The sequence below is a fragment of the Neovison vison genome, chromosome 1 (assembly GCF_020171115.1).
Source record: "Neovison vison isolate M4711 chromosome 1, ASM_NN_V1, whole genome shotgun sequence".
In the NCBI taxonomy this organism is placed as follows: Eukaryota; Metazoa; Chordata; class Mammalia; order Carnivora; family Mustelidae; genus Neogale; species Neogale vison.
The window spans coordinates 93,946,867-94,017,611 of NC_058091.1; the positions used below are offsets into that span (position 1 = coordinate 93,946,867).

At 39.4% G+C, this 70,745-nt stretch overlaps 1 protein-coding gene and 1 non-coding gene across 2 annotated transcripts; one reads left to right on the forward strand and one right to left on the reverse strand.

Moving 5' to 3' along the window:
• Positions 1-15,353: 15,353 nt before the first annotated feature.
• Positions 15,354-41,876, forward strand: OPN5 (opsin 5). Its single transcript, XM_044237476.1, has 6 exons — positions 15,354-15,483; positions 19,383-19,502; positions 23,107-23,277; positions 26,825-27,159; positions 38,170-38,411; positions 41,813-41,876. Exons 1-6 carry the CDS (start codon positions 15,354-15,356, stop codon positions 41,874-41,876), a joined length of 1,062 nt encoding a protein of 353 aa, XP_044093411.1.
• Positions 36,945-37,050, reverse strand: LOC122897638. Its single transcript, XR_006382576.1, has one exon. It is a non-coding gene; the product is annotated as a U6 spliceosomal RNA (small nuclear RNA).
• Positions 41,877-70,745: the final 28,869 nt, after the last annotated feature.

Consider the following 70,745-nt stretch of genomic DNA (forward strand, 5'->3'; position numbering starts at 1 on the left):
CTTTTCCTCTTTTACTTTTATGATACCATCTTATTTCTGTTGTTGGTTTATTAGCTACAACTCTTTGTTTTGTTATTTTGGTGGTTGCTTTATGAATTATTATATACATCTTTGATCACACAGTCTCCCTTCTAGTGATAGACGCTCACATAGAGCATAAGAACCATACAGTATTGTAGTTCTGTTTCTTCACTCCTGTTCTTCGTGACATTGTCATTCACTTTACTTTTACATATGGTATACAGCTATACTACATTTTTATTACTTTTGCTTAAACGATGAAATTTCCAAGAGTTTCAACCTATAAAAAAATCTTATATGTATATAATTATATTTATGCACATAGTTGTATTTCTGTTGTTCTTCACTCTTTGTGTAGACACATATTTCCATCTGGCATCATTTTACTTCCACCTTAAAGACTTCTTTGAACACTTCTTGTGTAGTGTGGGTTTGCTGCTGCTGAATTCTTTCAGCTTTTGTGTTTCAAAATGTCTTTATTTGCCTTTGCTTTTGAAATGCATTTTCTCTGGCTATAGAATTCTAGGTAAATCTCTGCCTCTGCCCCATTACCCCTTACTACTTTTAACACTGTTCTACTGTTTTTTTCTTTCAGATTCTTTCTAGTGAGAAAATCTTTGTTCCTCTGTGTGTGATATGCCCTATTTCTCTGGTTGCTTCTAAAATTTTCTTACAATCCCTGGTTTTCAGCAAATCAATTTTGATGTGCCTTGATGTAGTATTTCTTTGTGTGTCTTATACTTGGAGTTTATTGAACTTGGATCTATGGGTTTAGAATTTTACTCAAATTTGGAAAAAAATGCAATTATTTTTTGGAACATTTTTCTGCTAAAGTGACTCCAACTACATATCTATTAGGCCATTTAAGGATGTTCTACAGCTCACTGATTCACTTTTAATTTTTAAATTTTATTTATTTATTTTTAAAGAGTTTATTTATTTATGAGAGAGAGAGAGAGAGAACACAAGGGGTTCTTGGGGAGGGGTAGAAGGAGAGGGAGAAACAGACTCCCTGCTCAGTAGGGAGCCCAACATGTGGCTCCATCCCAGGACTCTAGGATTATGACCTGAGCCGAAGGTAGATGTTAAACTGACTGAGCTCCCCAGGTGCCCTGATTCACTTCTGATTTTATTAAATTTCTGTTTTTTTCAATATGCTTCATTTTGGGTTTCTATTTTTCTTCAAATTCACCAGTCTTTTCTGATCTAGTTTGCTAATGTACTGTCATTCCCATTCAGAATTTTTTTTTAATTATTATTTTTAATCTTGGACATTATAGTTTTCATTTTAGAAGCTTGATTTGGGACATCTTTGTATTTTATATTTTCCATACCTCTAGGTAACTTTCAAATATAAACATGGACTATAGTCATAACAACTGTTTTAATGTCCTACTCTGCTAAATTCTAGTATCTGTCTCGAATCCGAGTCAGTTTTGATTGGTTGATTTACCCACTCATTAGAGATGATACTTTTCTCGTTGGTTGTTTTTTTTTGTTGTTGTTGTTGTTGTTGTTTTGTTTTGTTTTTGTTCTTTTTACCTCCCAACTCCATCTCTTCAACTTGAGAAGTCTGGATTCTTCCTCCTTGGGTCACACCTCGAAACTCTCTCAAGGCAAAAAGTGGTGCCAGGGAAGGACAGAGTGACAAAGGAGTCTCATAGTCTCATAGGAGGTGAGAAGGAAATCCTTGAAGATGTCTGCAGTATGAATCTTCCAGCTGGAGAAAGGGACTAGGCTCTGAGAAGGAAATAAAGAGAACTGAAAAATAGGTAGCTCTCATAAACTTCAATGTACTAATTTATTTATCAAGTCATTTGTTATAGGTCATGGGTAGCTAAAATAATTATTGCATCCAGTGAAATGATTTAGATAAACTCAAGTTGGTTTCCAGCTAAGATGAAAGCAATCCTTCATAACCATGGCCTCAGAAACTGAGTACAGGCTAATGTTCTGAAAATAAAATGTTGTTAGATAAATTATTTGTTGTAGCTCAAGTGACAAGTTGGATTACTTCAGTTTAGTTGATGCATAGTTTTTGCTTTTTTTTTTTCTTTCTCTAGGGAAGGAACATTCACTGAGATGGAGTTTTACAATGATTGCTTTCCTTATCTAAATGGAGGAACAATTCTGTCTCTTTCTTGATGCCCAAGTTTTTATGTTAAATTTCAGGGATGCAGCATTAACTCGAAACCATCTATTTGAGTGTTATTGGTGTATGAAAAACAAAGGAGATTAAGGAAAAATGAGCAAACAAGAAAATCTTCCTTTATCAAAATCTGGAGCCTGAGGCTTAGTAAAAAGCTTATAAGTAAAAAGCTGTATTGAAGGATCAGAAAAACTAGTACCATGGCTAGTCATCTGAAGAATTTAGATGCAAGAGAGAAGAGATAAAAGTCAACTCAGACTCCTACATGCATTCTCTTTTTTCACAAGGGGATGAGTCAACACTATCAAGACTTACTGTATAGGATCTCTAAACAACATCCTGGTTCCTTGCCTCTTGTTCTGCTTCTTACCGGGAACTCTTTTCCTTCCTCTTTTTCACTGATTGACTCATTCAACAAATATTTACTGAGTGCCTACTGAGTCTGTTTCTGATATTGTGCTTGGCCCTGAGAACACTGTCAGTGACCAAGAGACACAGTCTCTGTTCTCATGAATTTTTCTGTCAGGCACAAGAGACACAAGTTGAAAAGGTAGTTGCCAGTTTTACAAAGGACTAGTTCAAGATTATTTGGGACTATGTAGCAGGGGATCACAATTTAACGGACTAGATGCTGGAAAATCTTATCCTGGTGGTGGCACTGAGATACTTTTGGCTAAGCTCGTGAGGTGTGTGAGATGTGCACTTCACAGTTTCTTGTCTTGGGTGGATACCAAGGGTTCCAACAGTAATTGGGTGCTGGATCTGATAAAGGGGTCTTGTCCTGGGTTTGATGCTTTTATCTACTTCAGTATCCTTATGAAGCATATTCTCTCATTTCCATTGGCGTATTTTTTGTTTCTAAAATAGAGATTTGCTGCCACAAGATTTTGGAGACATTTTAAATTCCCCTTAATTCTTATTGGATAGGTATTTATCCCAATTGTAATTAAAAAATTTTGTGTTGTAGGATACAAAAATACTTATTTGAAGGGATATATGCACCCCAGTGTTATAACATTATCAACAATAACACAATTATGGAAAGGGCCCAAAAGTTCATTGACAGATGAATGGATAATGAAGATGCAATACGTGTGTGTGTGCGTGCGCGTGCATGCGTATAGACACACACACACACACACACACACACACAGAGGAATATTAGTCATCAAAAAGGATGAAAGTTTGCTATTTGCAGTGACATGGATGGAACTAGGGAGTATCATGCTAAGCAAAATAAATCAGTCGGACAAAGACAAATGCCATATGATTTCACTCATTTGTGGAATTTAAGAAACAAAACAGATGAACATGGGGAATGAAAAACAAAGAGACGCAAACCAGGAAACAGACTCTTAACAATGGAGAAAAAAGGTTTACTGTAGGGGAGGTGGGCAGGGAATGGCTTAAATAGGTGGAGATTAAGGAGGGCACTTGTGATAATAAGCACTGGGTGTTGTATATAAGCGATGAATCACTAAATTCTACACTTGAAACTAATATTATGCTGTATGCTAACTAACTGGAATTTAAATAAAAACTTGGAGAAAAAAACCCTTTTGTGTAGTGACCTTGAAACCCCATTAAAATGGAAACTCCATGAAGGCAGGAATGAACTTTGTCTTTTTACTGTTATATCCTTAGCACCTAGTAGATTTCCTAACTTATAGTGAACAAATGGATATTCTTTTCTTTAATATTTATTCATTTATTTATTTTTTAAAAGATTTTATTTATTTGACAGACAGAGATCACAAGTAGGCAGAGAGGCAGGCAGAGACAGAGGGAAGAAGTCTCCCTGCTGAGCAGAGAGCCATATGTGGGGTTTGATGCCAGGATCCTGGGATCACGACCTGAGCCGAAGGCAGAGACTTAACCCACTGAGCCACCTAGGTGCCCCATATTCTTTTCTTTTAAATAGAGAATATTATCCCTTTTGTCATATGAACACAATTATATCGCATCTTCCAAACCACTGGTGTCTTCCTTCTTGAAATTCCAATGTTTGGAATTCTCCTTGGACACTTAACTCTTTCTGTAACTGCTAGTTATCTTTTCATATAGACTGTAAGGGTAACTAACCCTAGAACTTTGGTCTGCTGAAGCTGCAGTCAGAGATTTCATCTTGTGACAAGCCTGAATTTATACACAAGGCATAGTTTGACCTTAGTAGAGAATCTGCAGGCAAATCAAGGAACTCAATGTTCTTTGCATTATTCTGTACCTCCCCCCACAACCCATTTAAGCATCTTTTCATTATTCTCATTCCAGCATTATTCTTTGGAGAGACACAAAATAGCTTTTAAGTTAAAATCATATACCTCCAAGAAAGATAAATTTGTCCTCTAAGACCAGGCTTTTAAAAACTAGCTTATCTACAGTGAGTGGGAGATGAATTAAGGCATGACTTATGATGAGAGTATTTTAAAAAATGGAATCACATGGGAGTGCCTGGATGGCTCAGTTGGTTAAGCAACTGCCTTCAGCTCAGGTCATGATCCTGGAATCCTGGGATCGAGTCCCACATTGGGTTCTCTGCTCCGTGGGGAGCCTGCCTCTCCCTCTGACCTCTCCCCTTTCATGTTCTCTCTCTCTCTCTCAAAAAAAAAAAAAAAAAAAAGTAATCATATGGATAGCCAAGATATGGAAGCAACTTAAGAGTCTATCAAGGGATGAATAGATAAAGAAGATGATGTGTGTGTGTGTGTGTGTGTATAATCATATATATATGTAATATATATATGTAATTATATATATATAATACATATATGTATTACATATAATACATATTACATATATAATGTAATATACATATGTAATTATATATATATATAATGGGATATTATGGAATATTCCTGAATGTGGAATATGGAATAATATGGAATATTATTCAGCCATGAGAAAGAAAGAAATCTTTTTGTGACGATGTGGATGGACCTTGAGGGCATTATGCTAAGTGAAATAAGCCAAGCAAAGACAAATACTGATGGTATCACTTAATATGTAGAATCTTGAAAAAGAAAAAAAAATCAAACTCAGAGAAAGAGTAAAAAAGTGATTGCCAGGGCTGAGTGTTGAGAGAACTAGGAAGAGGTTGGCCAAGGGTACAAACTTTCAGCTATAAGATGAATAAGGCCTGAGGACCTAACTTAAAACATGGTGACTAGGGTTGGTAACACTGTACTAGACAATTGAGATTTGCTAAGAGAATAGAACTTCAGTGGTCTCATAAAACAAACAAACAAACAAACAAAATATGTGAGGTAATGGGAGTATTAATGAACTCAGTGGAGGAAAATCTTTTCACTATATATATGAAATCACCATGATGGCCACTTTAAATATCTTGGAATTTCTTATGTCAGCTATATCTCAATAAAACTAAATTTAAAAAAATGAGATCATATAATTGGAAAAGCACAATCACAGTGTTGATAGGATGGGATATTTAAACCAAATTACATTGAAAATCCAGGAAAATTTCTTTTTGGGGCCTGGTCTAAAATCATCTTATCTTTTAGAAGGCTTGCCTAAAATGACTGTGTTTATTGACACGTTATTTACATTTTTTTTCTCTCTAAAATAAATAGGATTTCCCAGTTTCATCCATGAAAACTTATCTGAAGCACTGTTAGGTGTGGGTTAAGGGTTTCACTGACCTTGTCAACCAACGTTTAACAAGATTCTCCCAGGAGCTGAGCAGTGTAAACCTTGCACAGGTGCTGAATTTCTCTGCATCCCAGTATTCCCACTGACAAAAAAGGGGGATAAGAACCAAATCTTCCGGGGCGCCTGGGTGGCTCAGTGGGTTAAGCCGCTGCCTTCGGCTCGGGTCATGATCTCGGAGTCCTGGGATCGAGTCCCGCATCAGGCTCTCTGCTCGGCACGGAGCCTGCTTCCCTCTCTTTCTCTCTGCCTGCCTACTTGTGATTTCTCTCTGTCAAATAAATAAATAAAATCTAAAAAAAAAAAAAAAGAAAGAAAAAGAAAAAAGAACCAAATCTTCCTCACAGCATTGCTGTGGTCTTGCAGGGAACAACGTGTGGGTAAAGCTAAGCACCATCTGAATTACAGGGAGCGAACCCGTTCAGCGCTGGACATTGGATCCTGCGGCTGGTTCATGGCACAGCACAAAGCCTCATTTTCCATGCTGACACACATTTGGGGGCTATAATCCAGGTCAGGACAAAGTGTTAAATTTTAGGATTTTAAAAAATAATGTGTGAGCTTCTCTTTTTCTATTTTAGTGGTCTTTCTTAAGCAATTAGAAGAGGTAATTGAAAAGAGTATGTTTTGATTAAAAAAAAATGGCCTTAAAAGACAAACAATGAATAAAAGCTTTCGGATTTAATTCTTAATTATTGCAAGATTGATCTGAGATGTTTAAAACTGCAGAGAAAAAAAGTGAGGATATGGTGTTTTAAAGCACAGTCAGCAAATGGTGTTATTCTAGTTTCTGATCAATATAGTGGCCAAGTAGCTGCTGGTGGTTTTTTAATCACCAAAAAGTTAAGCTTCCAAAAATTGCATCTCTCCTCATAATTCAATAAGATGAGATTATTTTTTCCAAAGATATGATTGGTCCTTTCAGCAGAGGGGTGGAGAGAGCAGGAAAGTCTAGAAAATGAATACCTTTCACTTGATAATGTTTAAAAGCAGCTCAAGGGTTCGGTGATAGAGGTTGATTTGGGGAAGAACCAGTAAGAAGGCATCGCAGGATCGGAGCAAACCCAGCCTGAGAAGCCCAGGGAGAGAAACTTCTTTCTGGCAGTCCTTTAAATTGGTGAGTTTTAACCAGGGGATGAAATAACTAAGAAACAACAGATTCTAAGATTTCCTGTTTGGAAAATAGGACTTGGCGTGGAAAGGTCAGTCAGAGGGAATTAAGAGGATGGGCTAGGCCTGATTCATGGGGCACACAGACAATGGGGTCCCCTCCCCTCCCCTTTGTCTCTGTGGCCCTGAGAACCAGGAGCAAGTTAGAGTCGTTCCGTCTGCATCTTTAATCTGAATACCACTGTGTACATTGATGAAGTTAATTGGACTTTCTTTTTCCTGTTGAGTTTAGGCCGAAATCTATCAACTAACGCATATCAACTTTATGCTTCGAAGACACCTCAGAAACAGGATTTCAGAGCAGGAATAAAGCAAGGCAGGCACCGAGCAGTAGAACAGTGAGAAACTGTTACACTGCAGTTTCTGATCACCTGAAGTATCTGGGTTTCTTGCCAAACACTGTGTGTCTTCTCGCCTGTTTGTTCCTCCTGGTTTTTTGTTTTGTTTTGTTTTAAACCTTGGGGGGTGTGGTTGATTTCTTTTCAAGAAGGAATGAATAGATTCAATTGCTTAAAATTCTAGAGGTGCTTCCTGTTGGCCATTATAATTACTGAGGGCAACTTCATTACCATCAGTCCCTGCTCATGTGCTCTGTAGAGAGGTATGAGCTTCAGGGCTGGAGTTTTTGAATTTGAGAAGCAAAAAGGGAATTTCTGACCCTTTCTTAAATGTTTGCTTATTTTGTCCAAGTGTCTTTTTACACTAAAATTTGAGGGCTGGAGGGGGAAATAAAATGTCCCCAGGGAGGGTGCAGACAAAAGTGTTCCTAATCCGAGAAGGATGGGCAGGTCTGGTGTTCTGTAACGATGCTGGCAGGAATCCTGAGTTCCATCTCTGGAACTGATAACTTCCCGTAGGCTGGGCGTCAGGTGCCACCTTGATTAACTGCAGACTTTTGGGCTTTTGGATTGCTTCCTTAGGAAGAGCTCTTGTGTGCATTGGGTCCCTGGGGAGAGGAAGAGAAGAATGGGCCCCAGGCCAGAGTCCTGCAATGTTGCCTGGGACTTGAGTTGGAGGGGCCTCTTGTTCTGTGAGTGAAAAGTATTGAGGGCTTGCAGTTCAAATAGTAATTATAAGAAATTTGGGCCTCATTTCCTCATTTCCCTCCACCTGAAGGGAAGTGAGTGGGTTGGAAAGACTGCGGGGGTAATTAATGTAAAACTCATTATTCAGAAATTCAGGAGAGGAGAGATGGTTGAAATAGGAGTTTCATGACCATGGATACATTAAAGAATTAATAGGAACAATATGAGATATTATTAAAGCGGGCTTTCCCATGCATGGTTCACAATTCTCCTATTACCTGAGACTTGTCAATTGGTTTCAAGCTGAACCTGCTTAAGAATAAATTGACCCGGTGGTTATTATTCTGAACAGACAACTCTGCCTGTTTTTACATGACTTAGACGTTATTGAGTTGAATTGATTGCTCTCTTGCTGGCTTGGTTCTCTAGAGAAAAATATTCTTCTTTCCTCCCTTTCTGCCTCCCTCTCTCCCTTCCCATGTTTTCTGCCACATTTCTAGTGAAGTGGGTTGAAAAAAATTTGAACTATTTTATTTTCTTCTCTAGCATCATATTTAACCAAGGCAGAAAGGCCTGAAGACTGTGTGTGTATTTTTGTGTGACGGTCAGCCTCTGTCGATCAAAAGTTTTCTCTGTGGTTGTGAACGGTTCCCTGTAGAGAAGGCAGGGATCTCATTAGCACCAACTAATAGATAAACGTTCCCTCTCTGGCAACCTGGATTGGGGGTTTCTGATTCCCCCACATTATTTATCTTATTTCTTGATTGCTTCTTTGCCTGTTGAACGGCTGCAGCTTTCCTTTTAATATATGAAGAGAAAATTACAGTATCCTTATATATGGCCAAGAATCCAAATCTTTGGGTGATAGGTTTGATCGGAAACCTATTAGTATGGGTATTGTTAGGGCTCGGTGCACAGTGAGCACCTGTAGCTGCTGACACAGAAGGAAGAGATCATTATGAAGAGCACAGCTTGTGCTTATGACTTTACAGAACACTCAGTGAGCAAGAAGAGACACAATTACTGGGGAGAAAATCCCCAGGTTGTCACCCGGGGCTCTGACAGGTGACCAACAGAGGTCTGGATCATGGTCAGGAGCACAGATCTGAGCTGCTGCTGGGGTGTTGGGATTTCAGAGCTCTGAGCAGAGTCTTTGGCAGAAAAATCTTCTAACTCAGCTCCCGCGAGGCGCCTTGTTAACAGCAAAGCCCCAGGACAAGTAACTCGTGGACTCAGTAGGGACCTGCCATGTAATCTGTGGTCGTTATGTATTTATACAAATGAATGCGTGGATGAGTGTAGAATTTTCATTTATGTTATAAATAATCTGAGGCAAGTCCTTTATTAAAAATACAGACAATAAAGATGAAAGGAACAGCAATGTCACATAATTAGAAAATGGATCTATCCATTTCTAGTAAACACTATTCATAAAAAGTAAGCAGTATTTATAATAAAGATTGAATCCCTCTACATATATTTTTCTAAATATTTCTTTCTATACTTTTCTTTCTCTTAAAAAATTTCATAGCTCTTCAGTAATTAGTTTTTTCCCCAGCTATCTTGTGAACATCCTACCATGTTGATAAAATATATCAGATCTATTTTTTTTTTTTTTCAGAGAAGAATTTGACAGGAAAGGAAAGGGGCCATGGCAGGAGACACCTGTGCTCAACTGGGAGGCAGAGTGTGAGGGTGAGGAGGACAGAGCAGAATAAAGAAGCCAAGGAATACTCACTTCCTGGTCTGTAGTAATCTCCTTCCTGCAGCATGATCAACTCATGCTGGCTGGCCACTGGGCTTAAGGAGCAAAGATGTTTGGTTCTGTATTGTTGGTCCCTCACCATAAAACACTAGCCTAATGAGTGACACAAATTTCTGGAGCTGATATCAAAAGGAATTTAACCACAGATCCTCTCTCTTTTGGGGTTATTGTGGGTAATCCTTGAAGACAGCAGTAAAAATGGGCAGACACCCACTTGACAAAGGCCTATAGAAGCCATCCATAGGACTTTATATAATATTTTTTTAAGATTTTATTTATTTATTTGACAGAGATCACAAGTAGGCAGAAAGGCAGGCAGAGAGAGGGGGAAGCAGGCTCCCCACTGAGCAGAGAGCCCGATGTGGGGCTCGATCCCAGGACCCTGAGATCATGACCTGAGCTGAAGGCAGAGGCCTTAACCCACTGAGCCACCCAGGTGCCCCAAGACTATAATTTTTAAAAACCTGTGTTGCCTTGCTTATGTTTTATCAGGCTTAACACTAAGACAATTAACCCCTAAAATTGGAATATTTCAATTCCCATTGTTCATCTTTCTTTGATATCCTTTTCCTAGCTCCTGGTTGCTTCTTTGTTAACTTTCTGGACATTTCACCACACTCATGCTCTTTCAGAGATACCCATGGATTACACCGTTCCCAGCTCCTTCCTCTGTGCCATTATTGATAAAAGCTGAATCACACCTAATTTCAGTTCTGTTGGCTGCTGCTAGGTATCAAGTAATTAATTTCATAAACTCCCTCATGTTAAAGTTTTCATGGGGCATGACAGACTAAAATATTTTATTCTTAGGTAATACATATCTAGCAATATGTCTTGGGGTGTTAATCCCTTAATGCAAAAAATGGCAAAAGTCTCAGAGACCAGAGGAGGCCAAAAGCAGGTGGGAAGGCTCATTTTGGGCAGAACACTCCCAAACATTTTGCATAAGTAGTCCTCCTCAGGCCCAGGCCTTTTGCTAACTCCTGCCTGACACCAGAGGCAACTCAGCAGATCAAAGGGAAAATTGAGTGCCTAACATCTTTTGAAGATAATTCTAAGACTGAACAAAGTGAACAGCATTGTCTTGACCTCCTTAATACTCATTTATTGTGTTTATTTCCTCTTCAGAGGTGCTTCTTTGCCATTCTGTCTCCCATAGCTGCTGAATAGCTGTTTTGTGTGTTCAGTTTAGTCATGAGGATTTGGGTCTGGCTGTGCCTCTAAGTTGCCTTTCAGTTTTTATTGTGGAATCATAAAGGACTTTTTTTTCAGGTGGATTTTAGTAACACAAAATATTTAAAATTTTTATGAGTGATGAGGAGTGGGGATGTTTTCAGATATTTCTGTAATAAGCTATTAGGAGAACAGTCTTAATAGCATAATTCATGGTCAATAGGACCATTAATTAGCAAGCACGAGGGCAGTAGAGTATATTTTATTGCTTAAAGGCTTATGCTGATGTGAATGATATGAATAATCACATATAAATTACTCCAAGAGGTTACTCTATATCTTTGCAGAGAATCATAAATTCAGTGGTGATCTTGAGAGGTCATTTATTTTTTTTTTTTCCTCCACCGTTAGACACGATGCTTCCCTTGCAACTTTCTTGCACCTTCCCTGAAATACTAGAGTCTTAATTTAGTTCTTCCAGTGTTATGCGATATTTCCATAGCATCCCCAAAGCTTCTGTGTATCAACTGAAAGCTGACTTTCTCATATGCCATATACTTTTAGAATCTTCAGTCACAAATATGTTATTTTAATTCTTGATTCTTTAATGCAGCTTACTAACACGCATTTCTCTGGGTAATGTGTCTCTCCGAGCACTAGTCCCATGAGGTACTGTGACAGAAAAGAAAGTTTCCACTTTCTTTTAGAATTCCACAAATTCTACAGAATTTGGTAGGCTCCGAGTAACACTGGACTCTCTTGGAAATGATCTTTCCATAACTATCATAGTCTCTGGAGGTTGTCCTTAGACCACAGTGTTTAAAGAACAGCTAGAACCCAACCAACCTCAAACATACAAAATAAGCAAAAGTATAAAGCGTGCAGATGACTCGGATGTGCAGTTGGCTGAGAACCATTGGTTTTGATCGCAGATGCTCTCCCAGGGACTGGGAGATACGGCAGTGGGGGTTCTGAGCTCGTGGGATGATGGAATGGGAAGCCATGTGGCGTAGGTACTCTTTTCAGCACAGGAGATTAAAACCAGAAAGCATATAGCCAAACAGTCTTACTGTATTTACACAGTGAAGTAACTCACTCAGGCCCACTCAGTACTTAAAAAGGAATTCCCTAAGGCAGATCTCTGGACAAGTAGAATCAGGTCTGTGGGCTGCGCTCATTATTTTAAGCAGTACGGTTAGTGTTGCTCTACAGAAACACTTGTGAACGGTTAGTGTTGTTCTACAGAAACACTTGTGACGGTCCCTTTGCTGCATCCCGCTTTCATCCTACTCCAGAGATGAAACAACACCCCTGCAGGGTAATGAGAATGAACCCATTGCCCGTGATGTTCTGTTTCTATGCACTGGTGCCTCCACCTTTTCCGTTTAGGACTGAAAGTTATTTTACACCCAGGTGGGTAAGCAAGAAGAATTAAGTAATTTAAGCATGATGAAGTACCTCTCAAGGAACTTTAAGGAGTGAAGAGAAGAGAGGCTCTTTCTCAAGCAGGTACTGAAGGAGCCAGATTGACTTTCTGAAGGATGTGGATGGTGGACAGGGACCTGACAGTCAAGTGGAATTTGAATAAGACTAGGAAGACAGGGAGCAGATGCTTCATGTAGGGAAAACCCCATGTGCAAGGTGTAGAGCTGAAAATGAGCTTGCAGTGTATGAGGAACAGTCCCCGAATAACCAGTAGGTTTAGGATTTTCTACTTCCTGCTTTCTAGGACTTTCTACTTTGTCTCATTCTGCCTCACGAACTACCTAAGCTGTACTGTTAAAAAGAATTGGAAACACCTACCTGCAAATGTTTTATTGCCAGACTTGAATACTACAGATTCTGGTCAGTGGATCAAGAAAAGAATAAGCCCACATATGATACATCAAAAGTAGCTTCCCTGCCAAGCATTTTAGACCCCCTAGAGCAAGACCCCATTTCACCAAGCCAAAGTAGATCTCACTTCTCACCGTCATGGGCTCTATTTCAGAGAAGCAGATTGCTTCTGTCCGTTTGCTGTGTTGTGTTCAGTTTTGCCTCCAGATCCTTGCTTATGTCATTCCCCTACTAAAAACATACTCCGCGGTTCTCACTGCCCATTAAAACTCCCCATCTGGTTAATTTCTCAGATCAAATAATTATCTTCTTGCTTTAAAACCAAATATGTCAGCATTCTATTGTTTTATATTCTTGTATTATTATTTTCTGATCATTAATTGCATCTTTTTTTTTCTGTCCAAAATGATAGTTATGCTCATTAAGTCTAGGTAAGTCTATGATACATATCTCTTATTCTACCTTATCATGGGTTAATAGTAGATATTCAATAATTACTTCAGTTGTTACCCAAGCACACATTTATTTGGCATAGGACCCCAGAGGAAATTTGTCGTTCAATAGTTATATACTCATGGATGGGCAAGTTTGGGAAAAGTAGGTGTCCCAGGATGGTACACCCCATTTGCAATGTGTTTCACATCCAATGACATATTATTTCTACAAGAAGCATGAATGGTGGGTAAGAATGATATTGCTCACTTTATAGATGAAATGACTGGTGTCCGGAAAGTTGAAATGATCTGCTCCAGATTAGAGGGTAGGTATTACAGCAAGATTCAAACCCTCATCTTGTGATTTTGAAGCTGAAGTAGAGGACAGGACCGGTCAGGCAGTGGGAATGGGGAATCTGTGGTGGGGAGAGAATTTGCCAGAAGGAGGCACAATCAAAAGTGAATTAGGAGTTCTAAAGATAAATCTGGACTTGGGGCAACACTTGAGATGGCAGGGGGGCGGGTGGAGGAGGGATACTGGCAGCCAGAGCTTTCTCCTTCTGGCAGCTCCACTTCTTATAGCTCCCAGGAAGAAGGATTTTGAACAGACAATAAGCACGTGACTGTCCTCAAACTGTGTGTGGAAGGTGACCATGCCTTAGCCACTAGACAATAGGACTGTCACGGGTGGGTTGAGAAGTCCTGTTTAAGCTGTAAGTTGGAAGTTAGGAATAGGTTAAATCTGTGTCTTTTGGAGAGGCTGAATGGCATCCTTAGACTTCGGCTTATCAGTGGATCACCAACTGTGGGGCATAGGACTTAAGTTCCACCTGAAGGCTGATGGGTTCTGTCCCAAATGGCTTCCTAGAGGGCTGAACAGTGACATCTATTGGTTCAATTTGAAATAACAAGTTCAAAAGTGATCATGATTAGTATTTCTACCCCTTGCAAAGCAAAAAATTAACAATCATTCCAGAGGAAGTTATGACATCAGCAGTATGCTTTATCTTGGGAATAACACACCAATCAACTTTTAGTATTGGGGGTAGGGTGTGAGATATATATATATATATATATATATATATATATATATATATATAGTGTGTGTGTGTGTGTGTGTGTGTGTGTGTGTTTCTTTTTATGGGACCCATCAAAGACTTCTGTAAGGCTTTTAAAATCCAAATTCAGTAGAAACGCTCCCAGGTCCTGCATGTTTTGGGAGTTCCTCATCGCTGGGGATTTTATTTTGGAGCAGGGCTGAGTGAATTTAAAAAATGGATTTGCAAGGGTGGTGGTGGGAAAAAATGAAATTGCTTTTTGTTTTAGGAACCTTGCAACCCAAACCTTCCTGTGTATGAGCCTTGTGAGTCACAGCCAAGATTGAATTCTTTTCTAAAAATTTCAATATATCCTTTAAAATCTCCTAGTTCTTAATTTCACTTAGTGAAGATCTATGTTCCTTTGTATTCAGTGCTCTAATAACTAATGATTCTGTCTCTTCTTCTGGAAAACCTCTAATGCTCACTGAACATATAACCAATAGAGGTGCTCTTCTGGGCAATTTGGGTAATTAAAAATATGTCATACTCTGGCAAATTAAACATTTTATATATTTATGATATATTTTAAGTATTGGTGGAATGTTTTCCCTCTCTTCCCCTTTACATATAGATACAGCTGTATAGATACAGAGATCTAGATAGACAGATACAATGTACATTCCCTATAAATATCTTCTCTTAGTTCAACCCTTTGTAAAACTTGCTAAGCAACGTAAAATGGTTGGGGTGTGGCCTTCAATGTCTTATTCACCCAAGGGAGGGGTGAAGTGACACAAGAGAGTAAGTAGCATGATAAAGAAATGACTTAATGTAGGCGTGGATACTCAATCTGCACACTGAATAGTTGAATACTCACATATTTGGGTCGTTGAAGAAAAGTGTGAAGATACCCACCATTTTTTAATTAGGGAATTTCCAAGCATGGCCCTGGAAACTTGCATTTTCACTGTAAAAGCGGGGGGCATGGTTATGAGCTGGTTCAAGTTGGCTCATTCGGGTCTGTTGCCATCTCTACTGATTTGCTTTCCAGACTCCTGGTCGCTTGAGCACAGCATGGCACTAAACCACACTGCCCTGCCCCAGGATGAGCACCTGCCACACTACCTCCGAGAAGGGGACCCCTTTGCTTCCAAACTTTCCTGGGAAGCGGATCTAGTTGCTGGCTTTTACTTAACAATAATTGGTAAGCTTCCTTAATTTTTCTGTGCAAATGCTGCAGCTAGAAAATTCAGAGGCTAATATGTTGATTATGCACAAGGATTCACATCCTTACATAGATGTTTTGACTGGGGGTGGAGAGTGGGAGGAAGGTAGAAGATGGGGGCCGCATTGCAGGGTTCAGTGAGTGTTTCATAGAAATGACTTGGTGATCCTTATTATTAGTGATGGCTATTCCCTCAAAAATCAAAGAAGTTTTATAGCAAAATCATTTATCCCGGGACTATATTGGTTGCGTTAAGAGTAGGTTTGTCTTCTGAATCACAAAACTAATGATAATGATATCTTATTTAAATAGAGTGCTTTTACATAATAAAATGCTTTTAATATAATCATAAGATGATAGGCTCAGAACGGACCTTAGAAATCTCCTAGTTCAGCCTCCTCCTGTCACAACTGAGGAAACTGTCCCCGGGCTGTGGTCACAATGGACACACTAAATTTACTGCACCGAAAGGAGAGTTGTTCTATGTTGGTATTACTAAGTGAGTTTGGTGAGAGTTGAAAAAACATATTGGTAATGAAATGAGAGTCAGCCCAGGGTCAAAAATTTGTGCATGGTCCAAAACATGGTGCACCTGCTTCCAGACCATGCTCTCCAATGCCATGGCCACGTGTGGCTGCCGAGCACTTGAACCGTGACTCATCCAAAAGAGGTGCTGTAGTGTGAGTATATGCGAGACACTGAAGACTTAGCCCTAGCAAAAATATTGCGAGATAGTTCACGACTAATTAAAACAAGTTGGCTACACGTCAAACCTGTAATGTTTGCCTGTATAAGGCTAGATATATCACTAAAGTGAATTTAGTGTTATGTTTACTTTGTTTAATGTGGCTACTGGAAAAAGTTTGAAATATGTATGGCTCACATTTCTGGTTTATGTTGTTTTTCTATTGGACAACATTAGTCTAGGCGATTAGAGTTTGAGCATAAAACTTCTTAAATTTAAAACTGTTGTTTTAAATTTGGGTAACCAGTGCACAGGTGGGTTATGTCTTTAGGTGTGTCTGCCTTTAATCTTTTCAGATTTGGGTCAAGTTTTCTCTCTCTCCCTCTCTCCCTATCTTTCTTTCTCCTTTTCTCTCTCCCTCCTTCCCTCTCTTTCATCTCTTTATTACGGGCTAAGAATTTCATTTAACCTCCTGAAATTAGCAAATATCATTAGAAAAGTCTGGAGATACCTCTATGGTCAGTGCTTGAGGCAAAAGGAATCGATGAGATTGAATCAGAAATTTCACTGCAAAGGGATTCCCTGGGTCCTTGGCTTTATGATTAGCAATTATGACACTGATTTAAATTCTATTTCTTATAAATGGACTCTCGCGTCCTTTCAAACACAAGTGTATATGGAGTGCTCATTCTTTGCCACTGTAAGTTTCTGGGAATACAGCAGTGAACAAAATGGGCAAAGTCTCTTTCTGCACAGGGACTATCTGGTAGTAAAACCCACACTGCATTTTCATTTAACAGAAGTACTTCCAATTATCAAAAAAAGTGGAAAAATTGACATCTTATAAACTGAATTTATCTCAATCAGTTGCAAGAATTGAGTTAAAAAGGAGCACTCCAGATAAACAAAAGAGGGAGAGGGATCCCACATCCATTCCCCGCCCAGGCATGGGAGATCTCAGGAAGAGAGACAACGAGGCTGGGAGGAGGGGGATCAGGAAAATTGCTCCCTTGTTGCATGTGAGGATGGAAGGAAAATCCAGAGTCAGATTCAAATGGGCATGGCTGAGGTGAAGCTAGAAAAATAGGTCCCCAAAGAGTCCCCAAACAAAGGGAACATCAGATGACTCAGGGAGATGGAGCGGAGCCAAAGACGTGTTCCAGAAGGGTCATTCAGGATGAGGCCAGGGTCCTTTGGAGGGATTTGGATTCATCTAGACCCAGTCTTGGACTTGGTGCTATGTCTGGGTCTTACCCCTCCTAGGATAGGTATGGGGATATGCCCAGATATCTTTTTAAGGGAACAGAGTGGAATGATATTCTTGGTGAGTTTCGTTAAATACTGGAAGTCTTTGGGAAAACTGGAGGATGAAAAGATACATCTGAGTTTGGAATAGAGGAGAAGTACATTAGAGACCCATACCCACCCTTCAACTCTTTTACTATAGATACTTGGTAGATTAACAGTTTATAAGTGAGGTTCCCTCGTTTTGTATTCCTAGAAAGATTCAGGATTTTGATAATCAAAAAATGTCCCTCCCACCCCCACCCCTGCCTTTAGCCTTTAGCTTCTTAATCTTGCTTTCCTTTAACTATCTTCAAGAATGTTTGCATTCTCTTGATAATCCCCTACAACTGTCTCTGAGAATCATCTGCCGGCAGCTCACAGAGAGTTGACTATTTTTTGATAATGCTTTGGGCACTGGGTAAAGCCTTATGAAACATAATAAAGATAATTTAAGAAAGGAAGAGTAAGAAAATCAATATTCTCGAAAGAGAAGTAGGAAGACAGGGTATTTAAAGGAGCTTTGTGTATCAATTACATATGTATGCTTATTGTTCTCAAACTTCTTGAATACAAAGTAGAAGGCATTTGTTTCAAATTCCTTAAGCCATGTTTTCACATGAATTTCCCAGTGTGCCTTGCTAGCTGTTTTCCTTGACTGAGACACAGGTTTCATGTTAGTTGGTTTGCTCTAGAACTCCGTAATCTCTTCTATTTTTCCTCTTCTGTCTTAAGAAATCGAAAGAGGTTTTAACAGACCACTAGGCAGCACTGACCCCAGGGATTCATAATTTCCTAAAAGCACAATGCAGTTCATTCCTGGTGGTTTCATACCGTCAGGCGAAACACACATTTCTTTCCTTGCCCCCAAAATGAATTGTGGTGGAGAAGTAGAAATTAAAATAGAAAAATCTGGGTTTCTCCTGTTAATACTCTCCTTATTCCTTACTACTAAAGGCAGCTGTACCAGATTCTCATTTATACACAGCTACACTATGAAGCAAGAATTCCTGAAGAAATCTACTCTACATGTTAAGCTATGGAAGTAGGTGTATTCTTTTCTTAAAGTCAGTAGGGATTGGGTCTTTTTGGATTTAAACTGGGTTTGTAAGAACTTTTGAATAGTATTGTAATGCCAAAGCCAATCAGTCATTAATAAAAGGATATAAAAAAGTGGGAACACATTTATACCACTATTGGTAGGTTGGTGGGTTGAGGGTCACTTTCTCTCCCTTTGGTGGGAGGGGAGAGCCCATGTTATCCACTGTCACCTACTTCCCCTTAATACCTAGTCCAGTAGTAGCTGCAGACACCCAGCGTCCATGTGTCCTCAGGAGGCAAAATGTCCTGAGATGTGTCTCCAGGAGATGACCCTTTCCTCTCAGGAGGTTATGCCAGCCCAGTCTGGCCTCTACCTCTCCTGAATGCTGGTGCTCCCTCAGCAGTCCACAGTGATAGTGAAAGCACCTTGTCTGGTTGGGGTCACTTCAGCTTCAGCGTGTACCAAGAGCCAAGGGGTTAACCCTGCTTCTTAGAGGGAGGGAGTTCTATAGAGCCAATATTCGGTAAAAATGGCGGAGGAAATACTCCATCCTGGGGGCCAGTACAAGAACTGACCATGGGGATTCCCACCCCTCCTGAGCTTCACTGGGAAGTTAGCAGTTCCTTTTTCTGGGTAAGTTCAGTCTTATAATCCCTGACTCCTATCCCTTTGGAGGCAACCCATCCCTCGCCTGTCACTCGCGACTCATGCTTTTTACTTCATCTTCTTAATTTAGATTTTTTATTTAGAGTCCTCTCACTACCCTCTAAATCTATGGTGTCCATTTTTGAAATTGAGAAGTGTTTCATATCTGAGTGAACTCCAAATCCTAGTGCTGACGAAGGGAATTTATATTTTTCCTTGTAGGGATTCTGTCCACATTTGGAAACGGGTATGTCCTTTATATGTCTTCTAGACGAAAGAAGAAGCTGAGACCTGCGGAAATAATGACTATCAATTTAGCAATCTGTGATCTGGGCATTTCAGGTACTGCAGCCATTTCTTCTTTGGGGGGTTTGAGCTGTGCTCCGTTCTAAAGTCCTCACTGGCTCAGAGATCATCCCTCCCCTGCCTCCTTGCACTCCTCCCTTCACCAGTCATCTTTACAGAGGTTGTGGTAAGTCAACGGAGTGTTGCCAGGTTAAAGAGCTCATCCATTTAGCATCCGTTGAGTCTTTTCTGTGTGCTGAGCATGTTAGATACCAAGGAGACAATTTGGAATGATGAATGATACCTTTTAATGCTGAGCCTCAAAGTATAAAAAAGAAGACAGAAACTTACAGATCACAGTGTTGGGCTCCTTTACACCCCCGCCACACACAGGGGACTCCGTTAAAATAAACACCAAGGGGCTAGGTCTTGAAGCTTAAATGATGGGCAGAGACAGTCTGAGAGGTGAGTTTAGGAAGATGGGAGAGCTGACCTGCTGGTACATTGAAGTGTGGCTTCAGGACTAATTGCAAGCATAGAAAGCCTCCGGGTCAGTCGTTCTGGAAATTGGATGCACAAAAAAGCCACTTGGGGAACTTAAACACAAAACAAAACAACAACAGAAAAACAAAAAACTTCATGGCTGGGTTTTATACCCAGAAATTTTTATTGAATTGGTTGAGACTATTACCTGGGCATCAGGATATTTAAAGTTGGTATTATCAGGTAAGTTAATGTGCAGGCAAAATTGGAAACCACTGGTTTATTTCTTGCTTCTTTGGCTTCTCTGATAACCCCGCCAAGGGGGAATTGGAATAAAATTTCTCTTTACTTGTAATTCATTTTTATAAATATAAATGATTTTGGATAAGTAGCCTCCCTTTGCTTTCATCTATAAAGTCCCAAGGTTGTCTAAATACACTCAAACTTGTCTTTGAATCCCAAATCCTGTTGTTTGGAGTATGGTCTTAAGTTACTAGAATTGGGGAAACTGAGTGTGAACAGTGCACAGCAATTCCTCTTTCCACTGGAAACTTTTTAGCAGTTTCCCATCTAAAACGTCCCTTTTAAAATGTTTTTTGACATTTGTTTCTCCCTTTATAAATGGATTTTTCTGCCAATGCCAGTCTCCAAAAACAAGGCTCAATAAAGAAGCCTCTACCTATCGAATCACTGTTTATCACCATCAGATGTGTGGCCCTTGAGGGTCTGCTTGGTCTTCGTTGCTTGGGGGGCTTTACTCAGTACGGACAGGCTTAAATATCAAGAGCTCTTATCGGAAATGCACACCGACATTAAGTGAAGCATATTGTGTCAGGCCTCCTGGGATGAAAACAGCTGAAAGGAACCGCAGGCAATTTGCAGGGCGGCACAATGACTGCCATTTTATAAATGGCCACACGATGGCGGTGTCGCAACATGAATGATTGCTTTCCGGGTCCCCTCTCCCAGCTAACCCCGATCGGTTCTCTCCCTGGTACTGAACGTAAAGTGCTCGACTGAAACCTGCCATTTCCATCCACATCCTTCACCACCGAATAATACTAGATTCATGTTTAAGGCTGAATTAGTCTATGCTTGAATAAAAATGTCTTTAGTTGGTCTGATACACTGAAAATGCTTTCCACCAATCAAACCTGCTCTAGAATTGCACAAACCACCTCCTTACTCTGCCTATGTCTTCAGAGTAATTCAGCAAGAAGGCATTTTCTTCCATGTGATAGTTTTTGCTGATGAACCCAGATCATTTCTCAACTATGAGTGTCTCTAATACATGTTCCAGTCCAATAAACCTTAAACATTTTCGTCTATTTTTTTTTTCTTGGTCAGCTATATTCCATTTTAAGCACCCTGAAGTACATGGTAGAGACCAGGTGTATTTCATCTATATAATTAATATTTGTTGTTTATATACCAGTGGCTTGCAATTGTGTATTAGAATCACCTGGGGAGCTTAAAAAAAAAAAAAAAGAAAGAAAAAGTATATTGCAATATATTGATGCCTGAGCTTGTTCCAGATAAATTATATCAGACTTTCTGGAGGTTAGAGTCCTGGAAATTGATATTTAAAGTAAAATAAAAACAAAGGAGAACAAAACAACTCTTCCAGTGATTTTGGTGTGCAGCTGGGTTCAGAACCATCCTATTAAGTGAAGAAGGGAGAGGCATTCTAAATGACATTCCAAAGGTTTACCAAAGGTTCCATTCCAGAAGGAAGCTTAAAATAGTCCCAGGCACAACAGACACTAATTTCACTCCATCCCAGTCACTTTCACTTGTCTCTTGCTGCTTTTAGCACCCACACAGCTGACACTTAGCTCAAGCTTTGAGTTTGTGTCTCCTCTGCCTAGAATATTTCCCCTCTAGACATTTATTTGCGATCTCTACCGGTGATTTAGACATCTCCCTAAATGTCACATTGTCAGAGAGGTCTTCCCCGACCCCCTTATATAAAACAACAATTACTATCTATCTCCTTCCACGTCATTTTTCTCTCAGGACTAATGACTATCATGCCATAGTATCATATTTTATATTATAAATTATGTATTTCTCTTATCTACCCTCTACTATAAAATACCTTTGTCAGTCTCGACCTCCACTTTGACCTCTATCACCTTGCTCTGTGGTTGTTACATAAGAGGCACTGAATGATTATTTGCTGAATAAGAAATAGTCCTTTTATACTCAGTTTCCTCACTGACAATCGGGCTAGGCCACTGGGATTAGGGAGCCCTAATAGGGGGGTGCACAATCCAGAAGGATGGAGTGTGAAACGCGCTATCTAAACAACTAAACAAACTAGGGGAGATGTGTGTCTGGCTTACAGAAGGCACTTGAGAAATACGTGTTACCTGACTGCACTAATAGGAACCTGTAACTTGTACCTCTGTCTGTTGAAGAAGGGATACACCTGGGAGGGATGGGGCAGGGCTGGCACCTCTGAGTATCAGTTCCTTGGTTTTCCTAAGGAAATAAATTTAAGGAGCCTTATGATAAATAGATAGAAAGATAGATAGATCAATCACACAGAGCTCATGAAGAGCTTCCTCAGCATGTTCCCTTCCAGGAGGGTGAAGATTAAATATAATAGCTGAATATGAAGGGTGCGGGGCTTGAATTAGAGTAGAAGAATTTTTTTTTAGAAAGTACAAAACACAAAAACACTAACAGAAGCTGAGGCATAGTTTATTTTTTTATTATTCTTTATTCATTTATTTATTTCCAATTCAGTATTTTAAAATTTAAATTCAATTAATTAACATATAATGTATTATTGGTTTCAGAGGTAGAGGCCAGGGATTCGTCAGTCTTATAAAACATCCAGTGCTCATCACATCACATGCCCTCCTTAATGCCCATCATCCCATTATCCCATTCCCCATCTCCAACCTCCCTGCCCCTCCAGGAACCCTCAGTTTATTTCTTATGATGAATAGTCTCTTATGGTTTGTCTCCCTGTCTGACTTTGTCTTGTTTTATTGTTTTGAGGAATAGTTTAAATCCCAGAAATCTGGGTCTGGTTGCAATCAGATTAAACCTAACATTAACTAAAATAGCTATCTCTTGTCTGAATAGAATATGACTCAACAGTGAGTTGAGGCAGGTGGGTAATTTTAACTAGAGGGAATTTCCCTTGACAAATTGCTTGGCGCTCTAGTTGTAGGCAAACCGTTCACGATCATCTCTTGCTTCTGTCACCGCTGGGTGTTTGGCTGGATTGGCTGCCGTTGGTACGGATGGGCTGGATTTTTCTTTGGCTGTGGAAGTCTCATCACCATGACTGCTGTCAGCCTGGATCGGTATCTGAAAATCTGCTATTTATCGTATGGTAAGTATGAAGGCTTCTCATTCTCCGATAGTCAAAACTAGTGGATTGTCAGACTGTAAATATTGTACCGATAGGTAATGAACAAAGATTGCTAATAACCTAAGAGACCAAGAGTATTTCTACTTAGAGCCTATTTTGTTCTAACTTAAGTTTAAAAATCTGAACCTGTGTCGATGTAGGTTTCTTTTAATACTACTTTTATAGGAATGTCTGGTGTTTGGCTACAATGATTTTGGCAAGCATCATTTCCTTGTATAATCTGTGTAAGCCTCTACCATGTTTTGCCATGCAAACAAAGAAATAAGATGCACTGAAAGGATGTCAGGCCCAAGATATTTTAGCTTGTTCCCTACATGGTAAGTGTAATTATAAGAAAAATGTTTCTGATCCTCCTCCTTTACGCCTCAGGCTCCCTGTGATTTCAGAGATGAGGAATTCCAAAAATTCCAGCTCCAAGCTAGAGAGCCCTGCAGGTGCTGACAAGAAAGGACTCATGCAGAAATATCAGTCAACACACTTATTGTGGTATTGTAGGTAGGAAGATGAGTAACTAGAAGCATTGATAAGGGGAGAGCCAGCTATAAAAAAGTTTTCAGGCTCAAGGGGTTTTTTTCTTTTGTTTTATAATCACAACATGTTAAAAATAAACTTTGATTACATGTTTCTTGGGGTTTTGGGAACTTACTGAATCCCAAAGAGAAGACTTTGGGTCCCTCTGTTTCATACTGAGAACCAGGTGCGCCCAGGGAATAGTATCCGCTCCCTCTGGAAAACGCTGCTCTGTTTGTTAATCTGTCAATCAGAACAGTTGTGACCGTGGAGATGGAGGATGGCCTGGAGCCTGAGGTGGGAATCATCAAGTCAACTTCATACTCTCAATGTGGTGGAATTTTCCTTTTTATTTTAAAGCATTTTTTTTTAAAAGATTCCATTTATTTATTTGAGTGAGAGAGCAAGAGAGTACCAGCAGGGGGAGGGAGAGAGAGAGAAGGAGAAGCAGACCCTCCACTGAGCAGGGAGTCTGATGTGGGCTCAATCCCAGGACCCCAGGACCATGACCTGAGCTGAAGGCAGATGCTTAACTGATAGAGACACCCAGACATCCCTTTTCCTTTATATTTAGAAGTTTATAGTCCCAGACTCCAAGGAAACCGTGCAGGGGAGGGTAAGGTCATGGACTATCATCTTCGCAAACTAGCACTCATTTTTTATCTTTTTAAATTTCCATCTTTTTCTAAACATCTTAACACTTCCAATGGAAATAACTGAAAACAGAATTTCCAAAAATATATAAAAAAAGTTCAATTATGTATATCCTGGATGACTTCAGAGTCCTATACTTACTACCAACTTATTTTTGGTCACATCAAGTAGATCATAAATAGAGGAGAAGGCAGAATTTCAGCTTCCTGGGGATATTTGAGGAATACCTTGATGTCACTGCTTTTTAAATATTGCCTTGAATTTAGGCTTGGTGTCCATTAAAGAGGTGGTACTGTCCACCCCCAGAATCGCTGTAGGGCGTCACTCTATATGGGAACTGTATATGTATTTCCATCTTCTTTTAAGATTGAACCTCAGTAGAATGGTTTCACCATTTGATTTGACTCATGATTCAACCATCTACAGTGTCTTAAAATGTTGGAATTAGAAGACCGCTTGGGAACATGGAGACCTTGCTCCCATTAATGTGATAAATTGTTTTAAGGCATCCCTGACAGACAGCCATTTGGCCTCTTCTTGAATAATTCCAGTGACCAGTGACGGGGAGCTTACTACTGTACAAGGCAGCCCATTCTCTGATTGGTCTGCTCTCATTGTTACAATGTTATTCCTTATATTGAGACAAAACTGCCTCCCAGTAACCTCCACCCATTGGTCCTAGTTCTGACTTCTGGAGCAACACAGAACCAATCTACTAATCTACTCCCTCCTGTACTTGACAGCATTTCACCATACTCGAATGTAAGTATACAACACCTCGCCAAGTAACCCTAACCGTAAATGCTTATACGTATGCGTATGCACATTCCCCTAAATATATGTGATTATCCATGCCAGTGTTTTATCCATTATGATGGATAATCAGGAGCTGATAAATATTGTGGCTACATGATTGTTACCTCTCTCTGGTTGGGCTTGAGAAATTTGAATTTTCTGATACAAAATGCCATGTATTTGGAAAAAAAAAAAAGAGAGAGAGACCACAGAGCATAGATACAATCTATATTTCTTGTTAGTGCTGAGACAAACATAGGAGTAAAAATTTGTGTTAATGTAGTCCTTTGTAGTTTGCAAATCAGGCCTTGCATTATTTCTTTGAACCCTTATCAAAACCTGTAAGCAATGTATTCTTATTTCCACCATTTTACTGCTAAGAATGTGGGCATCTAGAAAAGGTACATGAAGAAGGTCAAACACTAGAGACAAGAAAAGTAGACCCTACTGACTTCCTAAACTACATATGGCTCTGAGCGGAAGCACGCCTTGTGTCTGTGTTGAAGAGTCCATTTGGCTTTTGTTGACTGTGTCCTGGTATTTCTTGTCTGCTACTCTAAAACCAAGGCAGTAAGGATTTGCTTCTCTGGTCCTTTCTTTTTGAGATGATAAGTGGAGTATGGAGGTAATTCCACAAGCAGGCTGCAGCATTAGATCAGGCTTCCCTGTCTTGGGTGGTTATGGTAAACTTTGGAAAGTGATCAGTAGTGTTCTATAGCTTTTTTTATATGACTACACCAGTTCTTCTTGGAATTCTCTTTTTGTTGATGGAAACTAGTTCTGTAAAACCTAGAGCTCATTTTTTGTTTTCCTGAAAGTATTTTCACAGTATTACATTTGCAGAACATGATGCAACCTACCTAGATTCTCTACCTCTCTTGGTATGGCTGTGTGAGCTTGACTGTTGTGTTTGTCATGGTTGAAGATTCAAAACCTGCTCCCATGAAGCAGGATCAGTCACTTTAATATCTCAGCACTCAGTCATGGTTGTGGCCCACTGACCTCCACTGACAAGTGTTTAGGAAGATGAATGAGATGAGAGGCATGAAAGCTTTTAGGGAGAAGGGTATTGAAAGGTGCAAGCAATGTGTCATCAGTTCTCACCTTCCCCGAAGGAGTCCACCTTGGATGAACCAATAATACATGCTTTTGGGGGCTTGGTCGTTCTGTTCTACCAATTGGCCTTGTATTGGATAGGATCTCAAAGGTCATACTGGATGCTCTCTTAAGATCCTTCCTTCATTGTCTTTGGCATCCTTCTTTCTACTGTCCCCTTTCCTCAGCTTTTATCACTTACCCTTCCCAAGGCTCCTGCGTGCCTATGGAAACCTTCCCTGTGAAAGCACTTCTGATTTTATTCGCTTGGAAAAAGGCCCATGCTCTGGAACTTTTCTCCCTTCACTCCACTCTCCCTCAGAATTCAGTTGTCTGACCACTTCTCCCAGAATCCAATGGAATAACTCTTTGGATGTGGAATTTGACATATCGAGGGGAGGTATTTGGGTGTAGGGCAGATTACATCCCGGTAATGCTTTTCTTCTACCTCCAGGGGTTTGGCTGAAAAGAAAGCACGCCTACATCTGCCTGGCAGTCATCTGGGCCTATGCTTCCTTCTGGACCACCATGCCCTTGGTAGGTCTGGGGGACTACGCACCTGAGCCCTTTGGAACCTCGTGCACACTGGACTGGTGGCTGGCCCAGGCCTCCGTGGGTGGCCAGATTTTCATCCTGAACATCCTCTTCTTCTGCCTCTTACTCCCAACGGCTGTGATTGTGTTCTCCTATGTGAAGATCATTGCTAAGGTTAAGTCCTCCTCTAAAGAAGTAGCTCATTTCGACAGTCGGATACATAGCAGCCATGTGCTGGAAATGAAACTGACCAAGGTAATTACAGTAATAATTTACAGAGGGGTTTTCTAATCAATTAAAACCTCATAGGGAAAAGAGGATAGGGAATATTGGGGACTGGGTGAACTTAGAATCTGTATTCTATATGTATTTCTGCGCTTTGCTATTATTTATCTAAACCTTTGTAATATTTCTTTTCACTGTTTCTCTCTCTCATTTACATACACACACACACACTTTTAATATCTACTGAATTTGTACGGTGGATCTACTGGAAGCTTATTTTCTCTATTGAATAAGATATTCTTGGTTCTCAAAAATTATTTAAGTCATAAAAATAGTAACTTTTATGCATCATAAAATGCCTCCCAGTATTTGTACTTTTTTGTATGGACTTTGGTGGGTGTGGTTAGGAATATTCTGTCAGCTCATGTTACAGAGTAAGAGTTTACCACATCTACTATCCTATGGGAAACTTGCTTAATACAAGAGAAGTTTCTGCATGGTCGAGTACCTTGGTCAATGCTAGTTTCAGAATTTACAGCTCCTTAGAGACTGTTATGTGAGGAAAGGAACACACAATTTGAGAATAGACTAGGGTTCTCATTCCATCACCAACACTTGCCAGTTTGTGATCCAGACCTTTGAATCTCTATTTTCTCACTTGTGCAACAAGAATAGTAACATCTATCTCCTTGGATTGTGGTGGAGATTCGATGAGATAAAATATGTTATTCTATCATTTGGTGCATGGAAGGTGTTAAATAAACTGTAGTTCCTTATTCTCTCATAACTTTTAGAAATTCTGGGAAAGTATAAGACAGTGGTCTTTCCATCATCATCTTGTCTTACCCTTACATTGAAAAAAAGAATTTTCCAGGATATACCTCAACATAAATGACATGCAGCTAATACCATCCAACTGTTTCCTAATATTAACATTCGCATGCCCTAACTTCTACTTTACTTTTAAAGATAAAATAAATAAGTAAATAAATAAATGTAGATCGAAGTTCTAACCATTCCTTCTGGTATCTAAATCAATCATACCATTGATACCGCACCGTCACGCTACTTCCTACTTTGAAGACCACTTGTCTCAGGACTATACAGTAACAGTTCCCTTCAGACCTGAGATCACTTCTAGTAAGTCAGGGCCTTCGTTTTAGTAATATTCCTCTCTGCACAGTGCAGATGTTTTGAGATGGTACAAGGATCTCTTGGTTGTACAGGGTGAGCTACAGAGTCTTGATGGTTCCAGCTGACCTTATGCTGAGTAGAAGAAAGCTCCAAGGAAGTCTTCAGTATTCTAAATCTATACTCATAATCTAATAATAGAGCAGTTCTACCTGGACAAAAACCCAAGAAAAAACATTCCATAAAATCCAAGGTCATGAATTAAGCTCATTTCTAGCTCTCCTTTTAGCTCTTATCTGTGACTTAAAAAAAAATATTAATCCAAATAAATCAGTCCACGTTAAATTTGGATTACATCTAACCCAAACCTTACTCAGAACCAGATACTGCTCTAGGAACAGGGTGAATGCAAAAATAATAAAAATATTCCTTCTCAATACTTTATGGAGGTGTGTCCATGCAAAGGATGTGATGTCCATCACACTGGTAGGTGGATTTGAATTTACCTTGTCATCCTACAGTTTGGCATACCAGGAAGCTGCTGAGATGTCATATGACTTCCTCTCCCTTGCTGCCCTCCAATGGTGTTAGCCTCAAGACATTTTGATGGTCTTGATCAATGAGTTCAGATCCTTATTTCCATGAGGCCTTCTCCAGTTTCTCTGAGTGTGTTATTCATCATCTGTGCTCCTGTTAGTTAAATTGCCTAACTCAACCCACAGCTAGCTTTTATAAATACCTTAGCAGCTGGTTCTTTGTGTATTCTGGACAGTGGGTAATTTGTTTAGTGAGTGATTCTAAAGCTCATTATGCATACAAGGTGAAACTTGGCACACACCATTTAACTTGCTTTGTGGTTATCAGTCTCCTTGACACAGGCTGGACTGTATAGGTCAAATAACAAGGCTCACCCAGTCCAGATTAACAAAAGAGATGTTAAATGAAAAGTTATAGGCATTTATGTGTATGATTTTATTTTATACACGTCTTCTTCTGACATATACTAAATGACATTGTATTATATTAATGTCTATATGGCATATTATATGTTATATTTCATACAGTATGTCTGTATCTCACTTGTATATATAAAACTTATATTAAAATAACCTGAATATAAAAAGCTTCTAATTATTAACACTTATGCAAAAAACATAAATCAAAATTCAACACACACTGATAAACACAACTTTCTATTTCGGCATCTTCTCTGCTAAATTTAAAATGTTTTCAATTACCATTTAATTTTGGTCTTGATTTTTTCCCTACTGAGTAAAAATAAGTAAAAACAACCTCACACTGGACCTTTTCATAGTCTTAGCGAGTTTTTTCTCCATTTAGCTACCTCTCAGGATTGACAGTCTGCTTATTCACTTGGTGCTTCTGATCTTTTAGAATTGTCTGGTCTAAAAGCTTATTACTTAAAGGTCACCTCCTTGGATTCTGGGGTCAAAATCATTTACTTTTCTGGGTACTCTAATGATTTCCAGCTGGGTTATTATCTGGCCTATATTTTGCTAGTCTGGTCTTATCCACCCGAAAACTGACATTCCACCTACAAATAGCTCTCTACTTTGAAGTTTTCCCTTGAATTAATTTTTTAAGAATGACGGTTTTGTAAACTTTTGTACCAGGCTGATACTTCACAGATTGCCAACAGAGGTATGCAAAAAAAGCCCAAGAAATAAAGACCAACACGCAAAGAAAAATTCTCTTTATGTTTCTATGACTCAGTATCATTTCATTTTCATTTGCCTGCATTTAACTTTGTAAAACAAATTTAATATTAAACAATCAGGATAAATTCTGTTGAATTGAGGTCTTCCTTGTCCTCCCAGGGCTATGTATAAATTCTAGGAGGGCTTTTATAATCCCAGGGTGCCAGTGGATGGGGGTTCCTGGTTTGATTGCTGTCATGTCTTGCCCCTGATATTCCTGAGATATTTAAGTTTCTTCCCAGTCTCAGTCACCAGTTGTTATGGGTCACTTTGCATCCTTTTTGTTCCAACCAGAAACCCTCTTCAGGTTCATCAGCAATTCCAGCTACTTCCCTGTCCTTTGACTGCAACTCATCAGTATGTTGGGAGCTTGGCTGGGACCCTGTGAAGCAAGGCATAAATTTTTGCTCTGAGATCCCTAAATGCATTCGGGTCTTTTGCTCCCTCAGCATCATCCCTGGCCCCCTGTGTTCTGCTCCATGGAGTAGCAACAAGACAGTTTCTTAAGGTCAGTTACCAGCTCCTCTGAGGTCCTCCCTCACCTTCGAGCTGTAGACCCTTTTACCTATGTAGGATGGGAAACCTGTAATCATGTGCATCCCTCTAAAATTGTTCCCATTGAGTAAGATTAATTAAACGGTCCACTTCATGTTTCTGGCTGTGGGTACTCGATGTCATTTTTTGTATACTCAAAACACCTTTCTTTCAAATATTCTCCATTCTGTAAGTTTCAGATTTCTATTTTAAAACTCACAAGGCTGAGAAATAAATGTTTTATATTTTTGGATATTTCTCCTTGAAAAAATCTTCACACAATGCAGTGAACACTCTTCCTTCTGCTTTGATGAGGAGGGCAGTGGAGTCACAGGAAGAAAATACCAGATGCATAGACTAATTTTTCCAAATATTATGATGTTGTATGGACTAGTACCCAATACTTACTCATTTAGTACAAATAGATTATCTATGGGTTCCATGTCTACAAGCAGTGTCTAGATCCTTTGGGCATCTGGATTTCTCTTAATTTCCTTTATTTCCACCAAAAAACCTTCATGATCTCCCCTGGCTAGTTTAAGTCCCTCTGCAATAGGCCATCAGAGCACTTGACAAGTTCACTGTATTGAGCCACACCCTTGTCCTTCTTTGCAAGTAGTAGGTAGGTGAACTCAAGTGTTACATGTCCTGTTTGCTTCTGAGCCTCACTGCTTGATGCCTACTAGATGTTTAATCAAGATTGCTATAATGAATACATAATTGGATAGATTAATTTAATCTAATTACCTTGATGAGTGTTAAGTGGTCCCTTGACCCCTGGCTTGAGTTCCTCTGTCCCTTTTATAACTGGCAGGCATTTTGTTTTGCTTTGTTCTTTCACATTGGTGGTGAAGCCTTTTTAAAAACTATAAATGTAAATCTCAGCTTTCCTCCTGTGATTCCTCTCTTTGACTGCCATCCAGTTAATTTATCCTTGGAGGTTCATCTTCAGAGAACCCCTGGGAGGACTCTAAGGGCAGTTTGTGAGAAAGCTGAGCTGCATTGCTTTTTTATTTTTTAAACCAATTAATTCATTTCCTCTGGTTCTTCATAAGTGTTCTTAGCTTAAATGCCACTTCCCAGAAAAGCATTCCCCAAATTGAATTCAGAGCTTCCTATCATCATGGGGCAATGCTGTCTTTATAATTTCTTCTTAGAACTGGCCATAATTTATAATTAATTTATAATTACACACTTATTTTTGTGATTATTTGCCCAGTGTCTGGCTTTAGCATTGGTTAGTAAGGCCTGTGGAGTGGCAACCATATCATTTCAATCATTTTGTGTCCCTAGGACATAGCACAGTTTCAAAAATGATGCATTAAACATTATAATATGAAATAAATCATATACTATATAATTAATTATGTTAACATAAATTTAATATAAAAAATCTATAAAATAAATAAATATATATATATAACATCTATATTTGTTGAAGGAAAGAATTTCAAATTGGGGTAAATGCCACTTTTGCCATGAACCCACTGAAAGTCTCACTTAGCTGACATTTGTTATTTATTTTGGCTGCCAGTGGCTGAACCCCTTTCCATTTGGAATTTCTGTGTTGAGGAATTTCCAACATTTTGAGTTTGGGGAAGTGGAGCAGAGGGGCAATATGTCTGAGCAAAGGCTGACTCCTAATTTAAAAGATACAGAAGGACCAGTCATTGACTTTCCAAGATTCCCATGTAGGTGGAGTATGGCTGTGACCCCAGGCTCCAGCCAGTGGGTCTCAGGGATAGTGATCCCAGCAAAGGGGCAGGGAGATGTCTCCCCGGGGCATGGCTGCAGCACAGTGGTTTCTGCATCAGAGCTGCTTTGGGACATCAGTTTGGGCATCATTTCTCTCTGCTTGGTCTCAGTCCTGAGTCCAGTGTTCCCAAGGATGCTCTGTCCTAACCAACCCATTCCTTTTCTGTCTTACTTGGCTGAAGTCAGTTTCTGTCACTTGCAACTCTGAATATTGACTGATTCACCTTGGGTAAACCACTTTACCTTGCTGGGTCTTGGTTTTCTCTCCTGTGAGAGGAGGTGGGGGAAGGGAACTAAATGCTGTCTACGTTATTTTCTAAAACTCTCAGGTTGTATAAAAACGGCTAGATTGGTTGGATCGTTTGAGGGTTGGTGACAATAGCTCTTACTGCTAAAACCTCCTGGTCTGTCTACCTGAGTATATTTCCCCACTGAGTGGCAATTTCCCCACTTTAAGGGCTTGGTTCAGTTTTAATGAACCAAGCCTCCCTCATTTTTTGAGCCAGATACTTACAGATTTGTATCTCCTGTTCTTTAAGCCAGCCACTGCCTCACTGGGGAATGCTGTGTTCTGTTTTAGACCCAAACCCTGCAACACAGATGTACAGAGTGACACGACCTGATTTACATCTTCTCCTTTCAATCACAGCTTTTGCTTGTTTATAGAAGAGTGGTATTTTAAGATTCAAGAAAATTTCAGCGGGGAAGTGCAGACCCTTCCTTCTTCCAGGTCTCTTTTTTTTTTTCCAAATACAAATTAATATTTTCTACTTGGATCACCCCCAGGGCTCACACGATAGTAGACACAACAAAGCTCTCAGAATTGTTTTCTTTCTAAGTGCATGATGAGGGGTCTGGGACAGTTGGCCTTAGTTGTCATTCTATTGATAAAACAGAAGGAAGGAAGAAACTCAAATTAGACTTGCTTTGAGTTGTCACATTACTTTATTTCTTCAAAGGTGGTGTGAAGGCTAAATATCACCCTTATTTTTATACATATCAGGAACTGAGGGCCAACGAAGATAGGTCACTGTTGCTAAGTCACCCCCTTCCTCCTCGCCATTGGTAATGTCAGTCAGAGGCAGGCTGCCCACATGTGGGGGGTAGTGGCCTCATGATTGGCCTTTACTCTTGCATTATCATCTTTTCATATCTTTTTCTTTTCTTCTTCTTCTTCTTCTTCTTTTTTTTATTCATTGGGAGCAAATCTGTATGCTTGCTAGCTAGACTCAGGATAGGAAAACCAATTCTCCTTATCCCTATGTTCTGGTCCATTGTATGTCCCTTGCCATTTTCTCCATGCACACATGGAGTGATTTTGCTTCCTGTGACTTTGTCTCATCCCAGCCACTGCAATACCGTTGTTTTCAGTGGTCTAGCTACTGATTTGGTGACTCTTGTTACTGGTGGGGAATTTAATCCATCTTGTTGGCTCTCCTTGTAAGCTTCGCTTCTACATCAACTCCATGTCCTTTTCTCATCCACTTCATTATCCAAGGTAGTGCACAGCTCCGAACACCGGCTGAAGACCTACTCATATCTGAGCAAAGGAGCCTGTTGCAAGGAACTAAAAGTCCAGCTCTTAGAGAACCAGGGGTTCGTGTCTCACTCACACTGGTCGGTGGAGTTGAACCATAGTTGGGATCCAAACCCAAGTCACTCTACCCATGATATTTGTACTATTCCATGCTATCTCAGCACAGAAAGAGGGAAGGACTTTGTTTCTTGGAAACCGTATCTGCTGGAATGGTTCAGATGAATTGGGCCCAGAGCCTTACGTAATTTGGAGAATTTACTTTCAGTCCCATTGTTCTATTATGGCTTTAATTGATCAATTCACTAGAATTGATCAGTTATGAGCAATATTGCCTATGCAACGCTTAAATTAGTGCCAGCTTGAACTGTAGCTGGAACTTACTGATATCCCTTAGTGCTCTGCTGAAAGATATATTTAAAGTTAACTGGGTTGCAGATGTGTGATTCTTTTGTAGAAGCAAAGCGCATATTCTGTGAATTTCCTCCCACAAAAAATTGCCTAATTTAAGAATTGAAATTTTCCTGCTTTTCCAGTAAACCAAAAGGCAGTGGTACAAGTGAACAATTAAAAAATAAACAACTTAAAAAAAGTTGACAGGTACAGATGTCTGTGCTAGAACTGGTTTAAAGATATCTGGAATAGAAATTTTGGAAAATGAAAATGAGGACACACTCAGAAATGAAGAAAGAACAGACTGATGAAAGATTAAACACGTTCCACTTTGACCAGAAAGCACTGGGAAAATGAGTGTAACGTAAGTTTTGTAACTTCTATGGAGTTTATTTTAAAATGCCTTTAATATTTAATATTCTAATGTTTTGTGGAGTATATTTTAATAGAAGATTGTAAAAAATAAATGAATCTCATGTTAACTTTGTATTCACTTCAAATACATAAGTAATATTCCGCAGTGTTTTTAGATCTAAGCTCTTATCTCTCTTTCTGCTCTAAACTTGATTTCTAATCATTCAGTTTAAGGCATTTAGTTTTATCCTACTCAGAAAAACCACGATTATTCATTTGCCATGTGTTTAAAAACCATAGCATGGTTAATTCTCTGATGTCCTTTTATTTAAAAAAATATTTTAAGGATTTTATTTATTTACTTGTCAGAGAGAGAGCTCAAGCAGGGGAAACAGTGGGCAGAGGGAGAAGCAGGCTCCCCGCTGAGCAGGGAGCCCAATGTGGGCTCGATCCCAGGACCCTGGGATCATGCGCTGAGCTGAAGGCAGAGGCTTAACTGACTGAACCACCCAGGCATTCCTCTGATGTCCTTTTAAAAAGGATAATGTGATACAAATGCTTGAAGTCCTTCCTCTCCCCATTGCACACTCTCATAAAAGTAGAAAATATGTAGAATGTTAGAAAATATTAAGGACTAAATTCTAATCTATTTTTTGTCAATGACTTTGACAGCAACACAGAAAACAGCTTTTGAGATACTGTGAAATCATCACATGAGTCACCAAAGAGAAAGGATGGTGCTATGTTAAGTTCCCAGACATCTGTTAAAGCGAGTTTTATTTATACAGTTATTGTTTATTTGGGGACTTAGAAAAAAGACCCTCATTTTGAGCCTTGAGGCAACCATTCCATTTACAAACAAAAGTCACACAGACCAAATGAAATACAATTTCTCCTGCATAACCCTCTGCAGAGAGGCGGAAAAGCAAGCAAGCGAATGGGAGTAATGCATGTGGTCTGGGTCTGGTTGATAGCTACTAAGCACAGGTAAGAATTTTGGCTCAGGACTGTAAAGCAGGGCTTCAGGAGCCTGACACAGGGCATCAAGACTAGAAGGAGATCTGGGCTCACTTCATTCATCTGTTTGAGGCTTAGACTCTATTTAGAAAATGGAGTGAAATGGGTATAATTGAGGTGTGTCTCAGCTGCAGTTAATTTTTAGAGATGAGCCTTGAACTTCTTTGGTGGAATTTCATAACCCGAGACACACGGTGGATTTTCCAAGCTTCTTTCTTGACACAGTCCACACATGTGGGGTTCTCAGGGTAAACACCCTCCTGATAGGCTGTTCCGCAGGTCAAATAGGGCTATGGACCATTCCCTGCGTGCAATAGCTCTGCTTTCACAGAAGCAAATTGGAATGCATGTGCACAGAAACGACTTTGTTATAAAAGAACTCAGCCACTTGGATTTCCAAGACAAAAAAGCATGAATAAATATTGTTTTTTATTACTAATAAAACATTCCTTATCTTTGATCCTCTACACCAGCGTGTCATGACCCTTACATTGGGAAGACTGTTCTTTTCTTTCTTAAATAAGAGGATAAGGACAGAAGAAGTGGTGCCTGTCTCAGATACATTCATCTTTTCATCTTTCCTGGATTTTGGGGAACTCCGAGATAGAAGGAAACTCCCCCTTTCCTACAAATCCCTTATAAAATCACGAAGATGAGTCTGATGCTCTTTGTAGTCAAATGCCCATCCCTGTTCTTGTTCTTGTAGCTAGAGGCCTGCGGTCCTCTGGTCAGGCTTGGGTCACGTGATGCTGGCTCCACGCAGCAGCTCGGAGGAGAAGGGTTGCTGTGGATGCTAAAGTTCACGAGGAAATGAAAGACATACGGTGGATTTGCAAGAGCAGATGTCTACTGCATGGAGTGCTAATCTGAATGTCATTTCATTATCTTACAGAAAAATAATAGATAATGGTATAAAGATACTTCGAAGTTAGTACACTCTTTCTTAACAAAGATCTGGAAGAGCTCATGTTTAAAATAAACACCAAAGCTTAGACTTCATTTGCCAGTGTCAGTACTCAAAGGAAGAACGCTTTCATTTCTTGTTTAGCCTGTTGCCTCAACAAACCTAAACAACCTGTGTCTGCTTTGTTCATTGCTTTATCCTTGACACAAAGCGCATAGGAGATGCTTTGTAATGCTTCTTGATTGAATGAATGAATAGTGATTTTTCTACCTCCAATTTACAGGTAAATCTTCCTAAACATGGCTCTCATTAAGTCTCCTGCTCGGAAACCTACTAGTGCCTCAAAACATAAGAAATTAAGTACAATTCCGATCACAATAATATACAAAACTCATAATACATGGATATTATCTTTCTTTCTAGCCTTATCAATTTAGCCAAACTAAATTGCTTGCTGATTTCTTTTCTTTTTCTCAAAAATATGGAGCACTTCACAAATTAGCATGTCATCCTTGCACGGGGGCCATGCTAATCTTCTCTGTATTGCTCCAGGTATAGCATACGTGCTACTGGGCAAGCACTTGCTAGTTTCTATACAAACCTCACACATACCTGTGCCTTTGCTCATGCTGATCTTGCTACTATTCCATTATTTCAACTTGTAACATGCAGATTGTCTGCCATGTCCCTCATGAAACTGTTCTGAATTTGCCCTGTACCAGGGAATTTGGTCCTCCTGTGCTGTTACTTAAATTCTATTCTTCCTTTTACGGTAGTTGTTTGTATTCCAGGAGGCTACAGCTGGATACTAAGGTGTCTTGGTGTCCCCAGCAGTACTTGGCATTGTGTCTGGCACCAAGCACTCGGTAAAAAGGGATTGTTGAATTCAAATGAGATAATCTATAGGGCAGGTATGTAGTTACAGGGCACTAATTAGGGCTACATTAGTAGAGGGACTGGTTCGCAGATGGTGAGAAACCAGTGAGGGTGTTTAAGAATCCTCTTTCTAATTATTCTTTGATTTGAAAGTTAAGAGGGTCCTAAGGTAATTATAATTTTGTGAGAGAGAAAAGCGTTTTCTGGAAAAGTCTTGCTTTATGCCACTGTGTCACTATAGTTAAATCTTGGTGATTCTATTTTACTTTATATCTAGTGAATTTCCACTATCCAAGCCTCACACTTGAGAAAATGAGCCAGAAGAAGTACACTTAATAGAAATCTCTGAAGAAGATTTCTATTAAAATTTCCAACAAGGGCAGAGCTTCTGTTTTCTGAGGCAAATGAGTGTTTTAAAATTTCTTCATGGTGAACATGTTTTCTGTCTAGTACCAAATATAATGGAATATATTTTCCAACAACATGGGTTGGGAAGTCTAGAAATTTCAGGAGCACAGATGTCTTCTTAGCGTCTTTTCCTACCCAATGTAAAATCTGACAGTTTTTTTAGGGTTAAACTTTGGGTCTTTTGGTACATTCAACTTCTGGAGTGAAGAATGGATAGGATGTGGTAAATCAGATAAGTCATTGTAATAACTTCTTCTGGCTAAACATCTCTGAAGTCCGCATAGAAAATGTCTCCTACCGGCAAGATAAATAGACAAATAATAGACTTTCTTGGGTGTAAATGGGCTACTGCTCCTCCTCCCACCCATCATTTCCACCAGGCATCTTGACTCTGTTCTATTGATTTCCCTCACCAGGTAGCAATGCTGATTTGCGCTGGCTTCCTGATAGCCTGGATTCCTTACGCCGTCGTCTCTGTGTGGTCAGCTTTTGGAAGGCCAGACTCCATCCCCATACAACTCTCTGTGGTGCCAACCCTCCTTGCAAAATCAGCAGCAATGTACAACCCCATCATTTACCAGGTCATTGATTACAAATTTGCCTGTTGCCAAACTGGTGGTCTGAAAGCAACTAAGAAGAAATCTTTGGAAGACTTCAGGTAAAATTTCAGAAGCCAGAAATGAATAATATTGTTTCAGAATCCTGTGGGGTTCAAGCCATTCTGATATACTATCTTTTTAGGGTTAGAGCTCATCACTTAAGAGTAGCCTAAAGAGAATTTTCTGTTCATCAAAATTCCTGAAATCAAGTCATCAGATATGTTGGGTTGGGAGTCATGGGTCGATAATGAGAAAATTAATTCCATTTTTAACTGTGGAGTAACTAAGATAGGAAGCTATATCCATTTGAGAGGCCACTATTTCTCACTCTTTCTTATCTGGGACCAAATCCATTTTACTCCAAGAGCATGATTCCACATGGCATTGATTCAAAATTAAGTTCTTATAACAGAAAAGATTCTCCTGTTTGGGATGTTTCTACTATTAGCTATGAGTACAGGATTTGGGCAGGCAAAGGAAGGAGAGAAAGGAGGTGACATTTTTACTCTCTGTAGGTTCTTTATGTTATTTTCACAGGGGCCCCTATTGTACCTTCTCTTTGTCAGATAAGGAAATGGAGGTGCAAGTGAGGTTAAGTGAGCTGTTTGTGCTTACACAACCAGGAAGTAGCAGGACAGAGATTTAAACAGGTCTATTGGGTTTTGAAACAATCTACACTCTTTCTGCTATAAAATGAAAAAAAGAGTTTGGAAAGCCACAATTTTTCCTATAGGCGAGGGTGAGTAAAGAGTTGAGAATGACGTGTGGGCTTTGTGTCCATGCAGGGCCAGTCTTAATGGTGGAATGTGCATGGTCTGAGGTGAGGGGTGTGGAAAAGGTCCGAATTCTCTGATTTCTATTAATTCTTACTCAGTAGATATGTAGTTATTTTTCTATACTATTTTTCTTCATTAAGCAGGAAACAGAAGAGAACAAAAGGTAGAACTAGCTGAGGAAGATGTTTTTTCCCTATGCTTGAGCCATTGACAAATATTTTGACCTTTAGGTTCCTCACCATCTAGGGTACAGGATCAAATGAAAAAAAATAAAATAAAAAGGCATAAAGAAAAATATCGTTGTTGTTGTTGTGGTACAGGAGAAGAAATATACAATTTAGAGGTACAAGACCAGTGTTTGGTTTATTTTTCCATATCTTTGGGAAAATGAACTACTAGGAGCCTAGAATCGAGAAGAACTGATTGCAAACACCCATCTTTTGAAACTGGAAGAATTACACCAACTGTGTGTTTGGAAAGGGCTAGCTAACAAATGTTACTGTTTTTTTTTTTTTTTCCTTAAACATTGTTGGTGGTTAATGCCTTTTCTGTTGAATTGAATAAGTTCAAATTCTAAAATGCATCTATTTTGGCAGTAATAACACTTTGCCCTTATCAACTATTAATACTTTATTATGAATGCAGGTTCGAGAGAGTATTTTTCATAGAGCAGTTGTGGGAGAAGATAATGGGCATCCCTTCCTCTGAAAGAGGTGATGGGAATTTGACCGGAATGGCTGACAGCAAATTCTCCCTACCTCATAATTTTGCCGTGGACTGATTCTGTGTTCTGTACATTAACTCTCAAGTGTGAGCAGCACATAAATATTCAATGCTCAATAATGAAAAGGAGAAATTTATGAGGAAGTCAGTGACTTGGGGCCGTGGACCTTTGGAGAAGCCAGCCAGGCAAGAATCGGTTCAGTTCACCTGCTCCCCTTAGCCATTTCTGTGAACTACAACAATTACTTTGCTGGAGGAAGACAAGTGCTGTTTCCTCACTCCAGAGTCTTGGAGCTTTCAGTGTAGAAAGCAGGCAGGTGGTAGGACTTAAACAGGAAGGAGCCCTTGGATTTTCAAATCTGGAATGTTGAAGAGGTGTCATGAGTTGCTGATTTTTGGAAGGATCTTTTTCAGGGAAGAACTTTTCAAAGAAGCAAAAAAAAAAAAAAAAATTTTTTTTTTTTTTTTTTTTTTATCTTCGCAGTTATTAAGGAGCTAAGAAAGTGGGTAGTATTGAGCGGATAGAATGAAGCAATGTGGTCTGAAGCCAGTCCAGAGTTGTTAATGCACTACCAGAACAATTCAATCAAATTAACCTATTTTAATTGATATCCTTGTTTTTTCCTCTTCTGAGCTCTGAAATGAATTTGTTTATAATGGGAGACCCCCTTGGGAAGTATTCTGAATTCAGATAAAAAAAGCTAATGTGTTGAATATGAGATTATGGAAATATATTTTGAGTAATTTTTATAGTTCATTAAAAGTTAACTCATATTTCCCCCCTAAATTGGGTCCCCTGAGATTTTAGTAAAAGCTGATGAGCCGCAGCAAAAAATATGGCCAAGAGCCCATCTTGAAATGCTATTATTTATCCCATTTGGGTATCCAGATATAGTCTCCAGTATTTTCATAAACAGTGCTTCTCCACCCTGACTATGGGTTAGAGTCAAGTAGGGAACCTTGAAAAACTGCTGCCTAGACCCCACTTGCAGGGATTTTGCTTCAGCTGGTCTGGACTGGCCCAAGTTTCATTTGTTTGTCTCACTGGTTAATTCTCCCAGGTGGTTCTGATACCCAGCCATTGTTGAAAACCAGTGAACCAGAACCTGGGAAAGAAAAACATTGGGAGTGCTGCTCTAGTCAGAGGCCTCTCCCCCAACCTACACAGAGACCACTGAGTGACAAGGGAACCAGACTTCAGGTGCTCAGCCAATCTTAGATGCAATATAAGTAATCAAATGATACTGGGAGTACATAGGGAAGGACCAAGACATTTTACTCTCCTGGTATTTTAGTAACGATATGGAACAGAAAACAAAGCCCTAAATTCTGGTGTTGCCATTCTAATAAACCTCTCTTGACTACCTTAGTTTGAATGCTGTCTTTATAAAGAACAGTCTTTTTAAGTAACTTACAGGGCCAACTGACTGGCAGGTCAATTGGGAGGCAATGAATTTTGTTCTAAGGATGGGAAACTCACTGGGGCATATGAAATGTGCCATGAACAAGTGACTTGTTTTTGGAAAGCTCCACTCAAGGGATTTCTTGATTTTGAATATTTTTTTTAAAGATTTTTTTTTAAGATTTTATTTATTTATTGGACAGAGAGAGAGATCACAAGTAGGCAGAGAGGCAGGCAGAGAGAGGAGGAAGCAGGCTCCCCGCTGAGCAGAGAGCCTGATGTGGGCCTCGATCCCAGAACCCTGGGATCATGACCTGAGCTGAAGGCAGAGGCTTAATCCACTGAGCCACCCAGGCGCCCCGATTTTGAATATTTTAAAGTGAATTATTATTATTTTCTTTCCTAATTCAAGTCTTGTGCATATAATCTTCTTGGTAGATGTGCCTGCTATGATATACATACACAGTATGTGTATGTGTGTGTGTGTGTGTGTGTGTGTATATATATATATATATATATATATATATGTTAAGTTACATTTTCCTTCTCCTGTGTCTAGGCTGCACACTGTAACCACAGTCAGGAAGTCTTCTGCTGTGTTGGAAATCCATCAAGAGGTATGAAGATGGACACAGCATCACTCATGGACACAATTATTCACTTGTTTGCCTCTTCACTGCTGTTGATGTTTGATTGTGACTACACTTTTCTCTTTATATTATATTTTTATATTTTGTACAATTTCCCTCTTTTTCCTTCAGCCAGGATTTGCTGGGAAATTCCAGTGGCCAAATGGAAATTATATTATAGGATACTATTTAAGAAATATTACTAGGATAAGTCTCCTTGGAATTTTTCTTTTATTATATTTTAAAACCTAATTGTCATGACCCAAAGTATTAAGTCCAAGATACTAAGAAAAATATTTCAAAATTTTATTTATTAAGATGTTACTTAATTTCATGATATCATAATTATTATTTTTTAATGTAGGGCCAGGATGGCAGTTTTGGGGTCCATTCAAATGGGTGGGTGATTTTTGGGTGGTTCTTTGACTGGTGGATCTTCTGATTCTTGCAGCCATTCTTCTCTCATGCTGATAGAGGGTCACACTCTAATGGTAGTAATTCCAAAAAGCAGTCCTCTAGGGAAATCAATTTTGCCTTAAATCCTTAATGGAAAACTTGTTATCTCAGAATTTGAGAGCAAAAACAATTCCCACTAATGATAATTTTACCTACATGGATTTTTCCCTTTAAGTTATACCTACTAACATAGTGGATGTAATAGGGTATTACTAGCTATAATTACTCAAGAAACAAATTTAGTGAAAATAGTTATATATAAATATTTTTTTATTTGTTTATTCTTTGTTACCTTTGTTCTTGCTTTTGTTCATCAGTTGTTTTCAACAAACACCGTGTGAGGTGTACAGGTGAAGAAATGCAGATAAGGATGGGATAGAATGATTTCAAAAGGCAGATGTCTGCCCCTTAAGAACTAATGAAAGGGGCAGGCATGTAAATACTAGGTCCAAATTGGCCTTTAAGACATGTCCATCTGATCTTTCTTAATACAGGGAATACGGCCATCTCCCTTGCAGTTCTTTTCATTCCAGTTCTAGGCAGATGTCCCCCATGCTCCCTGCTCCATTCATCTCCTCCTTCTGCTATGACCCTAAATCCTGATCCTATCTTTCTAATAACAGCTGGCGAGAGAAGAGGGAAAAGGAAGGGAGAGTTCCCTCCAATGCCCTTGATAATTTCTCCACTCCTTCCTTCTGAGGTTGTATAGAGATCAGATCCTCCTCCAAGGCTCAGCCCTTGGTATATGGTCTTGGGTTTTTGCCTGTTAGTTTTCTCCAGAGTTGGAGTGAAGAGGGAGTTGATGTGCATCCCTGGTTTATGATAAGGGCTCAGTAGATGTGTGTATAAAACAGTTTCTGATTAAAGCAAAAGAAGTGATGACTCTGCTTGGGGCTTGGAACTGGTTACTCAAGTGGGGACTAAAGAGGTAGGGTTACCATTGGAATAGAACAGCAACGGACTTATAGGTAAATCAGTAAAATACAGAGAAAAAGTGTGCTATCTCAGGTAGAGGGAGTCACAGGTTCAGAGCACAGTCAGACTGCCTGTGTCTGCAGCTCACCACCCTTCAGCAAACCTGTAAAACAGGGATAGTAACAACATGTTGTTCACAGAGTCCCTGTGAGGCTTAGATGAGAAAATATGCATGTAAATCACTTAGCACCATGACGGCAATGGAGGAAGTAGCCTTACCTAAGAGCAGTTCCTATAATTATTATGAACATGCATGGTGGTGGTCAGAATTGAGGCACAAATTTATGGTCAGGCTGGGACCTTATTGTTGACACTAATGTGAATCTCAGCTCAAAGGGGATAGGAACCCTGTGGGATTTTAGGCAGGAAAAAAAAGTGACTAGTTTGAGGGAAGTGTGGAAGGTGGATTGTTTTACAGGGGCATAGGGTTCAAGAGTAGAGGTTGGGAGACCAATCAGGAAGCTTTTATAAAGAAATGGCAGTTTACGAGGGCCTGAATTAAGTAAGGACTGGTAACAGACATGGAGATGAGAATACAGGTTTAAAATATTTTAAGTGGGAGATCTTGACAGTTGTTTGGATGGGAGGTGGAGGAACCAAGGATGACAGGGAGACATCTGCTTAGGAAACAGTGAGGTTAGTGGTGTCTGCAAAGGGGCGGTGTGCGGGAGGGGAGAGGGATGGGGGCAGATGACAAATCCTATTTGTATTATTTGTCCACAAGACAGATGAAGAAATTTAAAATAATAGGTAAACATAATCTAAAATTGTACCTGATGTGTGGGGATTAGAATTTGCAAGTTAAGCAGGTAGGAAAAGAATGAACATTAAGGGATAAATTGCTGGTTTCTAAAACCTCAAGAAAATGAAGAATTTTTTGTTCTGTTTTTGAAGGAATAATTATGGAAGTGAATGGTGGATGGAAGTAGAACAGAACATTTGGATTAGTAGCTAGGAAGTAGAATTTGACACTGACATTGTACAGAGGTTCCTTAAAGTAGAATACCTCCTGTCATTCATTGACTGTTTAACTAGGGTGTGGTCTTTTACACAGCTGGGGAAAGGACTTACAAGAAAGGATTAGTATAGTCATGGGGGGCAGAGGGAGGAGTGTAAACACTAGGAGCTTTGGGGGAAGATCTGAAAATTGACTTCTGCTTCCATTTGAAAAATATGATTTAAAAAGTGATTCTACATGCACTGGTTCTACATCTTTTGAGTGACACTTGGGGAGCTGGGAGACACCAGAATTGTTACCAGTATTGATAGGGAAGGAGAAAGGTAGTCCTCAGGGTAGAATGGAGAAGAAAAAGGATGAGCTCTTGAGGGTTGGCTTGAATATACCAGGCTGTTGGTGGATAATTGCTCCTTCCCCTGGGGATTCCAATGATTTGAGAAAGCTCTACGTAGTCCCCAAACACTTCTACAAATTCAATGTAAGCTTACTTTAGCTTAGAAAAAAGACATATTACATTTTGTGCTGGCGAGGCTGTCTGTAAGAAACTCTGAAACCTGGAGCAGACACAATGCCTTGTCTCCTTTAGGTCTGTGCCTGCAATGGGAAGGGTCCTGGGAAACTGAATGGTGGAAATCAAGTCAAAAGAGTAGGTCTCAGGTTTGAATCGGGAGAGATGTGGGAGTATGGAATAGAATACCTTATCTAGAGTATAAAATTCTAGATCCTTAACTTATGCTTTATTTTAAATTCACTTGCTTTTTTAGCTTAGAATTGGAATTATTAATGACTCATTAATAAATGAATAAATGATTGTGAAATAGGGATTAAGAATAGAAATGCCCTATTACCTTCAAAGGTTGGATTTCAAGAATCATAATTAAATCCAAAAATATTTTGATTCTTTTTCCAAGTAGAGTGATAGGAATATATTATACAGCAAAACCCAATTATTTAACTCTCAAGAAATGCAGTTCTTTCAAGAATCAAGCCTTATCCTTATTTAGAACTGAAATGGTAACTAGAATTTTTGTCTCATTTATGCTATCCTGGAAAAACACAGTATCATCTTCAATGATTTTTAGTAATATGATCCCCAAATATGCCAATGGGAGTGCTTCTCCATTTAAGTTAGTGCAAATGAGGGAAGAACAAGCAGGGGGAGGGAGAGAGGAAGAGGTGGAGAGTGGGTGGGATATTGAAGAGATTGCTGATGCTTGCAGAATAAAATGTCTTAAATTCTGCTGAAATGTCAGAGGATGATTTATCCAGGGTGAGGATATATGCCATTATCGAAAAAAGGTTAGTGAAGGTAGCATGAGCTTTTGATAATAACTAATTTTGTAGAAAGTGAAGCAGGCCTGTTGCCCAGAAGGCCAAAGGATTGACTTTTCTGCACTCCATTTGTGAAAAGGAGCAAATGGCAAGAAATATATGGGCTGTAAGGGATTTGGTAAGAAAACATTGGCAGGATGCCCAATGTCAAGCCATAAGCCCACACAGCAAAGCCACCAGTCACCAATGTGACCTTGAATGATTTTTCAAAGATTTTACAACTTTCAATATTCATTAGGTTGTGGAATTCTCAGGAAGATATACTTGAAATAATTTTATCCAAGAGATTTAAATCAGAATAAGCATTGGCTTTTAAAGTGCTTTTCTTGATTGCTTTGAACTGGTTTTCTTAACCATGCCAGAGAGTTGAGATGCTATAGTCATTGTATATAGGGACCTTTCCAATTTGGTCATAGACTATAAATATATATATATATATATATATATATGCACATGTGAACACACATGTACGTATACTCTCACATGTACCAAAGGCTCTAGAAAAGGCAAACACACTTTATATACATTACATGAAACATATTTGAGAGCAAAAATTATTCTAAATTATATATTTGCATTATTATTGCTTTTGCCCTAAATACTGTATTCAGCTTTGAATTCTGGAAGCTTTTATTAAGTGTCTGCAATAGACACAGTCTTGAATGTTTTGAGAGATACAAAAGAAGGGGAGGATGTGTTCTTTAAGAATTTGGAGGTTTGGCAAAGAGAAGTCTTGACTTCTCTTTATATCGTAAATGATTTTAACAGTAATAATTTTTATTTTTATTTATTTTTTCACTGTATCATTTTAATCCCAGATCCAGATTTGCCATGAAAATCTCACTTATTAAAGCAACTAAATTTCAGTTTTTGCTTAAGCTAGTTTGGGTTGTCTCCTGCAACACAGTTTAGACCAACAACTGTACTACATTTGTGGAGGAATAAATATAGATGGGAATCCATAGACACCAATAGGTTTTATTTTGATGGGATATTTTGAGAAACTATAAAATGTCAGGACAAATCCTGGGAACTGATTTGTATATATGCCTCTGTGCCCCAGTTGAGGAGAGAAATATGGAGCTTCTGCCAAGTCCTCCAGAGACAAATTCATTCATTGCTGGGTCAAGGATCTCCTGTAATCTCTACAAGTTTGAATGATTGGTTTGAGCAAAGGGAAAGTTCACACATCTATTTTCTTTCCAGAATACAAAAAATTGGGCTGGCTGGGTGATTTGGTACACAGAGAATTGTACATTTTCTCTCAAAGACTAGAACATCAGAGAGAGCACATTATGTAGAAGTACAATACAGTCACAGAGTTAGCTAGGCCTGATCTCAAACTCAGGGTCTGTCATTTACCTGCTGTGTGGACATGGGCAAATCCCTTGATCTCTCAGTGTCTTCAATCGCCCAAGCTGTAGAATAAGGATAGTCTTACCCTAATTAGGATTTGTTGTGAGTAATTTGAATAAAGTCTGTAAGATTCTTAGGATAGTTTTGACCCATTGATGGAAACTATTATTATCAGCACCAATAGAAGACAATATAAGTATTCCCAGTGAGTTCTGTAGTGATAGCCGTAAACTCTTTTCTAAAGGTAATACAAATGTATTCTTCGACATGTCTGGTCACTGTAGATGTGGAAGATGTTCAAGCTATTTGAGAAAGTGAGAAACATGACACCAAGATTCTGTGGGAGGGGCCACTGGTATCTCTGGTAATGTTAAGAATTGTCATCTTAGAAAGATGCTGGCCTGTCTGAGCCATGGTTGGGGGCAGCAGGTAGTGGTTTAGACCAAGAGAGTAGAGGTTTGCTCTATTCCAAAGGGAGTCATCTTGGAATAAGGGAGCCAGAGTACCTCTCATGGAAGGATCAAGATGACTAGCCTTTTGTAGATACTTCACTGAGGTGAGAACACTGTAATTTTCTACTGTGTTTCTTTGTGGCAAAGAGTCAGGGTCAGAAATTCTGGGGTTTGAGCTAGTTATAGAAATTCTCAAATAGTTACCAGACCCCTGGTTTCTAGCTGGAGAGTGTATTTGAAAGCTTACTTAGGATTTTTAACCTACTAATATCTATGTATGATTTGTATATAGTGTGGTCTAAATCCTTGTTGCCCAGAGTGTAGTTTTCAGACCAGAGCCTGAGTATTTTTAGGGGGCTGGTTAGATACACAAAACTTAGGCCTAAGCCCTAATCTATGGAGTCAGAATCTGCAATTTGACAAGGTGATTTGCATGTCCATTAAAGTTGAAGTCAGTGTTAAGGTTAAGACTAACAATGCGGTTATGAGTCTTTCCCCACTGTACATGGTAACAATCAGAACTTGAAAGCCAATGGGCAGCTGGTGTGAGAGCAGGGAACTGGGATCTTGAAAGTATTACTGGACACTGGGGTTAGGAATCTTCTGTGAGAAGGACATGCTCTAATCTGTGTTCTATTCTCAGAATAAGGGTATACTATAGCACCAGGTGTCTTGGAGGGAGAAATCTAAGACAACAGCCCTCTGTGAAATGCTGAGTACAAGGCTCCCATTCTTCTCCCCAAGAAACTAGGGGAGAAGAATAAGAGGCTGTTGTATGAGTCAGCATACTCCTCACATACAGCAGTATTAGTAGGGATTAGCTACCCAGAGCTAACTTGTTCACAGAGAAGGATATTTTTTTCTTAATACCAGGAGTTACACTTTGGTATTATCTATTTTGAAAGAGTCATCCACTTGTAACACCCACCCTTCCCACATACACACACACCCAAATGAACAAAATCTAATTTTGTTAGAGGAAAAGAAAAGCATCTGATCCACTTGAAAAATGAGCCAAGTTTGGCAGCAAGCATGTGGGATTTATCCAAACTGCCTAGAATTATATTTGAATCTACAAATTTTGACACTCCATCCATGTAGAAGCAAAGCCATGCATGAGCCCAGACTGACAAAAAGCTTTAAAGCATTGGAAGTGAGGAATAATAGTATTAAAGCAGCAAGTCACTCTAAATACTCCCAGCGAGTGGAGAAACTGGCACCCTTCTCTAAATATAGGACCAGGCCTGGAGATTATACAAGTGCATCCAAACTAGTGTTTTGCAGGAACTTTCTGCCAGAGGGGAACTGGCAGGGCAACCATCCAAAAGATAATCCAATTTTGCAGTTGAGTCTGAATGTGGGGGCATATGTGAATTCCTTGACTCAGGATGGGGATGAAACCAGGCACTCTCCACCGATGATACCTCTCTGAAGGAGAAGATGGTTCAGTGTAAGAGAAAAGACACCAGCCACCTCTTTGAGCCTTTTATTGCTATTGTTAGCCGAGGTAACTGGGCATGCACCAATGAAGAGCCTGCAGTGGAAGTGGGTGGGCTGGTAGCATGACAGTTCTGGAAGTCAGTAGTCAGGTTAGCCTGGGAGCCAGAAGGCTTGGTAGGCACCTCAGTAAGAAGCAACTGGCTCAAAGTTGTTTGTGGCAAGACTCAAAGCCCCTGAAGTGTGATGGGTTGAGTGGGAAAGGCAGAAATGAGAAGAAGAGAGTGGAGGTACACTGAGAGTGGATCAGAAGGGGAATTTCCTATCTCAGGACTTGTAGGTGGACACAACCTCTTAGAAGATCTAATTAGCTGATGACTATGTGGGCACAGAGCAACAGCTTCTAGGCAAACTCTATAAAATATTTGCTCACAAAAGTTGATATAGAAAGGAGGCAGATGTGGCTTCTTTAAATTCATAAATTCATTTAAAAATATTTTATTTATTTTATTTTATTTATTTGACAGAGAGAGATCACAAGTAGGCAGAGAGGTAGGCAGAGGTAGGCGGGGGGAAGCATGCTCCCTGCCCAGCAGAGAGCCCAATGCAGGGCTTAATTCCAGGACCCTGAGATCATGACCTGAGCTGAAGACAGAGGCTTTAACCCACTGAGCCACCCAGGTGCCTTTTTAAATTCATTATTATTTTTTCTTTTTTTATTGTTAGCTCCTAAAGAAAATACCAGATGTGTTAAATCACTGGTTAATCACTGTATTCACAATTTAGTTACACAAGCCTCCAACTAGAACATCTCCTCTTGGCCTCACCCTTTGGGTACTCTACATTTTCTAGGTAGTGGCATCAATGCCATGGCTTGCTATTTGGAAATAATTGAATAAATCTGAAGGTTAGGGACATGTATATTTTTGGCACTATAAGTATAAATGTGATACTGGAGTGCAGAAAGGGAGTTATATTTTCCATATTCAATGTTGTCTTGATTTAATTTAGTGCAACTATTAATTAAAATAATTTATCACTCAATATAAGTGACTTCCAAATGAGCACATCTGTGAGGCTGCTACTATTGCTGCATGTTTCCTGTTATAGTGTCTTATGAGTTTTTTTCAAATTAAGTTCTGTGTTTCAGAATGGTTGAAATTGCAAGGGCAGCTATATTCTCCCAGAAAATACTCTTCTGGTTCTTTTTTTTCTTGTTGACCAATACAAATGAATAGTGGTGGGAAATCATCGAGGCTTGTGAGTCTCAGGTGGCATACATTTTGTGTTGATTCCAATTAATACAAATAGATGAAATGTGTATTCATTATAGTGGGAGCTACACAATTAAGGGTCATATAAAAGGTTAAAATTCAAGTTATTTACCGGGAAGTAAATTTCTCCAAAGGAAATAACAGCCAAAATATCATTAAGTTTAACATGTCACAAGCATTGCTCTAGTGCAAAGGTCAGCAAACTACAGCCCTCATGTCAAATCTGGCCCACCGCCTATTTTTGTAAATAAAGTTTTATTGGAATACAACCACTCATTTGTTTACATATTGTTTATAGTTGCTTCCCATTTTGGGGTGTTGAGAGATTGTCTTGAAGAGCCTATGATATGAAAAAATCTACTTCACAGAAAAAAATCTACCCAAATCTGCTTTACTGTTCTACATGTCTTAAAAACTCCAGGGAATGTTCTTTGTTTCCTATGAGGAAACTGATGTATAGAGAATTTTAGCAACCTGCTCAAAATCACATAGTCAGTGGAAGAGATGGGATTCCAGCTCTCTCAAGCTGCTTCCAGAACTGTTTCTTTTACTGCTATAGGGGCTGACAGAGATCTGTTCTGTATTTAAAATTTTTCTTTCCATCTTGCTTGCTTTAAAATCCTACTCTAGGTCTTTTTTATAATAATTTTACTTCCTTGCTCAATTTACAAAAGTAATGGGGAATTAAAAAACAATTTCCATTCCATTCCCTCAACCAATTCTCCTTCCTTTTCCATTCCATTCCTTTTTATAGAGTCAGGATGTCCCAGAACAAGTGCAAGTCATGACTGTGTTTATATTATAAGGGAATCAGTGGTATGTGGGTGCGTTAAGGTGATAACCGGTGAGGATAAACTCAAGGAAACATTATTTGATGAGCATTTACTACCTAGGAAGCTATGCAAAAAAGAATGCATGCTCTTTTATGAAAAGAGGTCATGGTCTGTGGGGAAAACAGATGAGTAAAGGATGATTGCCTTGTAGGAGTACAGTGAGAGGCAGCAGAGTGAGCTGTACAAGCATAGGAGGGCTCTCCTAATTCAGATTAGAGTGGCAAGGGATGAGACCTGGACTGGAAGGGGAAAATTCTGACAGGAGTTGGTCAGAAGAAATTGCTGGATTCTGCCAAAACTTGACAGAACTTTGTGAGGAAAAATACACTCTATGTAAAGGTGTGATATATTGCAGAGGCTCTAAGAAATTGGGTAGAGATAGGGAAGGGGTTGTAAAGTCATGACATCAAGGACAATAGCTTCTTTTTTTTCCAGTTGACTGTGGGAAACTTGTGTTTTTGGTACATGAAGGTTGTTTTCTGAGTTCCATTTTGGACCGTGTACTTTGAGGTCAATGTGGTCTTTGTTCTCATCAAAACCCAGCAGTTGGAGTACCTGTATCAGAGTTGCCTTGGATGCTTGTTTAAAATGTAAATCACCTGGCCCTACTCCATACCTCCCACACCAGAATCTCTATGGGATGGTACCTATTTAAAACTGTGCGATGTTTAGATGGAGTGGTGTTTATTTAAATGCAAATTTAAATAAATTCGCCCCCTGGTGAATGTTATACACTCCACAGTTTGAGAAGTCTTGAAGGGTGGTTTTAGGGGAGTTGGGGGAAAATTAATCTAGTTGAAGGCTGAAGAAGGTCTGAGTAGTTGTACCTGGGTTGCAGATGGATTTTAGAAGTATTTTGAAATTGAAAAATAGCAAGTGCTGCTAATAAATTGGATGTGGATAATAGGTGGCAAAGGCAAAGGAAATGTCCTTCCTGATTAAAAAATTCTGACTTAAGTAATTAAAATGAGACAGAGAATATTTTTCTCCCATCTAAATTCGCACCTCCTTCTGCCTTTTCTTCCAAGTCAATTCTGATACTTGCTTAGCAGCTTTACTCTTTTTCACTCTGAAAATGAGCCAGAATGTCTGGATATGAGCACTCAATTTAATTTCCCCAAACACAAAACTATGTCCAGAGTACTTAGTTGTATGTGTATTTATTGGAATGGAGATCCAATAATTGGGTTATTGGAATAATAATAATCCAATGTTGGATTATTGGAAGTTGGAATGTCTATTTATTGGAATGGAGATCCTGATACATAATATGTTCTATTTTTTGTAGTTGTCATGCTAATGTGAAGGATGTGGAGCCTGGCAAGAAGAGTGGTTTAATCATTAATTAAGTGGTTTAATCATTAATTAAGGAGTCTGAACTGTGGGCAGATGGGCCCCAAGAGAACTAGTGAAGGCTTGTTTATAAACTAACATCATACTAGTTTCTTTCTTTCTTTCTTTCTTTTTTTTTTGAGAAAATTTTGATTGATGGTTTTTATCACCCCACACTTCTATTGATCAGATCCTCCAAATGAAATTCTCAAACTTCACAAATCCACAAGCTGATCTGCCATAGATAATCCAGAAGTGATATAAGAAATCTCTCCTATGTATGTGAGGAAGACACTTTCCAGGGTGTAGTTTGCTTTGGTTGTTCTGAATAGCACAAGAGAATAGCACATGTTTCCAGCAAAACTCCCAAGCAACATGCTTATTAGAAAGAACATTGCAAGAACTGGGGTCTCCTCCAGTTAATTGCAAGATCTTGGTCCAGCACAAGCAGGGTAGTGAGGTTGAATAACATACGAATTCAACCCTCAAGGAACTTATTTTCTAACAGGAAAAGCAGAATCAGGGGATGGGTAGACAATTTGGCTTCAAGGAGGAAGTATAGTTTGAGCATAAACTTAGAGGTTAGATTAGTTGTTCAAACCCAAGAGGAGGTAGAGGGGCTGGTCCCTGCAGAGGCATGCCTGGACGATAGAGAATAGTTTGTATTAGTTGGATCAGAGAGGGTGTCGGAGAAAATTAGGTTGTGCAGGTGATTAGGGAGCACATCCTAGAGGGCCTCCTGGGTTAGTCTTGGGATGTTGCATTTCAGTCTAGGTGATATGTAGCAGTAGAATGCAAGGAAATGAGTTGGAAGACTATGGAGGTGGATGGATAAGAAAAAGGGCCAGAACTAAAATAGAATGTCCAGGAAGGGAACAGGATGATATGCATCCAGAAAGCTCGAATGTCCAGTATTAATTGCGCCTTGGAGGAAGGGGAATGGAGTGCACTGAGTAGCTGTTCTTGATGATAATCCCCAATCTTTGTCCTGGTGTGTGTATGTGAATGGGGGCAGAGGGAATGGGTATGATTAGGGTCTGAATTTAGTTTTGGAATCTGTCCACTTACCAGTGTATGCTTCTCCCTGAAACTCAATATTTTCTTCTCTACAAGAGAATGACACACTTTCTGGATATGAAAAGTGCATCTAATGTGCTCCCATATGGTCTGGCACTTACAGAGAGGTTCGCTTACAAATGTTAGCTCTCTGGCCTCCCAATCCCACCCTATTTACCTTGTCAGGAGAAATTAATTAACAAGGAATACTCAGAGAGAGAGAGAGAGAGAGAGAGAGAGAGAGAGAGAGAGAGAATGCGAGCACAAGCAGAGAGAGTGGCAGGCAGAGAGAGAGAGAGAAGCAGGCTCCCTGCCGAGCAAGGAGCCCGATGTGGGACTCGATCCCAGGACACTGGGATCATGACCTGAGCCGAAGGCAGCCACTTAACCAACTGAGCCACCCAGGCGTCCCTACAAGGAATACTCAATTAATGATGCACCCTATGAATATTGAAGTCAAATATATTAGCTGAATGATCCCATTCTATGGCAGAGTCATCAGCTACAGAGTGCTGGAAACTTGTGCTTCCAACGTCCTCTGATGCTCACATCAGTTTAGTCTGTAAGGGACTCATTTCCTACTGAACTGGAACTTGGGAAAGCAGCTGGTCAGGATATGGTGCAGGTTAGAGGAGGTTGGTTTGAACCTCTACCTGGGGCAGCTTCACTCCACACCTGTAATTTGACTTGTTCTCTTGCAGATGAGGTGCTGGGCAGAAGTGAGTGTAGAGTGGTGAAAAAATATCTTTGTAAATGAAAAAGCAGTGCAAAGGCTCTTCTGTTGATAGGAAGGGTCACCAGATTAGGGAGGCAGAATGTGGTCCTGATCGTTTCAGGCCCTGATGATTTACCACAGTATCTGCTTACCTCTCTGGGGCTTTGGACCAACTCCATTTACAGTGAGAATAGCGTGGGTGTCCTATGCTCATAGTGTGCCTACTCATTATAGTTTCTATGTAGGTTAGTGCCCTGTCCCAGCTGCAGTTTTCAAAATGTGGATCCCATGTAGGCAAAAATGGTCTGATTCTTACAACTGAATTCCTTCCTCCTCTTTTTTTTTCCTGCTGAAGGATCTTGGGAATGTCTCTAGTTCGAACTCTTTGGAGGAAAAGAAATGAAACCAGGGTAACCTGAATCAATTTTTTGGTAAAGAGCAAAATGGAGTTCCCTTATTCCTATAACGCAGTAGGATAGCTTTTGTTTTTTGTTTCTTTTCTTCCTCTCTCTCTCTCTCTTTCTCTCTCTCTCTCTCTCTCTCTTTGGACTACACAATAGAAACAAAATAAGAATAGTTATCCTTAAGTTCAAAGGTAACTCTTAGGTAAGGAAGAAAGTCATTATGCCTGACCAGAAGAAGAGCAGAAACAGGAAATTTAGAGGATAGAAACAAATTTAAGCACCTTATAAATTTTGAGTGGACTGTAAACACAGAAGAGATGAATAAAAAGGCCTGCCAGGAGGCTGTGAAATGGTCTAGTTGGGAAATAACTAATGCATGAACACAAATCTTGGTGACAGGTGGGGCAGCTATCTGCGGACTCTCTAAAGGTTAAATGAACAATAATAGGATTTTATTAATGCCCCAAAGTGAACTTGAACCATTAACTGCATGATGAAAATATTCAAGTACCTTTAATTGAGCATGACTAAAAATAATGGGGTAGGTTTAAAATAATGACATTTAGAACAAGAGAACAATTAGGGAAAATTTGTCTAAAAAGCAAAAAAAAGTGATAGTTGTTTGGTGGTTTCATTGTTATCAGTAGAGATAATTATCTTAATATAAAAAACTGGGCACTTTGGCAAGTGAAACAGGTGCTAGGCCAACTCTCGGTCACTTGAAATTCCCTGACAGCTATAAACTTTGGTATTCCCAAAAGATAGCTTTTGTGACAATGAGAGATGCTCATGAGTCTGTAAGTCAAGCCTAGGAATGATTGTACCAGGTCAATTGAATGTTTGACATATTCAATTCTCTGTCATCTGGGGGCTGATTATAGCACTTCTGGTAGGCATAGGAGAGTAAAGATTAAGCTAGCTAGATTCCCCTTGACTACTGTCGACATAGGTGACCTCCCTGAATTGTATCAGGTACATAAAGAGCTTCATCTCCAAGTAAGTGAGAGAAGCAAAGAACTTACTTTTGCTTGAGTGAATCTGTGGAACCTCAGAAGATTAACCATTCCTCTTAGACTTTGTGTATGTATATACATATTTTGAAGGGGTTTATTAACAGCTTTTCAAAAATTTTATGGAATTTTTCATACGTAGATGGAAGAGAAAGAATAGTATTGATCAACTTTGTATCCATCTCCCCCATTTTCAATACTGATCAGTACATGGCTCATCTTGTATCACGTACACCCATATCCACGTCCTTCCCTCCCCTCTCTGCTTGGAGCAACTAACACCCTGGGATTTCACCACAATTTTATGAGTATCTGATTTGTGAGAACAAAATTTCCCAAACATGATCTATAAAAATCCTGTCCTGCATACATTAACACAGTAATTGTTCTAAGAAGTTTGCATGTTAGAACTCATTTAAGCCAGTATCTTCCAAACTTGTTTGAGTCTGGAACTCTTATTTCCAGCAGATCCTATTTACATCATATGGAAGAAATGTTAAGAGATAATATTTACATTTCCTAGACTCTTGCTATGTGCCAAGTTTTCTGTAAAATATTTTTTTTTTTAAAGATTTTATTTATTTATTTGACAGAGAGAGAGATCACAAGTAGGCAGAGAGGCAGGCAGAGAGAGGAGGAAGCAGGCTCCCTGCGGAGCAGAGAGCCCGATGCGGGGCTCGATCCCAGGACCCTGGGATCATGACCTGAGCCGAAGGCAGAGGCTTTAACCCACTGAGCCACCCAGGCGCCCCACTGTAAAATATTTTTATATGCATTCCTCTATTTAATCTTTATAATAATTCTTTGAAATAAGATTTGTAGCTGAATATATTACCCCATTTTCAGTCAAAGAAATTAAAGCTCAGAAATATGAAATAACTTGACAGTGGTCACACAGTAAGGAAGAGACGGGGCTGAATTTACTCCTAATCCTGTGTGACCCCTGGAACCTGAGCTCTCAACCCCTGTGTTACATATACACTTGAAGAAGAAGTGACAGTACGACTGATGATGGGAACATCCTCTAGTAGCAATGATATGTTCCTGTTCTTCTCTTGTAGTGACAAGGGAAACAAAGTATGGGAAAATGTATTTGGTCAGAATCACTAGGCTGTTTAATATTTTCTATTTCCATTGTGCTTTGTACTTTTAGATTATTCACATATCTGTTGTCCTATAAAAACTTCCCAATACCTTGCAAAAAGGGTAGTATTAGTGTTATTCCTCTTCAGCCAATGAAGCACAGAGAAGGTCCATGTATTGGCCAATGTTGCAGATTCATTACAGAGTTGGAATTAGATCCTAGATATTATGTCCAGGACATTTTATTTTGACTAAAACTTCCCAATACCTTGCAAAAAGGGTAGTATTAGTGTTATTCCTCTTCAGCCAATGAAGCAAAGAGAAGGTCCATGTATTGGCCAATGTTGCAGATTCATTACAGAGTTGGAATTAGATCCTAGATATTATGTCCAGGACATTTTATTTTGACTGCACCACAAATATTGCATTGACACTTGGAGTATGTATGACCCTGACTCTTGGCTTGTTCTAGTTGGTTTAAACTGTGGAGGCAAAGGAATGGGGTATCTGGGGAGACTGCCTCAATCCAGAATTACTTGAGGGAGAAGAGTGAACTAATGATAATGCTATTTTCAAAATACTCTATAGGCAAGGAAGGTCTGGTGCTTCCCTCAGTATCTAGATCATAGTTTTCATGTTTTCGAGTAGGGGAGGAGGAATCTAAAGATTTAGTTTTCTTAGGAAAACCTATGACTATCAAAACCCTTTGCTCCTTTAGAACAGGGAGAACTCCGCCAGTGCTCCTTGTGATACCCTCACTCCTCTGACCCCAGCCTGTATTGGAAACTCTGGCCAATGTCTTGTCAGTGATGGGAGAGACTCTTTGGAACCATAGCGTTTCCTTCACAGAGGTGTCCACAATATAGCTGGGAGAGCAGCTACTTATCATCGATCTCACTTTCCTCATCAAGATCAAAGTATTGTCTTCTAGAGTATGTGTTTTGTATAATCTTCCCTGAGTAAAAAATTATGCAGAGAAATTTAAAAATTATGTGATTGTTTTCAAATGTATCATGGGAAATAGGACAGTTGTGTAATGGTTACACAGAATTAAGCACCACCATTATTTGAGCTTTACTGAGATAAACTAAAACACCTCTGATTATCTGGACATTTATTCTGGCTAAGACATACCTACATGGAGATAGGGAATTTGGATGTGTGGCTGCTAATATTGAACATTATCATATCGTTAAAGTAGGTCGAGCAAATGTGAGAGGTTTTTCTCCCATGCTATAATTACCAAGGGTGATTCAGTACATTTTAGTCCTGTCTCTATCTAGACTATAAAATAACAAACAATTATTCACTGTAGGTAAGTAAAATATATGTCTCTGGACAGATTAAAAGGGGAGAGATACAGAGTAAAGAACCATGATCTCATTGTCCATAATATTCCCCTCTCATGATTAAGGAAGGTGTAAATTTAAAATTTATTAAAATATGGAGACATCATGATTTAACAACAACAAAAAAAGCTTTGGTCCCTGGATTAGACAACCAACTTTAAAGAATCAATTCTTTGACAATATGGCCTTAGGAAAATCATTTCATTTGTTTGAGTCTTGGTTGCTTATTTGAAAATGAATATAATAATAAACTCTTAACATGTTTTTCTTGGGATTAAATACTATGATATATAGACCTACAAATTCTGAAACTAATTACTACTAATAATAATGGTTAAAAAATGGAGAAATAAAGCCAGAAGAGAAAGGCAGCAGAAAATGACAACAGAGCCCCCTATAAAAGGTATATTATCTGGGGGTATGCAAGCAGGAGACCCGCTCTTCTGAAACAGGCCCATTAGGCTGCCTCCAATTTCATCAGTGAGAGGAAGGTCAGCCAGTCCTAGAGCAATAAGCCAGAGACTAACAGAAGAGCCAATCACATAGTACCAACCTACAAGAAGTAGTAAGCATTGACTTTGGGACCTGTGATACAAAGACGATAAAAAGCTGCTTTTTTTTTTTTTTTTTTTTTTTTCCTGTCCTGGCTGTCTTGTTCCTGATTCCAAGAATGCATAACAGTAGTCAGTGGTTATTGTGACGTGAGAGTATAAATCTTATTTATTTTCTGGTTGGTTTAATTAGGTTGCAATAATCCAGAATGAAAACTCTCCATCCTGTGCTCTTAGGGAGTTCCCTGCTAACATCAAACTTTCAAATCAGTGCATGTTTAAAGCACCCAGTTGCCCTCAAAGTCAGCCAGCCATCCATGCTTCACTCCTGGAGCCGCTGAGACTCAGAGAGCCCCAGAGATTACTTTGAAGGCACAGGAAGCTAGTGATAGAGCTAGAAAAGCCTTTGTGAATCAGGGTTCTTCCACCTGCTTTACCTATTGGAAGTTAAATGTGTGTTTTGTACAATATCCTGAGCATGGTGGTTACTTTGCAAAAATAATATTGTTAAAGAAAAGAGACCTTAAAACATTGCAAGCATGTGTACATGCTAGGATATGCTGAGAGTAACTTTTCGAGGGATTTGTGGAGCTTTGGTAAAAGAAATGAGAAAATCTTCAGGAACTGAATCCTAGATAAAAAGGTCGCCGCTATCATCTTTCCAAATTAAAAAGGAGTGGAGTATCATTGGCAGTCCCAGGGAACACCTGAGGTTAGCCATGGACGAGTGCATCTTATCTTCTGAGCCTGGAGAGGCATGGCTGCCTCAATCCCAGACATGTAGCTACCTCTGCCTAGTGATTTGACACAGGGAAGTGCTGGAATGAAACTAATTTCTCATGCAGAGATAAATTTTAATCTGAATCCAATGGAGTATAATTCCATTATGCCTGAGTTATTTGGGGCTTTTGACTTACAATGTGCTATCCAAATTGTGAGATGAAAAATACCATTAAAGCTACAAAATGTATCTGTCTACTCCATGGTAGAATTTGAGGAAACAACGTTTCTCTTCCTCCCTCCCTTTTTTCTTTCTTCCTTTCTTCCCTCTCTTTCCTTCCTTCCTTCCTTCCTTCCTTCCTCCTTTTCATTCATCTATTTATATAACCCTATGTATGTATATACATCTTTATATACAAATATGTACACCTGCATCCAATAAGCCTATCTCTCATACAAATTTTTTTGTAAGGACATTGTGGTGAGTAATAATTGCATTATTTCTGGATTTCTTTGAAATGGAAAAGTTGCATATTTCTTACAATTGTGACAGTTGGTTTTATTTACAGAAAATTTAACAGTCATTTCTATTTTAAAACTTTTACACATTTCTTAGTGGGACACAATACAATAGGCTATTCTGGCTATAAATTCAATGGGGTTCAGAAATTACCCTTGGAGATTTATTTCTCTCTCCTGTTGGGGGTTCATCCTCAGGACCTACCTAAATTTACCTAGGCAAGCATTAAATGAGCTGGTTTGTAAAATATCAAACAACATACCATCTTTACCCCAGTATTCATTACTGAGATGTATGTAAATAGATAAACAAGATTCTGGCCTCAGAAAGTATGGCTCAGGGACTATGGTGTCCATATTGTTCTGTCCTCTGTGAATAGACATGGAAATCTTTTGAATAGACGATAAAGTCGATGGATTCATTGCATCTCAAAAATGTTGTCATCCTCTAAACAGAGCAGGTACAAATTTACTAGTACTTGTGATCTTGAGGGAAGGAGTCCTGGTAATAATAATGATTGTAACAAGAAACAGGAAGCTATGTTCTGAGACCAAAGTAGCCTACACCTGTTCACCAGAGTTTCAGGAAGAATATCAAGTTCTAATATATATTTTTTTGAAATTCTAAAAAGTATTTAGTGTGTTATTTGCATTTATTTTTAAGCTTGAGATAATACATGGCAAATGCCAACTGAAGTGTTGTTACTGAAGTTGAATCATCAGTATGTATCATATATTGTTACGTGCTCATTCTTCAATATCCAGAGATGACTAAAAAATAATGACCCAAGGGCGAAAGGACATTCTAAGGAATGGGAAGGCAATGGGTAACTTAAGCTTTTCATTCATTGTGACAGCAGTTGAGCTTCTTGATGCATTTATTATTGTAAAGATGTCCTTGAAACCACCAATTATTTCTTCCTTTAGATGGTTAGAAATCTGAATATTATCTGGAATATTCTAGAAGCATAATCTGTCAAGTCAACTTGTACAAAGCATTTGTAAGTGCTCTCTGTGAGAATATTCAGAAGATGTTTTAGTTTCTGTTTCATTATCTCTAACCCAGTTGTGTGTTGAATTGAAGAGCACTTTTGGCTCCTGCACTTAAAAAAAAAATGGGTTAATTCTTCTCATCTCTGTCATTTTATCTTTATCCACACATTTAAAATAATTTCTCTCTTTTCTTTTTAAGCCACAGCTGTGTTAGTCAAGTGTATTTTTTTCAATAAAGAAAATATACTGCACTGACACTCTGAATCATTTTGGTTTTATTGGTATTGTTTATTTTAAATCTAAAGATTCAGTAGCACAGTAGGTAATAATTGAGAGGCTTTGACAGAACTGAAATAAAGTTACCTCACCTTAAAGGGACCAGCTGAATTGGACTGTTCAATAACTTTCTATGTGCCCATTATGGTGATTTGTGTGAACTTTTCTAAAACTACAAAATTTAAGTAAAAATGCTCACTGGTTAGGAATTTTTCTAAACATTTGGTAGCACTGGCAGTTATCTAAGCAGCTTAGATTATCTCCAAGAGTTGTATCAGTGATTTCCTCACCCAGAAGTTATCTAAGCAACTTAGATTTTTTCTGAGAATTATATCAGTGATTTCCTCATCTAGCAGTTATCTAAGCAACTTAGACTATCTCTGGGGATTATATCAGTGATTTCCTCACCTAAACAAAAGTAAATCCCCCAAGATCATCCTCTTAAAATTGGAACAATGAATAAATATTCTGTTGTAACTTTTTCGTCTTGGGAAGTAGCATTGTCTAGTTTAGAAAAGCTGGTTCTCCCACGGACAAGAAGTAGAGAGGAGATTGCATATTGCAAGAGGGGTCCCTGAAGTTTGGAAAGACATACTATCCAATAAACTCAATACTATAGCAAACATCTCAGTCCTATGTTATGGCTATTTAAGAAAGAAACAAAAAACATGGGAAAGAATATTGAAGAAAAGGAAAAAAGAGCAGATGCATGAGAGAGAGAGAGAAAGGGTATAGAGTCTAGGGGACAGAAAGAGATGTGTACACAAATAAGAGGGATTAACACAGACAGACATTAATCAGCTCTTATGTAGTGACAGCCCCATTTTAAAATCTTCGAAAGTATTGCTGCTAAGTTTTATTAAAACAAAACCTATGCTATATCCTAGTAATGACACACCTGAACAAACCCAAACAAAGCAAAAAAAACCCAAACACCCCCCACCCCACCTCAATAGTTTAACATAATGCACATTTATTTCATGGCACAACTCAGGGCCAATGGGCAGAGGGACCCTGCTCCACACAGTCCTTCAGAGTCAGGCTCCTTCCATTTGGTGGCATCTCCATCTTCAAGGGCTGTCTCCAACGTCCCTACAAAAGGAGGAAGTGAGAGTAGAAACTCAAGTGGTGAGATGTTATATGGGTCATGCCAGGAAGTGTCCCCTTCACTTTCCATTGACCAAAATGGAGTTGTGTGGACTCAGTGGTTTCTGAGAGACCTGACCTGTTCAGTACCAACAGCCACTGAAGTGAATTAGCAGTTGCCATTTCTAGGGATGTTTGAGTTCTCATCAATGTTTATGTCTTTTTAAAAAATCTCTTGTTAGACCATAAGAGTCTCTTAATCTCAGGAAACAAACTGAGGGTTGCTGGAGGGGAGGGGAGTGGGAAGGATGGGGAGGCTGGGTGATGGACATTGGGGAGGGTATGTGCAATGGTGAGTGCCATGAATTGTGTAAGACTGATGATTCATAGACCTGTACCCCTGAAACAAATAATACATTATACGTTAATTTTAAAAAAATCTCTTGTTCGTTAAAGTAGAAAAGTACATAATCTCTTGCATTTATACTGTGTTCCAAATTAGTTCGTGTCATTTAAGCCTACCCCTACTCTTCACTACAAGCCCTGCCCCCTGACCCCACAATCTAGGAGACAGGGCATTTTCTTCTCCCAACCTGACTTTGAGCTTCATTCCTAAAAGTCCTTATCAGATAGGGAACTATAGTGCACTCCCTTCTCTGAAAGGAGGAAATTGTGTCAATTCCAGGACAAGATGGTCATTAGTCACAGACCCTGAAGCAAAGGTACCCTGTTGTGTGTAAACATGTGTGTGTGTGTGTGTGTGGTGGAGGGAGGGGAGTTTTGTGGGGGCATTTGCGTATTTTGAAAAATATCACCAACACATTTTCTGACACACTGTTCTAACACTGCCTGGTTTAAACATGATGGATTTTGAAAGAGCTTCCAGGGTGTACCTGATATTTATTCTTCAACTCCAAGGTGTCAATCCAACACACACACACACACACAGACACTACATATAAAACAGTCTGAAGCCTTGCCACAAACTAAGGAGGTGGCTAAACATTTCCACATAATGGAAAGTCAAGCCAAGATGAAAATTTGTTAGAAGACTGAATTAGGTTCCTATTGCTGATGTAATTAGTTACCACAAACCTAGTGCCTTAAAACAGCACAAAGTTATTATTTCATAATTCCAGAGGTTGACAGTCTGAAATCGGTCTCATCAGGCTAAAATCAGGATGTCACTAGGCTGCATTGCTTTCTAGAAGCTGTAAGGGAAAATTTGTTTTCTTGCCTTTTCCAGCTTCCAGTGCTGACCACAGTCCTTGGCTCTTGGACCTTGTCTTCCATCTTCAAAGCCAGCAATGGATGGTTGAATATTTCTCATGATGCCCTCTCTCTAGTTCTGACCTTCTTGTCTCCCTCTTCCCCATTTAATTTCCATGTTATTATATTGGGGTCATAGGGATCATTTGGGATAATTACCTTAAGGTCCGCTGATTCACAAGCTTAATTCCATCTGTAATATTAATTCTCCCTTGCTATATAATGTGTCATATGCACAGGTTCCAAGACATGGACATCTTTAGGGGCCATGATTCTGCCTATCACAGATACCAGGAGATGGGGAGAGAGAACTGGCAGGGGATAGCATTTTTAAGTTAAGTATTAGGAATGAAGTTATTTAGTTCATTCACACATTTATTTATTTAGGAAATATATATTGTGAGCCTGTTGTGTATTTGAGGTTGAGCCAGGCTCCAAGGATAAATGCCTGGAAAATAAAACAAACAAACAACCCGGTTTCTTTTTCTTAAGGGCCTTAGACTCTACTGGGGGAAACAGTGAGCAGGTCTGCAGCAACACAGGCTGGCATGTCCGGCTTCAGGGGCACAAACGAGCAGCCTCAAACCCAGGAGTGTGGAGAGTGCACAGCAAGAGCAGCTGGGCGGGGGATGGGAGTCTGGGGTGGAAGACCTGAGGTGTATCAGGGAGAGAAAAGATAAGTGATTTGCTGCTCCATATATGTGAATAATTAAAAATAACATTCAGAATTGTGGAAGATAGGATAGAATCTGGGGGCTGGGAGAATTAGGAGCTGGAGCTGGAACATGAGGAGGCCAGACTAGGGGCTTTGTAAGTGATTTTGAGGCATTGGCCCTTATATTGTTTGTGTTGGGGTACTAGAGGCTCAGAGGGGCAGAGTTGTCTTGTATAAAAGTCATTGTGTAGAGCCACATGAGGAGAAGGGTGATGGTACTGGAAAAGGAAGAGAGGGGTATGTGTGGAACATATTTAAAAACATAGGAGAGAGGGTGGCTCAGTGGGTTGGGCCTCTGCCTCTGCCTCAGGGTCCGGGGATCGAGTTCCTTGTCGGGATCTCTGCTCAGCGGGGAGCCTGCTTCCTCTTCCTCCTCTCTCTCTCTCTCTCTGTCTCTCTGCCTACTTGTGATCTCTGTCTGTCAAATAAATAAAATCTTAAAAACAAAACAAAACAAACAAACAAACAAACAAACAAAAAACATAGGAGAGGACCAGGGACTGGCTGGAAATGCTGACTAAAGATGGCTTTAAACTCAATGACACTGAGATGTTGTCCTTGGTGACAAAGCAAAAAGAAGGAGAATTTGAAGGGGGTTGATATGAGTGAAATGTGGGGGATTCTGAAAGATAATCAGAAACATATAGCTCTCCACAGAGGGAGTTTTGATAGAGTTTGGCAAATATCAAATGAAAATATTAGTTTAAAAATTTAGAACTGTCTGTAGTAAATAAAATTGCCACGTTCTTTTTTTTTATTATTATAAAATGTAGGTAATATGGATTTCACATAATTTGAAGATCAAGTTGAAGGTGAAATATAATAACAAGCTTCCCTTATAAAAAAGATCCGAGCATTTTCTCTTTTTCTTTCTATGTCCAATCTAAAGATTCAGTGATGGGGAAATTGCTTCATCTCACTAGGAGAAGTGACAGGGGATGTCTTATGAAAATCTATTTACAGTAGTACATCTTCAGCCCCATAACAGTAAAGCAGCAGCACACCTCTGGAGGATTTTACACTTTAGTCATTCATTATGTCACAGGTTCCTCTTGGTGTGAAATTATTCTGATTAAGAAGAGCTGACAGAGGCAGGAGAATGAAGTGATTCTTTTCTCCTCCCCTCTAAACAAGTCATCCTCAATATTTCTTCAAGGTCAAGTTCAACTGAAAATAGGACAGGGTGATAGCTCCTTAGATTTGTACTAATAACTGGGTGTTCTCAGCAGAAGCCTTTTGGCAGGAGAGCAAAGTTAACTTATCAAAATGCTTAAGAAAGCAAAATTGCCTGCCAGGTAGGAGATCCAAAAGTTTCAGGGCCCGTCATGGCTAGATTTCTCTTTCTTTCCCACTACCAAGAATGAGACTGATGCACGAAGAGTAATGCTTTGGAAAGTATGATCTCAGAGGCAGAGCACAATTGTTCTTCCTAGGATTCTGTACTTTTATTTTAGGTGTTACTTTCCCAATGGCTTTAGAATATATTAGCAAAATTATGAGAGAGGCCAGCGCTCTTCAGCTGGTGACAGTTGCTGAGCGACACCTTACGGCATATATTCAAAAGCCCAAGGGGCTTCTCCATCAACTTCCCTTCAATCATCCCAGTCCCCTGTTGTGATCTGTTAGTCAAAGCCTGGAAGATCTGGAAAATTGATCTGGACTGCCTTAGTTTCCCAAGCATGTTCATGCATTCACCTTCACTCATAAGTGTCAGGCAGGGACTCACATTTTCACAACTGGTACTGATTCTCAAACCATATAGTGTGGTTAAGAGGATAGGCTCGGTCATCAGCTCTGGGTTCAAGACTCAGCTCCAAACGTTCCCAGCTGTGTGATCTTGGGAAAAGTTACTTAACTTCTGTGAACCTTAATTTCTTGACCAGGCAAATGAGAGGAAGAGTGGTATTTATTTGGTGACTTGTTTGAGGAGATTAAATGAGATGGGATGTGGAAAGCATTTTACCCAGCGCCTGGCACAGGGTGAGATTGAAAGAGAGAGACAGTTACTTTAATTTAATCATGAGCTCCAAAGAGAGCAAGATGAAAAGAGATTCTCAAGTTTTAGAAAGAAATATTTGCAGATTTTGGGGGGCTTTTATAGCCTCTGATTGTTTTAGAATTTGAAACCAAGTGTCTCTCTGTAATAATTATAGCACCAAACCTTATTAATACATGAATAGAAAATGTATATCTAAAAAAAATAAATGAAAAGAGGGGCTATGGATAAAAAGAATGATGTGTGATAAAGAACTTTCTTGGTAGATGTTCGGATGTTCAAAGACAGCACAGAGAAAAGCCTTTTTGGTTTTGAAGTGCTGAACTAATTAGATCTGAAGATTAGATGTAGAGAAAAGGTGGAAATCATAAAAGAGAGCATCATTCCAAGGCACTCAGATGAAAGAACCACATGTAAGAGGGCTCAAAAGTTCATCATTAGTCCTCAAAAAGTGAGTAGCAAAGAGAAATTTGCAGATTAGTTTACAGGGAATGTTCTTTCTTCTCTCTCGCTATACTAATCTCTCCCTGTTTTCTGGCCCTGGGTCAGTTTTTACCTCATGTGGGAACCATCACACAGAAGACACCAAAGCTCTTCTTGCCTTCTCTTTTCTCTGAAGGTCCTTGGCCCTTGGACATTGTTGAATTTGAAACTTGATTCTATCTTAACATTTGTCTCAAATTGTTTTGATTTGGGTGATTAGGGTGCCCATATTTGCTTCTGTGCTACCCCTCCTGTAAGTTTCATTTAATTTTCACATCTGCATGTGTAATGGAGTGCATATATACATTCCACTTTCCACAGAAGTTCAGGCTCAGGGAGTTTAAGTGGTCTGGGAAGGTCATGCCCTCATGCCTTCTCTGTCATCAGTTATCGACTGGATGCTCATCTCCTGCTACTCTCTTCAGCCCCCAAACTGATCCTACCTTCAGCCTCCTCTCTTCACTGGTCTGTGACTTGCTGATTTCTCTTATATTCAGATTGTTCTCTGAATGCTCCTTCCACATCCCTGCTCTTTCTCTAACCTGGCTTTTCTGTGATCACAGGATTTCTCCTGTGGCACTCTCAATAAATACTCCAGTTCTCTCTCACATCCTACCTCAAGGCCAGAAAATGGTGTAGATGTATCCCTGACTGCTGCTTCCAAGCCATATCTCTTCTTTCTTTCCTCTGAAGAAACTAACAATACCCCCACCCCAAACCAAAAACCAAGTTCCTTTGAAATTGAGTGTATTCAATATTCTATCTCTTTTCTTATCCTTGCTGCGGACTACTGGCCTCCCAGTCTCTCCTCTTTTCCCATGGAACCTTCAATTCCTCATTTTTATCGTATCCCGTCAACTATTATGATAACATGAGATCCATATAAATGAACCAGTCACACCCTGAGCTATCAGTTCTTTAGTGTCCACACACCCAGTGATCATTTCTTCCATCCCACCTCCAAGTCCTTGGCATCAACACTCTTAAAATCCTCACTTTCAGCTGCAGAATAATTCTTTGCTTCATGTTGGGAGAAAGTTAGTTAATGATGATCCGGCCATGAAAAAGCTTTGTAGCTAGAGGTCTGGCACAATGTTATAGTGATTTGTGTGAACTCAACACTTAAAAACAGAAATAGAAATATCTTGGTGGATGCCAGAATGGTTTCCATTACTATTCACACCCTTCATGCCCCCTCACTATTGAAATCCCAGCCCATCTGAGAAATCAAATGTAAGCATCAGGAAAAGATGAAGAACCAGAACTAATAGTGAGGTCCTGTCACCTAGTGGAGTGGGGTCCTAGGTCAGAGATTAAATTCCACTGTAGAAGATTATAGGAAGTTGCATTTCCTCTACAACAATGCTGTGAGATGAGATTTGTACCCACATTATTCACTTTTCCACTTTTTAAAATGACAGCTTCATATTTTCTTCTCCTTGAACTTTCCATTTCTCATCTCTGTCTGTACATTCTTCATAGAGGAAATGTAAACCAAAAGAGAAACTTCTTTATATTTTAAGCCAGGTCTACTCTTACATATTTCTGTGCACATATTCTTAGTTGTTCCTTCAATTTTACAATGTGTGAAATGCCTCTGTGTCTATTTTCTTCTCAATGATACGTCATTGGAGTTGTACTCACTCTTCTTGAGTATCATCACCTTCTCCCTCTCTACTGGAAATTCCCCACCAGCAAGAAATTTGGTACTTATATGTCCTTTTTCCCAGAATCCACCCCTCTTGGAGCTACTGCCTCATTTCTCTGCTCTTTGTTCCAGTCAAAGATTTTGAAAGGCTTGTCTCCCTTGATTGCTGCTACTTCCTTACTTCCTATTCACTGGTCAACTCCAGTGCCATCTGGTTGCTTCCCCACAATCCACTCAAGGAGTTGTTTTCGTATCTTCCAGTGACTTTGCTTTTGCCAAATCTTGCAATAAACATGTTTCTGTCTTCATTCCATTCAAGATTTTTAACTGCATTACGCCCAAAAAGAAATTCTCTTTCTTCCCTTGGCTTTGTCTTTGGGCACCTTGCTCTTTTCACTTTCCACACATCTCCTGGACCATCCCTTTACATTTTCCTTTTCTGGCAACTCCTCCTTTGCCCAGCTATTTAATATTTTTTAAAAAGAAGTACGTTAATCATCAACATAAAACTTGGTGGATTTCTATTGTATTTAAAAGAATAATATCCACATTCCTTATGGTATCTGCTTCCTCAACATTCCTGAATTTCTGATACCACTTTTCTTCTGCTCACTGTACTCTAGCAACGCTGGTGTCTTTTCTGGCATTTTCCTCCCCCACAGCCTTTGCCTTTGCTGTACTTTTTGCTTGCAACTCTCTTCCCTAATATTTTGTGAGACTGGTTCCCTCAGGGGCCAGGTCAATTGTCATCTTTACAAAGAGGACTTTCCCAGTTCCTAAATTCCTCTCTCATACTACTCTATTTCCATTATGATGATTATGATGATTAATTTTATAAAAATACATTTCCTCACTTATTGTCTCTCTCTCTCTCTCTCTTTGAGTCTAAGCTTGATGAAGGGAGGGACCTTGTTTACCTTTTCACTGTTCCATCCCAAGTGTCTGGCACAGTATCTGACACATAGTAGGTACTCATTAAATGTTTACTGAGCAAATGAATGAAGAAGTAGGTGGTATCAGAGCTGACATTAAAACTAGTTTTAAGGATTCCAACCTCCATGCTTGCTTTGAAACACAAAACTGTAATAGTTTTAATAATGTAATTCTTGGATCAGAGACTCTTTCTGATCTGCAGGAGAAGTTGTTAGCATTTTTTGGAGTAGGGATAGTAAAATATAATTAGATTAGAGGTCTCAAACTTGGTGTTTTTGCTTTCCAGTCCTACCGCTTTTCTACTAATTTGTGGTGGATGCATCAGTGCCTGTGTGAGAGCTACAGAGTTGGGGATTAATGAGCAGCTCTTATCTGTGCAAATGGATGTAGTAGAAGTTTGAGAAATCATTTTACCAAATGATTCAAGCTAGTATCTTGAAACACTACAAAATCAAAAGCCTGCGTATGTCTTGTACATCTAACTTATTTGTTTTTTTTTTCCATACCACAGAACAGTGTCAGTTTCTTGGGAGGGTGTCCCACAAGGATACTCTATCCTTCCCTCTCTCTGTGTCCTTCCCAGTCCTCATGGCTTCCTTATAGTTCTTTCTTTTATCTCTGTTCCCACCTTCCCATTTCTTCCTACCTCCCATAGCCTTCCTTTCCACAAGACCAAATACCCTTTCAATCTGGTCTGGGGTGTGCAGACTCAGGTCTTACTGGTTTCAGCTCCAGCTGGCCCCATGCTGGGGAAAGGAAGCACTAGGCTACTGGAGAATGACTGGGTATGGATGACTAGCTTAACTTTCATTTTTGACCCACTCACAACACCAGCTTGCATTATTTACTCCTTCAATCCTTAAACTGTCTGGAGTTCCATGGCAAAAATCAGTGTGCCTCCTCTTAGTGGTCTTCCTTACAGTCTTGGTTTCCCATCTTACTGTGTCTCCTAAATCAGCTATCAAATTTCCATCTGTTTTTAAGCTTCCAAAATTTTGTTGACATTCGTTATCTGTCTGGTCCTACTTGCTCTTATAGATATATGCCTTCTTTATATCTTAAATGTCTTCTTAATTTGCTTTTAGCTTTTTAGGTTTCATGAAGAATAATTTATAAGTCAGTATAAACCAGTATAAACTACATGTTTTGCTTATTCTGAAGTATGATCTTTCATTGTATCTGATCTTTCCTTTCGTTCTTTTTTTTTTTTTTGGAGAGAGTGCATGTGTGTGCCTCATGTACAAGGATCATGGCCTGTGCTGAAATCAAGAGTTGGATGCTTAACTAACTGAGTCACCCAGGCCATCCCTGATCTTTTCTGAGTTCATGTTTCACTATAAAGCAGAATACGTTGACTCAATAAGTCAGCCTTTTATGATTGATGTAGCCTATTGGGGTCAAATGTCTAGTAATTTAAATGTAACTCCTTATCAGTGAGATTTGAAAAATCTCTTTGGGATCATTTGGTTTCTTTTGGTTACATGCTCAGTGTTGAGTGTTTCTTTCTCCTTCCTGGCAATGTGGCCTCAGAATATATGATGAGAGAGAGGACTATGGCCTCATACAGCATCCTTGGATCTTCTTGAATCCTTGCTAGTTGCAGCTGGTCTGGTTTGACTCTTGGACTAGTGACTGGTGTGGTGCAAGTTGTC

Coding starts and splice junctions, on each gene's coding strand:
- OPN5 (XM_044237476.1), top strand. CDS start 15,354: ATGGCACTAAACCACACTGCCCTGCCCCAGGATGAGCACCTGCCACAC. Junction 19,503..23,106: donor CTGTGATCTGGGCATTTCAG/GTACTGCAGCCA, acceptor TTGGCGCTCTAG/TTGTAGGCAAACCGTTCACG. Junction 38,412..41,812: donor AAATCTTTGGAAGACTTCAG/GTAAAATTTCAG, acceptor TCCTGTGTCTAG/GCTGCACACTGTAACCACAG.